At 42.2% G+C, this 63,805-nt stretch overlaps 4 protein-coding genes across 9 annotated transcripts in view; 3 read left to right on the top strand and 1 right to left on the bottom strand.

Moving 5' to 3' along the window:
* The first annotated feature begins 5,308 nt into the window (after positions 1-5,308).
* On the top strand, positions 5,309-11,771 carry slc39a9 (solute carrier family 39 member 9). The gene is made up of 7 exons (XM_022766115.1): positions 5,309-5,816; positions 6,048-6,156; positions 6,961-7,164; positions 7,531-7,599; positions 7,824-7,909; positions 8,107-8,241; positions 8,573-11,771. The coding sequence occupies exons 1-7, from the start codon at positions 5,721-5,723 to the stop codon at positions 8,804-8,806; spliced, it is 933 nt and encodes a 310-aa protein (XP_022621836.1). The 5' UTR covers positions 5,309-5,720; the 3' UTR covers positions 8,807-11,771.
* Positions 11,772-12,800: 1,029 nt separating this feature from the next.
* On the top strand, positions 12,801-22,422 carry plekhd1 (pleckstrin homology and coiled-coil domain containing D1). Its single transcript, XM_022766142.1, has 13 exons — positions 12,801-12,955; positions 14,229-14,322; positions 14,486-14,575; positions 15,225-15,301; positions 16,366-16,457; positions 16,564-16,616; positions 17,054-17,148; positions 17,254-17,347; positions 17,645-17,838; positions 18,938-19,070; positions 20,309-20,453; positions 21,375-21,518; positions 22,254-22,422. The coding sequence occupies exons 1-13, from the start codon at positions 12,801-12,803 to the stop codon at positions 22,409-22,411; spliced, it is 1,524 nt and encodes a 507-aa protein (XP_022621863.1). The 3' UTR covers positions 22,412-22,422.
* A 1,516-nt stretch (positions 22,423-23,938) lies between these two features.
* ccdc177 (coiled-coil domain containing 177) lies at positions 23,939-29,345 on the bottom strand. Its single transcript, XM_022766141.1, has 2 exons — positions 25,959-29,345; positions 23,939-24,024 (listed from the first exon to the last, which is right to left on the bottom strand). Exon 1 carries the CDS (start codon positions 29,343-29,345, stop codon positions 26,802-26,804), a length of 2,544 nt encoding a protein of 847 aa, XP_022621862.1. The 3' UTR covers positions 23,939-24,024; positions 25,959-26,801.
* Positions 29,346-40,003: 10,658 nt separating this feature from the next.
* The window catches only part of smoc1 (SPARC related modular calcium binding 1), a 44,674-nt gene continuing 20,872 nt past the window's right edge, over positions 40,004-63,805 (top strand). For 4 of the 6 annotated variants that reach the window (XM_022766081.1, XM_022766080.1, XM_022766078.1 and 1 more), the window contains exons 1-7: positions 40,004-40,376; positions 56,212-56,377; positions 57,078-57,161; positions 59,477-59,589; positions 59,751-59,850; positions 62,317-62,367; positions 62,917-62,964. In XM_022766081.1, the coding sequence (XP_022621802.1) occupies positions 40,275-40,376; positions 56,212-56,377; positions 57,078-57,161; positions 59,477-59,589; positions 59,751-59,850; positions 62,317-62,367; positions 62,917-62,964 (664 nt within the window). In that variant the 5' untranslated portion in view covers positions 40,004-40,274. The remainder of the gene's footprint in view (positions 40,377-56,211; positions 56,378-57,077; positions 57,162-59,476; positions 59,590-59,750; positions 59,851-62,316; positions 62,368-62,916; positions 62,965-63,805) is intronic. The other 2 variants (XM_022766083.1, XM_022766082.1) reach the window with 1 other exon arrangement.

The raw sequence follows: 63,805 nt of genomic DNA, 5'->3' as shown, positions 1-63,805 counted from the left end.
TCATAGTATAGTATGTCGTAAAATCAGCAGAAAACGTCATAGTATAGTATGGCATAAAACGTCAAAAAACGTCATAGTATAGTATGGCATAAAAACGTCATAGTATATTATGTTGTTAAATCTTCAAAAAAACGCTATAGTATAGTATGTCATAAAAACGTCAAAAAACGTCATTGTATAGTGTGTCATAAAAATGTCATAGTATATTATGTTGTAAAATCAGCAAAAAACGTCATAGTATAGTATGTCGTAAAATCAGCAAAAAACATCATGGTATAGTATGGCATAAAAACGTCAAAAAACGTCATAGCATAGTATGGCATAAGAATGTCATAGTATAATATGTCATTAAAACTTCAAAAAACGCTATAGTATAGTATGTCATAAAAATGTCAAAAAACGTCATAGTATAGTATGTCGTAAAATCAGCAGAAAACGTCATAGTATAGTATGGCATAAAACGTCAAAAAACGTCATAGTATAGTATGGCATAAAAACGTCATAGTATAGTATGTCGTAAAATCAGCAAAAAACGTCATAGTATAGTATGTCATAAAAAACGTCATAGTATAGTATGTCGTTAAAACGTCAGAAAAACGTCATTGTATAGTATGTCATAAAAACGTCATAGTATAGTATGTCGTTAAAACTTCAAAAAAACGCTATAGTATAGTATGTCATAAAAACGTCAAAAAACCTCATAGTATAGTTTGTCATAAAAACGTCATAGTATATTATGTCGTAAAATCAGCAAAAAACGTCATAGTATAGTATGGCATAAAAACGTCAAAAAACGCCATAGTATAATATGTCATAAAAACGTCAAAAAACGTCATAGTATAGTATGTCGTTAAAACTTCAAAAAATGCTAAAGCATAGTATGTCATAGAAATGTCAAAAAACATCATAGTATAGTATGTCATAAAAACGTCAAAAAACGTCATTGTATAGTATGTCATAAAAACATCAAAAAACATCATAGTATAGTATATCATAAAAACATCAAAAAACGTCATAGTATAGTATGTCATAAGAACGTGAAAAGACGTCATAGTATAGTATATCATAAAAACGTCATAGTATAGTATGTTATAAAAACGTCAAAAGACGTCATAGTATAGTATGTCGTAAAAACATCAAAAAACGTCACAGTATAGTATGGCATAAAAACGATTGAGACACAGAAACAATGTGGTAAAAGTTCTTTAATGGCAACTGTTTAATGAGTGAGGGATAGAGTTTTGGGGGAATGTTGGGGGGTGAAGGACCCAGGTTGTTGCAGAAAGATTGTGGAGGTTGAGGAACATGTGAGCAAGGTACCCAGTGCTGGACTACGCCCCTGCTTGGACGAACACACATACACACAAAGACAAGGCGGAGGAGACAGACGGCAAGACCGAGAAGGAAAACAAACACATGAAACAATGGAAAACTGCTGCAGTCAATGAGGGGCTGTGAGAGTGACACATAAAAAGCTATAGTATAACAAGGCATAAAACTGTCATAAAAACATCATAGTATATTAAGGCATGAAAGGCAAGAAAAATGTCAGAATATATTAAGGCATGAACAGTCATACGAATGTCATAGTATAGAAAGACATAAGTCATAATAATGTCATGGTATATTATGTCATAAAAACAGCAAAAAATGAATAGTATAGTATGGCATAAAAATGTCATAGTGTAGTAAGGCGTAAAAACGATTCAGACACAGAAACAACCAGTGTGGTAACAGTTCTTTAATGGCAACTGTTCAATGAGTGAGGGACAGAGTTTTGGGGGAATGTTGGGGGGCGAAGGACCCGGGTTGTTGCAGAAGGAGCGTGGAGGTTGATGAACAGGTGAGCAAGGTACCCAGTGCTGGACTACGCCCCTGCTTCGACGCACAGACAAGGCATAGGAGACAGAGCGTAAGCTTGAGAAGGAAAACAAACACAGGAAACATTCATTGTACAGTAAGGTATAAAACGTCATAAAAACATCATAGTATAATATGGCATAAAAACGTATATGAAAGGTAAGAAAAACGTCAGAGTATATAAAGGCATGAACAGTCAAAAGAATGTCATAGTATAGTAAGGCATAAAAACGTAATAGTATATTAAGGCATAAAAACGTCAAAAATGTCAAAGTATAGTATAAAATCATCATAGTAAAGTAAGGCATGAAAACGTCATAATATAGTATGTCATAAAAACGTAAAAAAAACGTCATAGTATAGTATGGCATGAAAACAGCAAAAAACCTCATAGTAAAGTAAGGCATAAAAACGTCATAGCTTAGTATGTCATAAAAAATTTCAAAAAACGTCATTTTATAGTATGGCATAAAAATAGCAAAAAACATCATAGTATAGTAAGGCGTAAAAATGATTCAGACACAGAAACAACCAGTGTGGTAACACTTCTTTAATGGCAACTGTTCAATGAGTATGCTGGACTACGCCCCTGCTTCGACGCATACACAAGGCGGAACATTGGAAAACTGCTGCAGTCACAGAGGGACTGTGACAGTGATGCATAAAAAAATCATAGTATAACAAGGCATAAAACTGTCATGGTACAGTAAGGCATATAACGTCATAAAAACATCATAGTATATTAAAGCATGAAAGGTAAGAAAAACGTCAGAGTATATTAGGGCATGAATAGTCATAAGAATGTCATAGTATAGTATGGCATAAAAAGTCATAAGAATGTCATAGTATAGTAAGGCATAAAAACGTCATATTATAGTATGTCATACAAATGGCAAAAAACATCATAGTATAATATGTCATAAAAACGTCAAAAAATATCATAGTATAGTAAGGCATAAAAACATTAAAAAATGTCATAATATATTATGTCATAATAACATCAAAAACATAGTAAATAACGCATAAAAACGTCATAGTATAATATGTCATAACACCATCATGGTAAATAAGGCCATAGTACAGTAGGGCATGAAAATGTCATAAAAATGTCAAAAAACATCATAGTATAGTATGGCATAAAAACCTCAGTATAGTATGGCGTAAAACCGTCATAGTATAGTATGGTGTAAAAACAGCAAAAAAAAAAAATCATAGTACAGTATGGCATGAAAACGTCAAAAAATATCATAGTAAATAAGGAATAAAAACCTCATAGTATAGTAAGGCATAAAAACAGCAAAAAACATCATAGTATAGTATGGTGTAAAAACAGCAAAAACATCATAGTATAGTATGGCATAAAAACCTCACAGTATAGTAAGGCATAAAAATGGCAGTATATAGCATGGCATAAAAACAGCAAAAAACATCATAGTATAATATGGCATAAAAACCTCATAGTATAGTAAGGCATAAAAACAGCAAAAAACATCATAGTATAATATGGCATAAAAACCTCATAGTATAGTAAGGCATAAAAACAGCAAAAAACATCATAGTATAATATGGCATAAAAACCTCATAGTATAGTAAGGCATAAAAACAGCAAAAAACATCATAGTATAATATGGCATAAAAACCTCATAGTATAGTAAGGCATAAAAACAGCAAAAAACATCATAGTATAATATGGCATAAAAACCTCATAGTATAGTATATCATAAAAATGTCAAAAAACCTCTTAGTATACTATGGCATAAAAACAGCAAAAAACATCATAGTATAATATGGCATAAAAACCTCATAGTATAGTATATCATAAAAATGTCAAAAAACCTCTTAGTATACTATGGCATAAAAACAGCAAAAAACATCATAGTATAATATGGCATAAAAACCGCAAAAAACGTAGTATGTCATAAAATAGTATGTAACATCATAGTATAGTATGGCAAAAAAACCTCATAGTATAGCAAGGCATAAAACGTCATAAAAACATCATAGTATATTGAAGCATGAAAGGTAAGAAAAACGTCAGAGTATATTAAGGCGTGAACAGTCATTAGAATGTTATAGTAAAGTAAGGCATGAAAACGTCAAAAATCTTCATAGTATAGTATGGCATGAAAACGTCATAATTTAGTATGTCATTAAAAAGGCCAAAAGACGTCATGGTAAGGCATGAAAACATCACAGTATAAATAAGGAATAAAAAGTCATAGTATGGTAAGGCGTCACGTTCTGGTTAAAATGCTGTTTGGACCCCAGTGCAGATTCAGACACAGAAACAACCAGTAATTAAAGTCTGGTCAGTGAGTGGAGAGCGGGGGTTCTAATTACAAACAGGTGAGCCAGGTACCCAGTGCTGCGTCACTCCCCTGCTAAGAAGCACACATGTAGACAAGGGGGAAGAAACACAGGGGAAGACAGACAGGGAAAATAAACACAGGAAACACTGGGAAACTCCTGCAGTCACAGAGAGGCTGTGACAGTGAGGCGTAAAAAGTCATAGTATAGTATTATTATTATTATATATTTTATTATAGCATTATAGTCACCAAATAACCTAATGTGCATGTCTTTGGACTGTGGGAGGAAGCCAGAGTACTCAGAGTGAACTTGGAGCAAGCATAGGGAGAACATGCAGATTCCACACAAAAAGGCCCTAGGTCCAGGGTTCGAACCTTCTCACTGTGAGGCGACTGTTCTAACCACTTCACTACTGTGCCGTCCCATAAATAAAATCATGGTATAGTAAGGCATAAAGTCATAGTATAGTAAGGCATAATAAAATCATAGTATTCATGGCAACATTCTCATGGGATTTTTCGGGAGTAATTAAACTCTTTAAATTACTTTGATATATCCACCACTTTATGTTTGCTCCTGCTAGCAACATGACCGCTAGCCTACAAAAGGCAGACGGCAGGGTTATCTTGCTAGTTAACGCTAGCTAACATGGTTAAAACATCAGTTGACATTAGCTACCACTGTGATATTCTCGCACGACGTAAGCCCCCTTTCAGCCAATCAAGACTTAGCAAGCCTAAATCGGTTGCCTGGGAGACGCAGCCTCTTGGAGGGCACATTGGAATGATCTAATATGACTTCACTCTAAACATAGTGCGAACGAGTTCACTCAAATATTGGCAGGGACAATTCTGTCCTCTCAAAGTATTGGTAGGGACATGTCCCCACCGTCCATATGCAAACCTACAACTTTGAATTTGATGTGGTGAATTTCAAAAATATATTATTTTTTGTTACCCGTTTGTTTTTAAATTGGAAATTTTAACAAACAATCAGACATATCAGTTCTTAAATAAAAGAACAAATACAATTTCAATGAAGGGACACCTCATCACCCTCCTCCTCCTCCTCTTCCAGCGGGTCTCGCGGAGACGTGGCAGCTGGCTGACGGGATGAACTGTGACCCGGAAGTATTTTTCATCGGCACCAAACAAGAAGATGATCAGTTAGCCACTCTGTGAGCTGCTAACCTAGTCGGGAAGTTGCAATATTATGTTTGACAGCTGAATCTTGAAGAAACGATGCGGGTTATCGGCTGTTTGCAGGTGAAGGTTAACGTGTCAGGGTTCTTCATTGTTAAGATTTGAGAGCCGGAAAATTACCGAAGCTAGTTAGCTTAGCTTCGCTAACGGTATCGAGGCCAGAGGCTGTATCGTCTCTGTTTAGTTAACGTGGATGTTCGGCAGGAGGCTGAACTAAACTAACAACGGTCGTTAACTAACGGCCACTGTACGGGGCATGCTGTTTAACTCGACGAGCACGAATAAGAGTCCGTGTTAAAAGTGTAGGTGTATTTTAGCAGGAGATTAGCCGAAGAGAAAAGTGCAGCCATGGACGATTTTAGCTCGATCAGCCTGCTCTCTCTTGCGATGCTGGTGGGATGTTATGTGGCCGGGACAATTCCTTTAGCAGTCAACTTTTCAGAGGTGAGTTTCTAACACGCAAGTGCTTCCTGAAAGCTTGCACTGCTAAGCTAACTTTCTCAACAGTCACATTCCCAAAGTGATGGTTCACCCGTCAGTGCCTTTTAATCAGAGGTATTGATTGCATCATGAACTGTGTAATGTTATCAGGCGACGACTTGTGTTTTATAAGACAAAACAAACAATCAATGAGACCGTCTTATGCTGGAGATTTGTTTCTCCTTGTTTCTCCAGGAGAGGCTGAAGCTGATCACTGTGCTGGGAGCCGGGCTGCTCTGTGGGACCGCACTTGCTGTTATCATTCCTGAAGGGGTCCACGCACTGTATGAGGAAATCCTTGAAGGTAGACTTCAGCCAGGTGGATCTCCGAGTGTATTTCTATCATAACTAAAGCCACAGTGACACTGAAGGGTGATCTTGAACACAGCTCTTAGTGTCAGCTCGTTTGATTATTCTACAAGTTACCTGGAAAAGTTTGTAGTTATTGTCCTGTGTTTAAAATAATTTGACGATGGGTGTCCTATTGGCCTCAGGGTGAAGACAGAGACCATTTAATTGAAATGTTCTGTATGTGACCGGATGCTCTTTGTCAGGAGTGCCACAGGCCAGAAAGACACTGGCAGAAAACTAAGAGTAGAGCCTATGCACACACTGAGCGATTAATTAGGAACACCTGTGCACCTGCTTTTTTACGCAATCAGCCCATCGTGTTGCAGCAGGTGCAATGCATAAGATCATGCGGATACAGGTCATGAAAGTGAGGCTGACAAACCTGAAGAATGTGATGCAATCATGTCAACATGGACATGGTCAAGCCAAGCAAAGGGAGACTAATACCCAGTACTAGTAATAAAAATGCTCTCTTAGTGTAGACATAAATACTTGCCTGTGTACAGTTTGAATCGTGTTCAAACAGAGCAAAGTTCTGTGAGAGGTAAAGTACAACCAGCTGACGTTATGTAACACACTGTGTACAACACATGAGGAATGCTACATGGGTTTGTGACGGTCTCTCTGCTCAGCAGCGTCACTCTGTTCTCGATACATTAAGCTAACTGTGTTGTTGAACAGTCCATCCGCCTCTGTCTGTTCTTCCCTGACCTGTGTGTGTGTGTGTGTGTGTGTGTGTGTGCGTGCGTGCGTGCAGGTGGACACCACAGTCACGGCCAGGTTGGAGTTGTGGAGGTGTCTGAGACGAAGGCTGAAGCAGAAGTGGCCCTCGGTGCCGGTGGGAAACATGAACACAGCCATGAGCAGCTTCACGCCTGCATCGGAGTGTCTCTGGTCCTGGGCTTCGTCTTCATGCTGCTGGTGGACCAGATAGGAAGTTCTCATGTGCACAACACTGAAGGTCCGTGTTACAAGATGAAAGCATCCACAGGACTCACTTCTTTAAAATTCACAGTACGCAGGTCTGGAATGAGCTCTGGGAAAACGTGGCTTGGTGACAGCAGCTCTGTCAATAATATTCTCCAGAAGACAATCATTTTGTTGAATTACACCCAAACCACCCACACACCCTGCACAGTCAGCACAGAACCAGTCCAGAGCTTTTGTTTGAGCAGCTAATGTGTGCCAACATGCGACACCACACGATTCTTATCCAGATTCAGATTCAATCTATAATTATTGCTTTGTTCTGCTTTTATATATTTGTTAAACATATAAAAATGGTCATTGCAAATATTTTCAGACAGTTTTTTTGTGTCTGGTTTAGATCCAGAGTCAGCGAGAGTCACCTCTTCAAAAATCACCACCACCCTGGGTCTGGTGGTCCACGCTGCAGGTAGGTCTCAGGTCTCCTGATGGTACAAGATCTTATCAGTGTAAATGTCAACACTGGTGCTGTGATAGAGGCCACGTCCACACTGCTGCGTTTTCCTTTTAAAACGCATCTATTTTGAAATGAAAACAAAATGCAAATGTGATCAGACAACTCAGATATTCACTGACTTTATTATAATCAATACTTTGTAAATGCTGTTCTCATGAACTTCCTCTTTGTCTCAGCTGATGGAGTGGCGCTCGGAGCTGCTGCCTCTACCTCTCAGACCAGCGTCCAGCTCATTGTCTTTGTAGCCATCATGCTGCACAAGGTAATAATGTGGATGTGTATGTACAAATTAATGCACGTGAGAATTAGCTGAGTTTAAAAAAGCCATTTAGGAATTTGTGATGGGCACTTTTCATTGTTTTACAGACCAAATGATTAAGTGATAAAATAATCTGCCGATCATTCAATAAGCAGCAGTGCATTATGGATGTGAATCTATGTGAACCTTGTCGTCTGCAGGCCCCAGCAGCGTTTGGCCTGGTCTCTTTCCTGATGCATGCTGGTCTTGAGAGGAACCGCATCCGCAAACATCTCCTGGTCTTCGCCCTGGCAGCACCCGTCCTCGCCATGCTCACATTTTTAGGCCTCAGTCAGGTAAATAATTCAATCTATGAAATATCAGTTATCAAATTTATTTCTCTTTATTTCTCTCTCCTCTCCTAGAGGATTATTTCTTGTCGGTCACGTATCTTAAATTTTACTACAGCCTGAGCTCGAGCAGCTGTCATCTTCTTACACTGTATTACACAAATGTGAGTCAGGGCTTTGTCTTGGAACACCAGTGTGGATGGTAAGACTTCAGACAAGACATGTTTGAGATAAGATTAAATTTCATTAGCAATAAGAAATTAAATAACCGTGATACAATAAATGGATTTCATCAGTATGTGATCCAGCTGAGAGGAAATGTTTCTTCTCCCCTCAGAGCAGCAAAGAGGCCCTGTCAGACATCAACGCCACGGGTGTCGCCATGCTCTTCTCCGCCGGCACCTTCCTCTACGTGGCCACCGTCCACGTCCTCCCTGAGGTGGGCGGCGGCGGCCACAGCCACGCTCCGGCGGGAGGGAACGGAGGGAAAGGACTGAGCAAGGTGGAAGTGGGAGCGCTGGTGCTGGGCTGCCTCATTCCTCTGGTGCTGTCAGTCGGTCACCACCATTAGACCCCGCGGCTCAGGACGGAGTGAAGACGGGTGTACAGGGGAAAGAAGCAGAAACAGAGACTTCAAACATTGTGGATTTAAATGTCTTATTGCTTGTCTGCTGATGGACCTCGCGGACCAGACTGGTGCTCGTTGCGGGGACATCTCATGACTCAAAACTGAATATGAAACAGGGAACGAATGATGTTAGGGAAATCAGAGTTGTTGCGGTGACGACCAAGGCACACGACAATGTTTTTTTTTTTTTTCTTTTTTCCTCTTCCTCCTGACACTGATGACGAAACATGGTACAGCTACTGTATGTGTCCATTTCTGCCACCAGATATATTGATCTTCTTCTGCGAGGCCAGAGGACAGTCAGCTCAGCTAATCTAGATCACTGTGGAGCTTTCAGTGTTGCATTATTGTGCTTGTCCAAAAGTCAAAGAACCAACCCTGATTTCATGACAGTGACGTTTTGCTAGACGGCAGTTGCACAGTGAGATTTAGATAGTCTTGATCAAACTTGTGATATCGAGAAAGTAAAACCTTTTTTTAATATAATTGTACAGATCTCTTAGCAACAATCCAGACTGATTTGAACTGATTTTCAAGTGCCATATTAGCGAGTTTGGAGCAGAAGGAACTGCGGCGTGAGGACGTTACAGTTTGTAGAAGACGTTCCTTTCTTATTTTTCTTAGCAACACAGATGTTGTTCTCGCAGCCAGCTGTGGAGCAGGAGGAGGGATCAGCCTGAGTAAACCAGCCAGAAGCTCCTGACAGTTTTTGCTTTGGTTGGCGAGTTCGTCAAACATGCGGAGGTTTATCCTGTTAGAAAAATCAGTGGTGACGAGAATCTTGGCCTGATGGGAAGCCGAGTTATGATGGCCACTGATGGTGTGTTTCCTATAAAACCACGCGCTTAGGTTTCTGGTCTCGTCAGTTCAAAGCGGAGCGCTGCGTGAGGACGAGACGCAGCCAGCTTCAACGCATCGCAACAAAATCTGTCACTTTTCTTTGACCTGTTTAGTTTCTGGATGTTTATTTCTGTTCTGTTTTACCTGGAGAGTAATTATAGAGATTACAGGAAAGATGTATAGAAGTGTCTTCAGTGACTCTGACTATAGAGCGTTACTAAGCTTCTTTAGAGGTGGAGGGTCATTTCAGCAGCTCTGAATGAATGAGTGACTCGTCCTCTGGAGGTCGTGACCTGGATGAACTCGTGTAGGGACCATCGGCTCAGGAGGACAGACATCTTACAGGTTTTGTGAGAATTTTGAACAAACCTATTTTTTTAGTTAGTTTGCTCCTCAATAATTAATTATACCTGAGCAATAATTGTAAGAAAATGAAAAAAAAAAAAAGGGGCGAACTCGGGAGTGCAGCTGAGTGAAATGGCTACAGAGGGTTCGCCTTCATCTTCAAAGCACTCGTTATGTGATTCACATATCAAGGTCTGTCAGATAGATGCTCTTGAACGCAGCCTTGCCCCGACGTCTCCGTCTCTGCTCCATTAGAACGTGAAGCGGTTGATGCATTAAAATCTTAAGTAGGCTGCTCCCTCTTCTATCAGGACACATGGATATTGTGAGTGTTTCTGTATCACTGTGCCTGCTCACAGCAGAGCTCATGTGTATGTATATGTATGTTGTACAGAGAAACTTCTTCCACAGTCGCCACAGGTGGAACTGCTTACTCACAAATACATTTTTATTTTTTAACTTGAGTTTGTTTGGACATGGACGGACTGGTGTTTTCAGCACAGACACGAGGCTGCAGACGGTCTGACGAGTCTCTGTTTTATGTCTAAATTTAATGGTTTTACGCTCAACCTCTCAGTTAATTCCAACTTCTATGATGAGAAGAAACTCCTGTGATGTTTTAACGAGATACAGCGGCGGGTCGCACGCAGACCAGCAGCTGCATGACTGTTTCATTTGTTGCGGGACGCTGTGTATGTAATACAAAAGGGAAAAACGCACCACTGTGTTGCTCTACGCCCGGGTGTGTTGGCGGACGGCCCCATTATGTGCAATTTCATCTTTCTTAACAACGTTACGTCAGAGTCCCTGCTGAGATCTGGTTTTCCATCCTTACGAAAAACCATATGGATGAATTCAGGGTTTATGTGAATATGATTAGTGATTAGCATAATTGTTGCTGATTAATTTCCTGTCCCTTGGTCAGGCTTTGAAGCCCCTGAACTGTTTTTCTCAGATTAAATACTCATGACTAAATAAGCAGCAAAGTTAAAGTTGAAGAAAAAAACACCAGCTCTTATTCATTAATATTGAAACACTCAGCTCATCTGCTTCATCAGGACCGTGTGGGAGCCCATTGATCAGATCTGACTGACGGCGCCGAGACAAAAACACAAAGTTCAGAGCCTTTACAATTCATTCATGTTGGTCACGTTTCTTCTTCTGGTGGAGGGGGGGGGGGTTAAGACTCACTAACTAAATAAAACCCGCTGGATTATCTGGAGAAGGTGAAGCAGGACTGTTTTCCTTCAATTCATGTTTTGGAGATACATGGTTTTCACAGGACAGGGACGGGGTTCGTAGAGTTTATAATGTTTCAGTCTGGTTTACTGACACAGTTAAAGGTGTTTTATCCTCACTTCCTGGACAGTCAGAATACTGGATTTTGATTGGCCAACAGCACCAGCCCCTCATGTTAAAGTGATGTAAACCGGCTCAGAGACTTTACGATGTGGGTAAAATACTTTACTCAGAAGGTGAAGTGTCACCGGGACAAACAGGAAGTGATGACGGCACATACTGGGGCCGTTCGGAGGTTTCACTCTGGATCAGTTACACGATCAGGTTCATATTTGTAATCCTTTCAGTCGGGGTGGGTGTGTCTTTATTTTGTTTTTATTTTCTGTCATTCCAGAATGAGTCTTGCCTTATTTCCATATTTTTGATTGTGAAAATCGGTTGTAAAGCAATGTGTTTTATGACGACTAAATTAAAGTTTTTTTAACTGGTGAAAATCCTGCGTCGTATCTTGATTTCATTCAATTCAATTCATTTTTATTTAAATCGCACCAAATCATAATATACATTATAATAATAATGATAATGAGTGTTGTGGTGGCAGATCTGAATCCTGCTGCTCCAAAAACAGACAGAGAGAGAGAGAGAGAGAGAGAGAGAGAGCTCAGTGTACCTGTGAATGAAGTATTTGTGTTAACGTTACTTTTTGTCACATTATTTAAACAGAGATTTTCTCTTGAATTAAATGTTTAAAATGTTCTTTTTCGACCCTGATGTCTCACTAACGCAAACGCAGGCTGAGCTGTCAATATCTTTATAATCTGCGGTCTGTCCACTCTGACACATGTTCTGTAAATTAATCTGATACTCACGATGCTAAAGCTGCATGTCAACCGCTCTGACTCTCCATCCTCTTTACTAGAGAGTTGTGCAGCCACGCCTCCGCCACAGATGTTCTCCTAAGTCACTGCCGATGGACTGATGGATGGATGGATGGATGGACCGACCGACCAGAGAGTCCATACCTGCCAAGAGCTGGACACTGGTGCTTCCTGTGAGTACAGTAATCTGAATAACAGCTTTTACTGGCTGGAATGTATTGACTTCAGATTTAGAAACTCAGTCCTAAAGCTTCCCTCCCTCCCTCCCTCCCTCCCTCCCCCATCACCTCCCAGTATCCTCCCTCCCTCCCTCCCTCCCTCTTTCTCTCTGTCATCCCTGATTTCATCTGGGTGCACTCTGCAGTCAGTCTGCCTCCATCAGATGAGCGTATTGGCAGCTGCATCATTCCACCCTGCTGAGTTATTGGGATTTGTTTGCTACTTTTCCTGTTTTGTATTGAAGCTGTCCCCACAGCTGTACATGCATCCATACGAGTGTGTGTGCGTTATCGAGTTTTATTGGACTAATTGTTATTGATCGACTGCGTTGTGGGTTATTTTTTTTAACTCTATTGATAGTTTTTTTCTTTTTCTTTTTTTGGCACCACCTCCCTGTGCGAGTGAAGCCAGAGAGGATGTTCTCGTCTTCATCCAGAAACTCTCTGTTCTCGCCCTGGACGTCCATGGAGCAGTCGGACGCTGAAGTGCTGGACATCAGCACCAAGGTGCAGCTGCACGGCGTGCTGTGGAAGAGGCCCTTCGGACGGCCGTCGGCCAAGTGGTCCCGCAGGTGAGGGCGAGGTGTGACTTCTGTCCTGGGTCATTTTTATCTTATAATTTCATATAGAGCTTCACGTGTTCATTTCAGCTGCTGGGGGTCGATTCTGTCTCCACAGAGTTTATAAAAGAGAATCAGGGTGAGTTTAACAGGAAATCATGTTTTTCTTTAGTTCCTAAAAAGCTGCGTTTTAGAAAGTGTGCAGTCTTTCCTGTTCCTGTCCTTTTCCTCCCAAGAAGTGTCAAAGACTAAAACTAAATGATTCTCTTCTGTAATTTATTTGACAAGATGAAAACGTCTGAAGTGATTTTCCTCATCACAAATTAAAGTTAATCATTTTTTATGGCAGCAGCTTCAGTTCCTGATCGATCGGTTGATAAAACTTGTGTCTGACTGTGTTTCTGATGTTGAATGATGAACATCTGAAAGCAAACTTGTCGTGTATCAGAGGATTGTTTTACATAACGCCAGGACTCCGGTGTCAGTACATCCTGACGGCAGCGTACCGTATATTTGGATGGTAAAGTGCCTGGATTGGCACCTTATGTCATGATAATGCTCTTAGTTTACATAACAGTTAAAACGACAATACACAGCGAGTCCGGTCCAGAGAGTCCATTTGCTGCTGCACACTCTTCCTTCCCACTCGCTCCAGTCATAAAGGCCAAAAGAATTTAGTTTTTGGTGCCAAACTGGAGACGGTAGAACTCCGAGAGTTAGTGTCTGTTGTTGTGGTTGTTGTGGTTGTTGTGGTTGTTGTGGTTGTTGTGGTTGTTGTTGTTGTCACCAGCTGAGAAAAGAGGCAGTTGTTTGATTAAAATCAAATCAAGTCTATTTTGACTTGAGTCAAAACATAATTTAATAAGTGAGATTACAGGTGCACTCCTCATGGAGCACATGACTCAGCCCCCCACCCCCAAACCAAAACTGATATTTGAGTAAATAAAAATCAGCTTTAACATTAGCTAATATGTCTTTTCTGAACATAAATACATAACAAACATTTTTAAATAAATGAGTTTACAGTTATTTGGTTATTTAATATTTATGACGAGGATATGCACCGAGTCAAAAATACATTTGTCTCGGGACAAAAAAGGTTAACCATAGAGTGATGAAGATAAAATAATAAATTACTAAAGCAGAGGAGATGTATTAAAGTGATTAAAACCAGAAGTGAAAGGTAGGATATTATTAGGATAGATTGTTAAGATTATACAGATTTGTTCCTTTCAGCCCCACAGGATTGACTCACTGCTGCTTTATTGTCTTCCTCGGTACAAAGATTCTTCATCATCAAAGACAGCTTCTTGCTCTACTACGCCGAGAGCGAGAAGAGAAACTTTGAGACCAACAGGTTCTTCAACATCCACCCCAAGGTGAGCGGCCGCATCCTCTCTGACGCCTCTGCAACAACATGAAGAAGAAAGCGTGACTGTCGGGAACTTTACACCGATAACTGTGTGTTTCTGTAACTTATGATCCACAAACACGGCAACATCATCACAACAGTATAAATAACTGATGCGTTCCTGTTGTCAGGGAGTCATTCCTTTGGGAGGATGTGTGGTGTCGGCTAATGAAGACATGGGGATGCCCTTTGCCGTCGTGATCAACCTGGAAGATTTCACAGTAAGAGCATCATCTCTTCATCATTAATCCGCATCACTCTGGTTTAATCTGTCATTTAGTGTGCAGCTTTATTTATTTATTTTTTTTAAATGAATTTGCTCGTGTTTTTACTCTTCTAACTGGTTTCTGTTTTTATTTTCATTTACATGTTTCATCATCTTCTGTCTTTCTGTCGTCTCATTTCATTGTCCTTCAATCTGCCCTGATTTCATTGTACTATCTTTTATTGTAAAGCACTTTGAGCTACATCTCTTGTATGAAAAGTGCTCCACAGTAAAGTTTATTATTATTATTATTATTATTACTAATTTTTAAGACAGATGTGGACACAAAGTTGCAGATGAACAACATTAAAAAACAAATCTATGCAAAAAAGGCTTCATATAAACAGAAAGTCACAGCTGAGTGTTGGACAGCTCAGAGCCAAGCTGAAATGTCTCTTTCTAAATTGTACGATTAAAGCTGTAATAATGTGAGGAATCAGTCTAATCCTGCCACAAACAGGACACATAATGGAGAGAATTTAACTGCAGGCTGGGGCACGACCGAATCACAAGCCCTTCTACTTTCCCAGCAGCACAAAGATAGAAATGTACTGTGTGTTCTACAGCCGGAGCCCATTACTGACAATATACTGTGTGTGTCCCAGGGGACTGTGGTCCTGGCTGCTGAGTCTGAGGAGGAGCAGGTGCAGTGGATGGAGATGCTCCAGGAGTCAGGGAAAGTGTGAGTGAAGAATACACAGACGGAACATAGAAAGTTCAGAAATCACACAGAGACTTAAAATGGAAGAGGAGACCAGTTAGGAATCACCTGATTCACTGTACACCTGCTCAGTCTAGTCCTTATTCCACCTGGGAAAAGTTAGACTGTAAGAACTAGTATTAAGATAAGACAGTAACAGCATCGTCTGCTCTGTGGTTCAACTCTTCAAACTTAAGTCTGTTTATTTGTGAGTCTACGTTGACATTGTTCATGCTAGCTGTCAGTGCTAATGTTCTAGCTGTTAGCTGTGAGTTAAGCTAGTTTGTGGCTACAAGAGCCTGTGTTAGTTGTAACAATAGTATNTCCTTATTCCACCTGGGAAAAGTTAGACTGTAAGAACTAGCATTAAGATAAGACAGTAACAGCATCGTCTGCTCTGTGGTCATGATGTTCCACTGACCTGGACAATGAGGTGAATTGTAACATTTCACTCCTTGTGNGTTGACATTGTTCATGCTAGCTGTCAGTGCTAATGTTCTAGCTGTTAGCTGTGAGTTAAGCTAGTTTGTGGCTACAAGAGCCTGTGTTAGTTGTAACAATAGTATAACAGCGCACACACACACACACACACACACACACACACACACACACACACACACACAAACACACAAACACACACACAAATTATGTCAAAAAGCCAATATCAGGTTTTGGTCATGATGTTCCACTGACCTGGACAATGAGGTGAATTGTAACATTTCACTCCTTGTGTCTGAGACATTTTCTGTTTGTGTTGCACAGATACATCAACACTATTTAATAACGGACACATGGAACTAGTTTGAGTTAAAGTTCGAACACACTGGATTAAAAGCTGCAGACAGAAATGTCAAAGATGTGACGACATGTGGCAGCTGATGCAAACTGAACTGTCACGATAACTTTCTGTATAATGCATCACAGTTTCAGTTCACTGGGGAAATTACAGCCTCCACTCATCAGCTACAGCTTTTTAAAATAATGGCAAACAGCTATTGACTCGCTCACTGTTTTAATGTAACTTGACGTCCGTGTTGGACCGACAGCACGTGGAAGAACGCCCAGCTGGGGGAGGCCATGATCGAGAGTCTGGAGGCCCAGGGGCTGCAGCTGGCCAAGGAGAAGCAGGAGTACCTGGGTAAACACGGAGACAGTCACCTGACTAAATGAATGAATGAGCTTTTTAACGAGCTGGAGCAGGTCATGTGAAACGGTTCGGTCATGTGAAATGTTTTTGTCTCCAGATAAACTGATGGAGGAGACGGAGGAGCTCAGTCATCAAAGAGCAGAGAGAGAGGTGAGACGTCTTTACTCTGTCACCTGTTGCTGTTGTTTTGGGATCAGGGAATAAAAAGATTATAACTTGTTCAGATGTTCATGAACTTTAGATGTACTTTATATTTATATGTGGAGCTGCAATGATTATTTTTCTTGAGTTTCTTCACGTCTTCTTTTGTCCGACCAGAAACCCTGATGTTCAGTTTACAGATTTTAAACAGAGAAAAGCAGCAAATAAAAACAGAGGATGTTTGAAAATGATTTAAAATTTCACTTGTTATTATTCGAGTCATTGTTTCAGCTCCATTCGTACGTTTTCACTGGATCTTTTACTTTTTAATATTTAGGTATTAAAATTTAGGCTTGTTTTACACAGGTCATTATTCAGTTATGTTGCTTTTTGTGTGTGTGTGTGTGTGTGTGCGTGTGTGTGTGTGTGTGTGTGTGTGTGTGTAGGAGCTGGAGCGTTTGAACCAGATCCTGGAGGAGGAGAAGATGAAGTTTGAGGAGGTGGTGCTGGAGCTGAAGGCAGAACAGGAGCAAATTAAACTGTAAAAACTCAGAGCTGTCGTCTGTTTGTGTTTCTTTACCCACTGATGACTGTGTACAGGCCTGTGAGGTCATGTGACTTGTCTCCTGTCCTGTGTTGATGGCAGAGACCTGGACGGCACGGCTCAGTCCCTGAAAGGTGTCGAGAGTGAAAAAGAAGAACTGAGCAACTTAACAGTGATGCTGCAGAAATCCATCGAGGTATGAAAAACACTGATTCACCTCCACGTGTCGAGTAACGAGGTTAACTCTGACTCGGATCATGTAACGTTGCAGTAACGTCCTGATTCTCCTCTGAACTTTTCTTCTTGTTAATAAGAAACTTGTATTTCCTTATGAAATTTGGTTTTTACAAATGATGTCATATGTGTAAACGCTGTGCAGTAAAACTATCATTTTAACCCATGAATGTGGATTTTCGGTTGAGGTGTCGTATCTGAGGAACATATGAAAATGTATTGGAGCAAACCCTGATCTGCATCTTGTTCTGACCCTCAGGAGCTGTCGCAGGAGAAGCAGCGAACCCTGGAGCTGCTGGGGGTGAAGGAGCAGGAGGAGGCGGCGGTGGAGGAGAGCGACAGGAAGTCTGCGGACGGAGAGGAGCTGGTAGACGGGGAGCTGCTGCAGGACCTGCGACACATCGAGGACCAAATGAAGATCCTGCTGAACGAGAAGGAGCAGGCTGACGACAAGTGAGAGACTGTTGTACTTAATATTATTCTTCACGTCACGTCATCGGTTACATGGCTGTTTGAAATCCTCTGAAAAACAGCTGGATACTTTCAAAATAAGTCGTCATCAACATTAAAGCAGCTGTTTCCTTTAGTTCCTGAAGAGTTTCTGAATGTTTGAATATACAAACTGCACATTAGCCTTTGTCCTGTTGAAACTCTGAGTAAACAAAACTGCATGTGATCCAGGTCACATGTTTACTGTATGAGACTGAAGTACAACTGCAGCAGAGCTTCAGACAGGCAGAGTCAAACGCTCTGGCCTTTCCAGGGAACTTCTGTGCTAATGGCTCAGAGGTTGTAACTACTGGTGGAAATGTGTATTGATCCCTTAACAGCCAGCCCATTAATCAGCACCAGTAAGTGGAATATTACAGGCAGCTGTTATTGACTGTGTAGCACTAATGTTCCTGCTGCCATCACTGAAATATACGACTAACGTTTCCAGGATCTCCGTCCCTCAGTTTCCTTTAACGTGTTCACAAGAGCAACAACAACAAAATAATCCTGAGGACAGTAACTGAACTGACTCACATGAATCTAATTGAACTGAAAGCAAGAGTTCAACATTTTGGGAAACACACTTATTGGAGAGTAGAAACAACAACGTCACTCTGGTGTCACTCATTAAATGTGAAACCAATCAGCAGCTTGTTAGCTTAGCTTAGCATAAAGACAGGAAACAGGGGGAAACAGCTAGCGAACAACAGCTCTGACCACAGATAACAGAATCCTCCTACCAGCACCTCTAAAGCTCGTTAACATGTTATATTCCATTTTGTTAAATTAATATAAAAGTGTAAAAATGACAAATCACTGTACTGAGAATGTATTTCACACAAATACAAAATGTCAGACGTTATCTACAGAAACATCTTCTGTCACTGTTTTAACCTTGAAATGACATCACATGTGTCAGTGAACACGTCACTGTAATCTTTTGAAAAGGTTTAAAATGGGCCAAAGGAACTGAAACATTAAAATCATCCAAAATTGTAGATGTGTCCTTCCAGAGAATGTGCACGATGTTCTGTGTGTGTGTCGTGTTCCTGTCGTTCAGGCTCAGGGAGAAGGAGCAGCGAGCTAAAGTCCTGCAGCAGGAGAGGGAGTACTACTCGTCTCAGGCCCGGACGCTGCAGCAGTCGCTCTCTCAGCTCACGGTGGACAAGCAGCAGACTGAAGCCGAGCTCAAGGTAACACAGCGTGACTCAGCCGCTCTCAGCTGCGCGTCACACACACACACACACACACACACACACACACCACACACAACACACACACACACACCACACACACACACACACACACCACAACACACACACACACACCACACACACACACACAGACACATACACCACACACACACATACACACACACACACAACAGACAGACAGACAGACAGACACACACACACATAACACACACAGACACACACACACACACACACAGAGACACACACACACCACAGACAGACACACACAGCACAACAGACAGACACCACAGGACACACACACAGACACACACACACAGACACAGACACAGACACACAGACACACACACACACACACACAACACACACACACACACAACACCAACACACACACACACACACACACACACACACACACACCTCGTCAGTTCAGACATCTCCTCGACTCTCATATTAGCTTGTTGCACCTGATCGTGTGGAACTAATTACACCTTTATTACACTATAATATCTGTGACCTCATGTAATCCCCAGCAGAGGTCTAATGAGCCTGACAGCTGAATAAGCCTGTGAGCGCGGAGCTTCTACAGTGACTGAAGGGACTTGGTCACTGTTGTTAAAATGAGTGTGTTTTTAATAACAGGTTTTTACTATGACATATAGGCAAAGCAGATCATAGGTAAATAATAATAGCAGTATTCCTCCTGGATGGAGTCTATGTCCTAAACACAATCCTACCGCTCTTTCTCTTTCTTCCCTCAGGCCTCAGTCAGACTGAATTATTAAGAACAGACAAATAGCTTCAGATATAAACTCCTGTGATGATGAAGAGCCCTCGAGCAAAATACCAAAACCTCCACGGACCGGTTGTATCAGCCCTCTCAAGTTTTTCTCTGAACTGTGTCTCCAGGCGAAAGCAGTAAAAAATGTTCCGTTAGCAGGTTTTTACACGATAATATTAATAATGTTGTTTTTGGACTAAAGCTAACGGCTAGCAATATTTATTCTGTAAAATTAAATTCAACTTTGTCATATTTAAATCCATGTTTTCAGTGTGTTTCCCTGAACATATTGTTCTTTCCAGCCTGGACAAACCTGTAGAGCTGCTTTCAGTTGATCATGTGACAGTAACAAACAGATCTATTATATCGACCCTGTAAGTCATCTTGCAAGCTTTTTTCTTTTTAATCAAACATGAGGTGTGTTTCCTGTGTGTCTCAGGCGGAGATCGAGTCTCGGGTGGAGCTGGAGAAGAGGCTGAAGCAGGCTGAGGAGGCTCTGCAGGACCTGGAGAAAGGCCTGAACTCAATGGAACGAACCAAAGAGAGAGACGAGAAGATGAAGGGGGATGTGACTCACCTGAGGAGTGAGTGCATTCACTGTTGGTTCACTAGGAGAAAGAGTCACATTTTCATCTGCCAGATTATTGTGTGGAGTCTGGTGTAATGTTTGTATCTCCCAGTCAAACACAAACAAACACACACACACACACACACACCCACACACACACACACACACACCCACACACACACACACACACACCCACACACACACACACACACACCCACACACACACACACACACACACACACACAGTACTGTAACAGATGTACAGACAGATGTAAACACACTTAAACACACATATGCAGTGGAGCTTTGTGGCGTATAATCTGATGTGATCTGATGTGTCACCTTTAACTCCTGTGTGACTCGCTGCCTCCCTCTGGATGGAACATGTATTACATGTTTATCTTCACACTCGACTTACTGTACTGTACATCAGTCAGGATCAAGTATATGTGTGTATATGTATATATATATATATATATGTGTGAGGTGTGCGATCATTCATCGTTCCAGGAGAGAAAACACAAAAAGTGATTTCTGAGTTTTATCTTCTGTGATTTAATTCACAAGAAAAAAAACAGTGTAAGAAACGTAACGTCATTAATCATCTCTCATGGTGGTTCACTGGGTCACGTACCGGTGGTTTTGTTACTGACACTTTGGCTCAATGGGACTCGTCACTGAAGAGGAGGCGCAGATGTTACTAATAACAGTAACAACGGTTCAGTTCAGTTCAACTGTCCCAGTAAACCATGACAGTGACACCGGCACCCTGAAGCAGCTAAATGGAATCCAGCCATTGTTCATGTTATTGTTTACACCTGTTTCTCCTACAGTGACGTGTCAACATGTGGTTACGTTTGTGGCTGTTTGGGTTACGTGCAAACAACGAGTACTTTGTATATCTGAAGTGTGTGTGTGTGTGTGTGTGTTTACCCAGAGTTCTTTGAGGAGTGTATCTGTGCAGCAGAGATCGAGGCGAAGCTTCCGGCGATAATGAAGAACGCTGTGTATCTCCACAAAGCTGCTGCTCGCAGAATCAAAAGCTGCCGAATCCAGAGGAGAGCCTCCAGACGCCACTGGTGTAAGTCTGAACATCACACACGTCACGTCATTACTGAGTCCGTCTGTGTTCTGACTGCAGCAGAACGCTCCCAGCAGCATCCACAGCTTCTCCTGCACTCGTCTTCACATTTTATCCACGGAGTGTTGCACATTTTTAAAAATATTATAAGAAATATAATGAACATCAGATAGTAGTGTTTACTAGTAGCCCCGAGTGGATCAGCGGTCGTCATGTTTTAGTAGATTTCATTTTGAATTTGTCCAGTTTTATTGTTGACACTTGTTTTATTGTGAAAGATCTCTTTGTTATTGAGAGAATGTTGTGTTGCATTTTATATGTGAACTGCAGATAGAAGCATTAGTGGCAGATGATGATGTAGTAAAAGCTGTTATAGTAGCAGTAGTAGTTGTAGTTGCATTGGGAACTTAATTTGTAATATATAGGGCTGCAAATTATGATTATTGATTAATCATGAAATTTGTAAAATGTCAGAAAATAGTAAAAAATGTCATTGAGTTACTTATTTCCTCCGACCAACCGTCTGACAGCTCAAGATGTTCGAGTGACACTGACAGAGAAACAGAGGAAAGTCTCAGATTTCAGCCTTTTTGTTCAGTAAATGACCAAAACTCTTAATTTTCTGTTGATTTACTAAAGGATTAATGTAATCTGATCAGGATCTTAACAGGAGTTACATCATCATAGTATGTTAATCACTTGTTATGTTTTTCACACGTCACCGTCTCTCTGCAGTGAAACACTCGAAGTCCTTCGCTGTAGCGAACACCGACGGCGGCAGCATGGAGGATCTGAGGGAGACGGCCCGACGACTGACCTCCGACAGCAGCTTCAGAGAGAGTGTGTACAAGATCATCACTCGCAAGGACGGCACAAACAAAATGGAGGACTGAGAGAGAGAGAGAGAGAGAGCGAGGTGGCGGAGGAGGAAAGGTCCTCAGCTTTACCTCAGTTCACAGTGGATGATGTAGAGATCCTGATCCCAAACCCACCATTAAAGTATTGTAGATGAATGTACACAGACGTCAGTTTGATGGAATCTGCCGCTGCGAAGTTCAACAGACACGGACTGAACCCATCACAACACTAACACACACTCCCTCATGGACTGACCGGTCTGTTCCAGGAACTACAGAACCACAGGAACCCAAGTCTGAAGAACCGATCAGAAACAAGTCACCCTGATGTTCAGCTCCACAGAGACATCAGCTGAGTTTTGAGTTAATTTACTGAAAATACATTTACAGTATTTACTCTGAACAATTTACTAGTTTGAATATTTTGAATTTTAATGGGCTCCAATAATCTGCAGAATGCGCCGGTTTGTTTTTCCTCACATTTACCTCAGTCTTCATGATGAAGGGTGGGGAGCAGCTGATAACAACGCCCAGGTTTAATGAGTTTATACACAAACTAAAGCCGTGACCATCAGGTCCTCTGGTTGAAACAGTCAAAGGTAAATGCCTGAACAGGTTCTGAGTTTGAGTTGCTGTGGTTCTGCAGCTGCTGAACCTGTTCAAGCTACTGAACATTTGAAAAACATCTGCAGTGGTGGAAAGTAACTAAGTACATTTAGTAAGTACTGAACTTCAATATAATATAAGCTGTAGTCACGTGTTACTTCTCAGCTGAAGAACATATGATACCTAATATTATGTCTCTCTGACCACGAGGTTGGGAACCACTGAACTAACTGTAACTTACTAACTGTAAAATGTGTATTAAGTGGCTGAAAATGGCAACAACAGAAAAATGTTTCTTCCAAAAATAAAACTGTACTTTCACTGAAGTAAACTTCTCCCACCACTGAACATTTAGGCCTCACAGGAGCGTAGTAATTAAGAAACACCGTCACACGTAATGAGATCACAGTATACTGTCAACCACGCAGTGATAATTTCACAATCAGTCGACTGTCAAAGATTTCCAGTTTGTTTAGCTGATAGCAAATACAATTCAAACCCATGTTGAAAAATGTTTGTTTTTATTTTTCTGGTTTTGATTGTGTCCTTTTCTTTAACAGAGGGTCGATGAAAACAATGAGCTCACAGATGTGTCTGATATTAACCTTGACCATTTCATTATTGCTACATCTGAAAATCTGTTCTTGACGAAGCAACTCAATGTAATTCACAGAAGCGAGCAAATTATGATCCTGTACAAACGTAACGTAACACCGGAGATGATAGAGAAAAGACGCGTCACAGTCGGGTGAGAAGGAACATATTCTGGACTGAACAACATGCCTTGATGCTAATAAAGCTGTGTTTGAACCTGGTAAATGTCGTTTCATTTATACAGGTAAAAGGCTGAAGGTTCACATCTGGGTTAGCTTTTCTCAGTTCCCGCTCTCAGCAGCACAATAGATGGCACCGTGAATACAAAAACTGTGATATGGATGCATGTCCATCAGAGGAGAGACTTGTTTGTTGTACACTTACAAAGCTCAGTGTGGGCAGGAAGAAGGGGTTCAGCTGGGGAGGATTGTAGGTTTCATCACCAGGACCTGCAGCACAGAACACAAGAAGGTGATGGATGAAGGGTTCAACAGCACAAATACAGATTATTTACTTCAATAAAACAGATATTTCTGCTCCTCACTTCAAGGATTCGGTTTGTTTTTTTGTCACATGCACAAGAGACACAGGAAACACTTTATTCAACCTCCTGATTTAGCATTTATAAGTATTTTAAAAGCCCTTAATAAATGGATTATAAAACAATATAAAGAGATGGTTTGTGTTCATTCATGTCATTGGTTCATGTTTTTAATTATAAATCATATTTGATCCCAGCTGTGTAAAGGCTTCCACATGTGAAATGGTTTTTCTACATATTACATGATTAACATGTTTCATTAGAGGAATTATAGATGTCGATCTGTTCACAGCTCCATCGCAGTGTGTGATAAACCATCTATTAAGGGTCTATTAACTACTGAGAAATGCTAAATGGGAGATTAAAGTCTGATCTGAAAAAGTCTGATGAGCATTTCTACATGTATTTAAATACATGACAACTTATGAACACACTCTCATTGTTTCACTTTTAGTATATCATCAAATATCATCTACTGTACAAGGATTTGGGGGAATCTGTATTTTGGATTATTATTATTGTCATTATTTGAATTATTACATAATATGTTTGAAATTGATAAATTAAAGTTTATATATGTTACTTTTAAATGCCAATATTACTAGTGTCAAAAGCTCTTGAGCTTTACTGCAAAATCTATTTAATATAAACTTAAATTACATTTCACATTAAGTAATAAAGCTTGAGCCACAGTGTTTTTACTGACCTGAGAGAAGAATATATTTCTGACACTAGACTATCTAACGATCTGGTTTGATAGATAGTTCTCAGATAATCAACAGACAGTTCAGAGCTTTCAGGGGAGCCGTGAAGCTCATACCTGAGTTTCCCATATTAGAAGTGCTGAGTCACTCCCCTCCACCTGTCTGCGATGACCCCAGCTCTGACACACGGAAGAACTCATTTCATATAATTTAGGATTTAGATTTCAGTAGCTGACGAGTCTCTGCAACATCAGGGAGTTAAAATCGTATTTTCTGTCATAAATTGATTGAATTAAAACAAATAGATCCTCTCTGATCTACTACTAGTTAACTCTGAGCCTTTCATTGTTACTTCATGTTAATGTTAATGACCTTTTTCTAGATTGGCGACTTCATCTTTGCAGTTAGCATCATAAGCACCCACAAATCTGCCGTCTCATCCGCTAACCTCACATCACCTCCCCCGCGATTATCTGCCCGGAACAGCGCGGCTCAGTCAGTGACATAAGCCCGTCAGTCCTCTGCTGCTTTAATGCTGCATTTCAAACTCATTCTGGCTTTTTCTCTCAGTGGTTACGCAGGTATCGGACACGTGACTGTCTGAAACGCTCGTTCCAGTCCACTTCCTGGCCACAGATGTGCGACGGGGACTGTGGTTGAAGGGCTGGAGTCATGTCTCTGCCCAACACAGATGCAAATGTGACAAACCTCCACAGAAACAGCCAGAACGAGCCACCACAGAGCCAGCTCCCCACAGGAGGCCCCCTCATATTCCCACGCAGTCTCTCTCTGCTCAGTCATTCACCTCCTGCCGCTCTATCCTGATTTCTATCGCTATGGCAACAGCTACATCAGACAGCAAAAACTGTGTATCACCCCTTTCTTTCTTTCTTTTTTTTTTTTTAATCTGAGAGATTGTAGGATTAGTGCGGCCAGAGGCCTTTAGAGCCTGTTGTTGGCTTGCATGTCGGCTCATGAGTAGATGCTTTTTTTTTTTTCCTGTCAAGTTGAGGCCAGAGTTTCCGAGGATTGTTGTGTTTTTTGTTTAATTGCAAGTGTTGAAAGGCAACAGCACGAACCCAAAACTGAACCGTTGCATAACGTGTAAAAGCAACAAAAAAAAACCAACTACTCGTACCTGTTGACCTTGGCAGGGTCCCCAGGCTGCTGTGCTGGTAGCAGATTTGACTGCGGGGGGGGGGGAGTCAAGAGGCGTCTGTCTCTCAGAGCACTTCACTGTTTATTGTAATGTGACATGAGGAGGACAGACAGATGGAGGGAGTCTTTGAAGAAGATGAGCGGGAGGAAGGATGGCTCTGCTGCAGAGGCCGCCGTCCTCTGATGCTTCGTCAGCACGGGGCCCGTGCACACGGCGCTCCTGTGCTGCACTGACAGCAGTTAGGTTCAGACGAGTGTCCGGCCCGGGGCTTTATTTCCATGCTTTATTTAGCCGTGTTGCAGTGTGTCTACAAAAGGATCCCTCGGTTGCTCTGGGGTTGGAGAACCATTTGCATTCTGCTTTTGATTCCTTCTTACGCTTAATTTTCCCTTAAAAGCCTCTGCAGTTGTCATGGAGTTGTGCTTCCTGGTAAACAATGACTCTTTTCATTCCAGCACAGCTTTCAGTCCAGTAGCTGAGACAGACGGAGCAGAGGGCGAAGAGGAAGAGAGCGGAGGGGTTGTGTTACTCTCTCTACACTCATCTAATATAAAGTCTACTGGAGTCCCACACAGGCTTTACTGTTAATGTGTAACAGCTGATGATATAGTTTGTAGTCTCATTACATCCGTGATACAAAATGATTTGGTTTGCTTTGATGGAACAAAAATGTGATCAAACAAGCAGATGGGTAAAGATACATAAGGACAAAACAACACTGTGTATGAGAAGAAGGGTAAAGCTTTGAGTGACGAGGGTCATAACGAAGGCAGGAGCCGAGCACATGACCAGAAGGAGGGAGCTGACAGCAAAGCTGAGGGTTTACTTCTCATCCAGACTGGCTTTCAGCTGTGCTTCCAGGGCCATTTTATCAAAAGTGCGCATGTTGGTCTCCTCCCGCACTTTGTCTCGCACATGAAAAGAAGCTCGAGCCACGGAGCGAGCGCTCTCCAGCACCGCCCTCTTCTCTCTGAAGATCTGCTCGCTCTTCTCCAGCTTCCTCTCGATGGACTGGAGCAGCTCCAGGCGCCGCTGCTTCTCCTCCTCCTCCACACGCTGCCGGTTGAGTTTCTGGAGCCGTTCCTTCTCCTGCCGGCTCTGGACGGCCCGCTGAGCTTTCTCTTTGGCCTTCTCCTCGGCCACTAGCGCTGCCTGTTGGGCTCGTTTCTCGGCCTCCTTCACACGAGCCTCCAGCAGCTGCTGCTGCTGCTTCTCACGCTTCTCTGCCGCCTTGCGTGCTTTCTGGATCTGCTTCTCCTCACGTTTGGCCTTTTCTTTCAGCTCCTGCCCTCGACGCTCAACTATCTGTTCGTAATTCTCCAGGGAGCGACTGAGCTTCTCCTCCGCCGCCCTCCTGGCCTCCTCCCTCTCCTCCTTCTCTCTGCGAGCTATTTCCTGTATCAGGGCAGCGTGACGTCTCTTCTCAGCTTTGTTCAGACCCAGTCTCTCCTCTTGGGCCTGGTGCTCCTTCTCTTGTCTCTTCAGCTCAGCCATGGTGAGCTTCTCTCTGAGCAGCAGCCTCTCCTGCTCCAGCATGGCCGCCCTCTCCTCCTCCAGAGCCTTCAGGTTCTGTTCCTGAAGCGCTTTCTTATGCTTCTCCTCTCGTGCCGCCTGCTGTAACCTCAGCAGGCGGCTGCGCTCCTGCTGCTCCGCGAGCTCTCTCCATCGCTCCTCGTTCTCCTCAGCTTGTCGCATTTTGGCAGCTGCTGATTCTCGCTCCTGCTGGCTCAGTCGTCGCTGACGTATTGACACTTGTGTCTGCCACACTCGCTGACACTGAAGCACTGCTCGCTGCTTCTCTCTGTCCTCCTGCTCTCGCCGTAGCTCCTCCATTCTGCGCTCGCTGTCCCACTGAAGATGAGCCACATAGCGAGTCTGACTCATGATGTCTTCCTCCTGATATCGAGCGAGCATCAACGCCGCGATCTTGCGGTCTCGCTCGGACACGGCCTTCAGGCCTCTGCGTTTCACCTCCTTCACAATGCGCTCCACCTTCTGTGTCGTCTGAGGAGAGTGGCTCAGGTCACCGAGGCTGAGGCTGCGGCCCATCAGGGAGTTGAAAGTCGCCATGGTGCGAGCTCGGGGGCTGGAGAATTTCGCCCAGTGATCTCGTGCACCGTCCCAACTGTAAGAGGAGGAAGCACCTGACTCTGATGAGGTGCATGTGGTGGTAGTGGTGGTGGTGGAGGTGGAGGAGCAGACGGGATCCATCCTTCGCTGTAGGGACTCCAGCGAATGGCTTCTTCCTTTCACCTTGGACTGAAGTCCAAGATGTCCGTTGTGCTGAGTGAACGGTCCTCCTGTCACACCGTTCAGAGGCGTCCCGGCGCTCTGCGCTGCGGGCTTGGACACCGATGATGTCAACGTGGTATTGGCTCTGGGGAAGGCGGGCGGTTTTGGCGTTGACCTGGGGAAAGTGTTTGAAGATTTACCTCCAGAGGACTTCCTGACCACTGGCGGAGGGCCGGACGAGAGCGGCCGTGTGGCTTTCACATGTTCAGTTGATGAGGTCAAAGGATGCTTGGCAGGTCCCTGGAAACCAGCCTTGGAAGGTGGTGTAGAGGTTGTAGAACCAGTTTTTGATGACTGAGGAGATCCTGCAGATTTAGGGGAGGTACTGAGACCGGAGGCAGGGGCTTTAGATACGAGAGCTGTACCAGTTTTAGAGGTTGGAGCTGATGCTGTGGCTCTAGAGGACGCTCCAACATCCGGGGCTGAGCTGGAGGTCACTGGCACAGCTGCAGGAGGCTGACTGGAGCCAGAAGGGGCTTTGTCCACAGAGGAGGATGACACACTGCTACTGCTATTGACTGTCGCCTGCATAATCCGTCTTTTCTCCTCCCTAACAATCCTCTCCCTCTCCTCCCTGCACTGCCTCAGCTTGGCGTGTCTGTCCCTCTCGTACACTTCATACAGTCCTGTAGCGACACGCATGGAGCGTCCAGGAGCCTCGCGGGCGAAGTCAGTGAGCGGGCGGGGCAGCAGCTCCACAGGTTTGACCCCACATCGAGCGCACGCCTCCAAAGAGCGGGGGCTTGTTAGCACATAGCGACTGCCCTCTGCGGCTGGTGAGTCAAAGTTGAACAGGTCCAGGTGCAGCCTGGGAGGTGGATCCGTCTGAGTCTGTGGTTGCTGAGGCGCTGCCCCCTGAGAGGCAGCGTCTGGCCCCACCGGGGACGCGGAGTGGCAGGGACTCGGCTCAGAACTGCCGGTGGGTGGTGTTTCGAAACCGGCATCTCCATCCTCCTCTGTCGTCGTGCCATCGGCTTCTTGTGGCAGTCGAGGGTCTTCAGTGGCCACAGCCGGAGCTTCGAGCTGCGGACCTTTACACTTATTCTGCTCCTCAGGCTCCGAGGGGTCAACCATCGTTGGCTAATACTGCAGGTAGAGAGAGGGTGGAGGGGTGGGGGCGGGGGTGCGGTTGGGTGGGGGGGTTGTATGATACATGAAGGGAAGTGGATAAAATAGTGGAAAAGGTTTCAATTAGAGGATTATAACATTCAGTCCAGAGCTTAAGAGGGATGCAGTCTGTGGGGGAGGGTCATAATGCAGGTTTAGAGCTGCATGCATGCATGAACACATATTCATCACTCACTGATTTTTACAACAGATGATACATTTTCCCTTCAGGGAAGTGACATAACAGACGAATAAACACCACAGTCCGTTAATAGAGAATCTATTTTTGGCAGAGTTACTGGGCTGAGAGAATCTGATCACTCTATTTTTCACTCTACATCACACAATCAACCTACAACTCCTCCCAGGCCTGCTACATGTGTTATTCACCTGCTGATAGTAGAAGCTTCATCTGCAAAACTTGACTGAGACGCTGCTCTGTGGTAAACAGGCCCTGGGCAGATCCATTATGCTCTGCTCACCAACATGGACTCACACCTCACAAACAGAGAAGGCCTAGACTTTTCTACAGTGTATCAGCAGAAAAAAAAAAACAGATGCACTCTCATTAAAAATGACTCAGTCCGACAGATTCCATCAGGTTCTGGTAAATGTGCGGCTGCTGCTGCTGCTACAAAGACGTGATTTACTGCCGTTTGATCCCGGGGTTGGGTTGTATTTGACGCGGCGTCGCACCACACAAACATCCACTCACCTGCCAGTGTGCAAAACGTTTTCTGAACCGGTGCTTTGTTCCCCTGTGATCCGTCCACCCCCCCTTGTTCCCTGCATAATATCAGGTTTCAGGGAAAAAGGCTTCGGCCGTCGACCCTGCGATGGAGCATCACATCGTCGCAACCTCCGGCGACACGACAGACACAGACGGAGCCTCTCGCAGCCTCTCGGTCAGATGTGTGCCTCCCCCCCCCCTCCACCTTCCTCCTCTCACCGATTAAAAACACATACAGAACCGTCCTCTGTGTGAAATCTACTCTTTCAAAAGTCTCTTATCCGGCCTCCTCCGTTACTCCTTCGGCAAAGCGCATCCCGTAAACATCCGCGGTCTCCACCTGCTATTCAGCTGCATCCCTCCGTCTCAGCCTCCTTAGCTCCGCCTGCTTGTGGCAAATACGGTACAAAAAATTATACGGTGTGTACGCTGCAATTAACCGAGCGCCTATCCACTCCACTCACATGCTCTCCACATACACCACCACCCCGGCCTGATGGAGGGGAAGCTGTTTGCCTGGAGCAAGTTCCTCTTACAGGCCTATTTTCCTTTCAGAGACATTTAACTGCCTTTAAAAGTAACAGCGTGTTCGCGATCATTTTAATCCGTTTAATAAATTATTTAACACTTTATTATTATTATTTGTTTTGTATGTGAGGTGATCCACACATCTGTCAAACGTCACACACATTGAATAGAAAGAGGAGAGCTTTAAACATGTTTCAGTGTTTGCAGTCAGGCCCATGAAGAGTCACATCACAGTGTGTAACAGCTGCCATCTGCTGTGACAGCCGACAGACTGTAGCGGCTGCAAACAGCCACTAGAGGTCACTATTACACCATACATCTACAAACCATCAGCTACAGAGAGGGAGATACAGTTTTATACATTTCTACATTTATTCAATATTTCTATTGAATGTTTCCTGTTTTCTTAAACGACTAAGTCGAGCTTCAGTGGTTTCTAAAACATCATACAAGAGTTTCCACAGGGATGATACAGACCCAGAATAGGAATAAACTGGAAGAGAAGAGGAGTAATTTAACAAACATGAACAGGGACATGTGCTGTCTCACAACTATATACTTCATTGATCCCTGTGCAGATTTGATCTGAGGTGAAAGGTCGGGTCAGACAGAACAGCAGCAATAATCCAACACACTTCTCCCATCAGTCTAATCCTGCAATCTTATATGCAAACTTTAAAGTTTACTACTGTTACTATTACTACCTATATTACTATTGTATCTTTACTACAACAACTATTACTAGCACTGCCACTAATATGGCCTCTACAACAACAACTACTGCTGCTGCTGCATCTATTACATGTTAGTAGCAGCAAGTACAGTTATTGTTAGAATCAGTTTCTACTGTTACTGCCAGAGGTTTCAACAGCAGACGTTTCCTCTTCTTTGACTACACACCACCACATGGATAAATGTAGTGTAATTATTGAAAGCCACTTTAAGAAGACAGACAGGGGCCGGTTTCACAAAGACAGACCTTGACTCTTAGACAGACCAAACAGTCGGACCTCAGATAGACTCAGATAGAGTCTAAATTCATCTGTTGCAAGAAGCAGTTTAGTTCTTGACTATCTTAAGTTGGACTGTGATACAGTGAACCGCTCAGCTGTTTACCCCCCCCGCACATTTTACCTGGGAGATTCAGCGAAAAGTGAAACAATACAAAGAAAAATTTACTGTAATTTTGAAAAAAAAATGGCTGCCGTCTCTACAAACTCTTTCCCTTCTCTTTGCTCTCTCACTGTCAGCAAACCCCAAATTATGAGCCATGTTTTCCTGTCTCTTCTTGTTGGGTGCTACTGCTCAGCACAGGTGTCATTGGTTGTTACCATGGTAACATTGGTTTTAGGCCTGACTTAGCCTCGGGGTAAAGTGTCTAATGTTTTACTCTTAAAATGAGTCAGTCTTTATGTCTGTGAAACGGTGCGACTGACATCAGACTGATCTCTGAGCAACATGAGGACTGGACCGACACCACACACCAGGCCGACACGTCTGTGTGAAACCGGCTCCTGGTCTGGTTTGGTCCAGTCAGAGCGGTTGAATCAGGATTAGATAACTCTGGGTGAAAATCGCAGCGATGATGACCCACTAAACTCCTGACCCGGTGTGGGGAACAGTGCGAGTTTAATTGGCCCCGCCCGTGAGCCGTATCAGGAGGACAGTGGGTAACAAGTGACAACAGGGAACGTGCTGGCTGGCTTGTTAACCAGGGGCATGGGGTCTGGGGAGGGGGGGTGGGGGGGGCATGGTGTGGTTGCTGCACAGTTCACTGGTGCGGGGGTATGCTCGACAGAATTTTGGTGTTTTTGTTTTTGTTTTTGGTAGGGCATGCTCCCCACCACTAAAACTGGACTCGGGGTTCATCGAGAGGTGAGCGGCTCGGCGCAGTCATGGAGACCACTGCAACACCCGGCTGGTGGCGAGGGCCCGGAGCATTCCCCTCTTCTGCTGGTTTTGTACTGGGAACCAGTCTAGAGGTGCCAAATCCTGATTCTGAAGATGAACAATCGAAATGAGATGAATTTAAAAGTATCTGTGAAAACATGAAGACGCTGAGGACAAAGACTAGACCCTGAAATCCACCGGTCTGATTCCTCCCAGATCTCCTCAACCTCAGTTTATTCTTTGTCTTTTCTATGTAGAAAGAGTGAGGCATTAGTTTATTATATTATATTACTTATAGTTTTTATAGATGTTATGAAATACACTATATATGGTCATGACATTGACAACACTTGAGTAAATAAAGTAAAAACATGATTTCTCCTCTGTTGTTTTCTCTTTTTTCCTTTGTGTTTGACTGAATGTACAGAACCTGCAGATGGCTGGTAGGGACAGATATTTTCTGCTCTTATGTTTTTGTTAAGTTTTGTTTGTCACTGAAAAACTGAAGGTAAATATATTGATAAAACATGTATCAGTCACCGGTGTTTTCCTCTTTAGCTCTTCGCACTGTCTCACGTCTGTGTCTTCGACAGCTTCACTTGGTGGTTTGCCATTTTGGAAACTATGCATATAAATATATTTTAACATAGTACTTACTGTAAAACACGGTCAGGAAACGTTAAAATAAACTGTCTCTGTCTCTCTCTATGATAATACAGACGTGTCCATCATCATTAAAAGTCATAACTCTTTCATGCATGATAACGGACTGGCACGATATTTAAAAAATAATCATTCATCATGTCCTCGGAGAACAAACTGATCTCCTACTTTGGAAAATCTGTTAGAGGACTGAGAGATCCACAAGCAAGTGATTGATTAAGAAATCTGTGGTTAGAATAACAAAGTTGGGGCAGTATCAGAGCGGTCTGGAAGATCTATGTGCCGTTCACTCCACTTTAGAAAGCCAGTTTTTACACAGAGGCAACGGATGAATCCAGAAGAGATTATAGAGAGAGAGAGAGAGAAAAACCACTTTTGGCTGAGTGACCCTGACAGTCAGCAGCCTCAGCTGAGATGAATTCACCCATTTCATTTCTCTTTAAGAGGCAGATCTGATTTTCAGCTCTGCATGTGTGCTGAGCTTTGACAAGCACGGATAACGGCATGGCAAACAGAGCTGGAAATAAAGAGGATACAGTCGGTCTCAGTGCATTTCCACCTCTTCAGAGGGCTTCTGATTTTCCACATTATTATATTTTACTACTATTGTAAGTGGATCGTGCCAAGAGGACACTGTAGGGGTGTTTGCTGAGAGTGGAACATTTTTACTGAGTGTATAATGTGGTTCAGACAAGCTCAGTGAACCAAACATGATGATATCCCTGGTATTTTTCTATGACTTCTACAGTCTTATTATCATTTTTTACTATTTCTAATATCCAAAGACAGAAAAATACAAATGATTAAACATATTAATAAAATTATAAATATATAAATATTAGATATTGGTCCTTCACTTCTAATATGATGTAAATTTTCACCAGACCATGGAGACAGAACAGCAGGATCTATAACTTCTTTATAAAATATGATTGAGCTTTTACTGTTTTCTCTTTAAATTACTAAATTGATTAAGGACATATTTGTGAGTAATTCTTGGATTGTATTGATGATGACAGTTAACAGCGTAGTAAAAAAACAAATGATATTTATTTTGTCAGTGTTTTCTCTGAGGTTTTCTTGTGTATTTCTGGATGATGTCACCTTTGAAAATGATTCATGTAACACAAAGAAAGTTGCTCTTTGGTTAAATGGGTCAGAACCAGTTACTCAAACACAGTGAATTAGCTTCATTTTAAGGGGTTACAAGCCAAAAAGGCAGCTACTGTACTTCATTCATTAGACTTCTAATTATTCTTCCTTCTCCATTATATTTACAGCAGTTAGAAGTAACTTTACAAATGTATTTATAAAGTAAAGCCAATGTTATATTAAATAGTTAAAGTTAGCTCCAACCCAATCAGCTGCAACACTATACATGCTACTTACACATTAATGCAACAGCAGCAATAAGAATAAAACAATAATAATATATAAAGGATATTTTTCTGAGTACTTTCATGAGCTGAGTACTTTTATTTTGGCTACTTTAATGGTAATACTATGAACCTTTACTGCAGTAACTTGTGATACTGTATCTTTAATTGAAGGATATGGACGCCTCTTCTACCACTGCAAAAAGGATGGAGAGCACTTAAAACATTATATATGTATATTTACATATACACATATATATTCTCACTATTTCAGACTTTCCTTTAAAATTTCATTCCTATCCAGCAATTAATATCAGCACAGCAAACAGACAGAGAAACCCACTGCAGTATTACTGTCTGGATGTGGATGGTGAGAAAGGTTGAACCACACAAACACTGGAACGTGAGCGTACAGTTCTGTATCCTGATGTTCTCAACAATCCCGTCTTTTTCCTCGGCCCTGTCCTGCACGCTCGCTGCCCCTGCTGGAACTCACTGGTCCTGTGAAGACTGAGACCTTTCGTTGCCCCCCGTTCACATTTCCAGCCTCGGTTTGCCAACAGAAAGGGACACGTTTTCTGGACAGTTTCGACAACTCCCCCTTCTGACCCTTTGCTTTCTCCAGCCACCAACCCCCTCCCTCTGCTCTGTCTTCTGTGGGATGGTACAGGGGTCCCATGCGGGTGTGGAATAGTCCCCCTCCTCAGTGGAAGGGGAAAAGGTCCCAGAGACAGAGCTGTTAATTCAATCAGCAGAGCGGTATGCTCAATTAGGCATCCATAAGGGCCCTGGATGGGTCCAGGGGCCCTGTAGAGGGCAGGCAGCCCAGTCCCCAGGAGGTATTAATTGTGGATGACAGTGTGTAAACAGTGGGGTGAATAGACAGCGCAGGTGCGGGACACCCCAGTCCAGACTCAATAGCCCTTTTAACACCCGTGGCTCTCTGTTGCCACTTTCTCTTTCATTCTCTCACTATGTAAAAATCCCTCACATCTCTGATTAATGTCATGGATAATTCGGCTTTGTGGGATTATTTATTTGTTGCTGTGCGTTTCCGTCACTAGGCATGTTTCTACACCAGCCTCAGTGTGTGTGTGTGTGTGTGTGTGTGTGTGTTTATGTACGAGTGTGTGTTTGAAGAGGGTAATAAGAGGCCAGGTTTCTGATGTCCAGAAGTATTGGCCAGCCAAGGGCTATACACAGCTCCTCGTTTTCAGGAGCTAGTGAAAATTGCGGCCAGTACATGTAAAATATGTGGAATTTATGAAATGAAATCCAGATGACACTTAAAAAGGAGAGGGCTTTCTATCTGACCTCCGATTTTTCCATTCAGCACACGGCCCAGCACAGCTTCGCCCAGCCCCCGTCTGTCTGTCTTTCATTCAGGGCTGTAATTGTGTTTGGTTGTGTTTGACAATACTAACTTTTTAAGAGCTATCACACACACATTAGAGCGCTGCAGTGGAGGAAAGACTTAGACACTGTACTGAGGTAGTAGGAGTAACAGTACCTCAGGGTAAAAGTACTTCATTAGAGTTTAGGGTACGACATTCAAAAATGTACTCAAGCAGTAGTACAGAGGAGTTATCAGTAAAATGTACTGATTATTATTACTGATGCATTAAACTGTAAGCAGGATTTTAATGATGACCGTTGGGCACTTTAATCGATACCAATACAGACAATGCAACAGGTAGCTGTCAGGTAAGTGTTGCGCTTATGCAGTTTAATGTCAATAAATTACCTTCAAGTGCTTTTGATTGAGAATGGCCCCTTTCTGTTATTATTTATCATTGATGAATCAACATGTAAACTGCATTTTAATACAGTAGCTGCTCAAAGTGGAGCTAATTCTAACCACTTTTTTTTATTTCACTGGTTTTGCATTAAAAATCTTATTTTGAAAAGTCAGTAGTAACTACAGCTGTAAAAATAATGTAGTGGAGTAAATAGTCCAATATTTTCCCACTGAAATATAAAGTGACAAAATTGAAATACTCAGGTGAAGCATAATATAATTGTACATACAGTACAGTAAGTACAATTACCACAAAAGTTTAATGTACATTTACCATGTATCATATCATTTGAGTTCATTATACTGTATATATAACATGTTTACAGAGAGTTGCAGTCTATAGTAAATGTAGTGGAGTAAAAAGTACATTACCCTCTAAAATATAGTTGAATTGAAAAATAGGGTTGCACTAAATGGAAAGTAAAGTACAAATACTTTGTAGAATACCTGTTTTTTCCCTCTTTACAGACATTACATTAAAACAGTTGCAGGGTTTCTGATGCTTCGTTATTAAAATGCATGAACAACAATGTATAAGTGCAGCTTTTATTTTGAAAGGAAAGTAATGAATCAAGTATTATACTGTGAATTAGTTATACAACTAGTTTGCAACTCTGTTATCACCCACAACATGCAGCGTACCACATCTGAACTCTGTGTGTGTGTACTCTTCATACATGTGACATCATGGTTGAACATCTGTGCTAAAAGCCCCCCCCCCCCGGCCGTCAGATCTCTGGGTGGCCTCCGTCCTGCTCTGTCTGTTTCTGTGTCTACAGACACCTGCTAATTTTCGGCCGTATGTAGTTGGTGTAAGCCGGCGGGGGGACAGCGGCTGGGGCGGCTTTGGAAGGGCCGCTGCAGTAATTGGGAAGTACATTTCCTTTCAGCAGGCCCATTCATTCCTTCTTTGTTTTTGTTGTCAGAGGTTTTCTTTCATGCTTGGCCAAATGACAACAGAATTAAAGTGTCGAGCCATGCTTTCCCTACAACAGCTTTACACCCCAGAAAACTCTGTCTTCTTTGTTAGAGGTGGAGGGTTGAGGCGAGAGGGAAGAGCAGATATTAACTGATCTCGTTAACATTCCAAGAGACACTCCTGTTCCCCCTCTCCGCTCCTCATCCTCACCTCCCACAGCATTTCTCCACTCACACCGGGACATGAGTGGACTGGCTGGCACAGAGAGGGGGGGGGGGGGGCGAAGCCCCTGGGGTGAGAGACAGCAGCAATGGGAGGCGCAACCCACCTCTCACAGCGCTGATAATGATACTACACTGAGGCTCTACAGTGGTCTAATAAATAAGAATCCAGATAATTCACTGTCTGCAGTTTGTTTAGGCCTCATTTTCTCTCCCTTTATGTGCGACCGCCCCTTCCTTTTACTTCTCTCCAACTCAGCTTGACCCTCTTCATGAATTCTCTCCATCCTTTCTGAGAAAATAGCTCTGCTGAAGCCGCCTGGTGCACACAGAAATCATTAATGCTGACCCTAATTGTGCCAATTCCAGCAGCTCAATAGCTCTAATTACAAGGCTCTTCACTGAGGCACTCAAAAAGCCGCTGAACTGTCATAGCTAACAATTAAAAAATATCTATAGGGACAAAGACTGAGGAAAAAAAGGATTTGGGGAGGGGGGCTGTTACCCATTCCAGCAAAGGGTGACCGGATGGCCCTTTTCAGCTCTTAAAAGCCCACTTTCTGTGGATTGAGGGGTTGCTGAACTGAAGCTGGACACCTGCACTAAACTGCTTCCCTCGCTCACCCTCTCCGGTCTCTCCTCCTTCTTTTTAACTCGCTCTCAATGGGCCACACAATTTATCTGAAAGGGAAAAGATGGAGAAAGAGAGAGCGAGAGAGAGAGAGAGAGAGAGAGAGAGAGCACAGAGGGAAAGAGGACGTGGGAGCCAGAAGTTGAGAGTTCGCAGGACGACTACAGTGTGGGACCAGTTGTATGAGTTCACAGTACTGTGCTTTTATGTAAGACTGGGCCTCACATAAGTTACATTAATGCAACATGAAGTACTCAGATCCTTCACTGAAGAAACAGTGTCAACACTGTAATGCAGAAATAAAAAGATCAAATATAAGAAGAAAAATATTTATAGCAAAATGTTCATAAAGTAACTAAAGTAAAGCAGGAAATAGTTCCCATGTCATTAATATAGTATTATATAGTTTAGCCTATTATTGGATTATTACTGATGTCTTAATGTATAATTAGCATTTTACTTTTGTAGTTGGCTGAGGTGTAGTTAAGTTAAAGTATTTCACATACTGTTGGTTAATTAATGAATAGAATAAATGTGGTGAAAGAGTAAAAAGAGAAAACATATGAGTAGCATGAAATACTCATCTACAAGTACATCACATTTGTACTTAAGTACTTAACATTTACGTGATATAATCATATTCTGTTATTTTACATAAATCTGTTGTTGCCACTGTCTTAAATTAAATCAGATAATTACTCATTTCTTATATTGCACTGTAACTTCTACTCTTGTATCTCTTTTTTTAATTTTCAATAATTCAACTCTTTTTATTTTCTACCTAAAGTTTTTTTTTTGTATTTGCTTTTACATTTTGTGTCCATGCCTTTAATGTTGTATATCAAACTCTGAGTTGCCTTGTTGTTGAAATGTGCTTAAACATTTCATCATCATCAATTTGATTATTTTATCTGTAAGTTCTTATACACTTATATTGTGACATATATATATATATATATATATATATATATATATATATATGCTAATATTTATTTCAGCCTCATCACCCAGTCATAATTTAATCAACTGTGGATCATAAGCAAATGTATTATATAGTATATAGTTTATGTATTGTATAGGTATTTTAAAAGAGGTATAGTACTGAGTTTATGTGTTAGAATAACTTTAAAAGTGTTTCCTGTTCATTTTCAAATACTGTAACCAACTTACTGTCAAGGACTTTTTACATGTTAGACAATTTATTTTGAAAAACGTCTCCATAGTGATCAGTGGTCTTCCTCTTCCAGATAATGAGATCTAGTGTTAAATATGAATTCAACATATTAACAGTAATTGCAAATAAAGTGTCACAGCCAGCTGTTTTCACCCAGTCAACCACTGAATCCTCATCCTACACACACACACACACACAAACACACACACACACACACACACACACACACACACACACACACACACACACACACTAACTACAAACACAGGCTGACCCCCTGCAGTGTTCCTGACAGCTATTGACTTTACTCAATAGATGTTTTCCATTGTACCCCAAGTACACAGGCTAAATGTCAAGGCAGCAGGACACTGGGCTATTATAGAGCATTATATGTCTGTGAATGGGGATGAGAACCTAAAATTTGACCTCACAATTGCTCAGCCATTGTCCCTGCTCTCAAAGACTGATGATAATACACTGAGTGTCCCTGCAGCTGCCGGGTCTCCTGCTCCTCTCTCTCTCTCTTCTCCGACCACAGCAGCCTTTTTTCTCCTCTGCGGAGGGTTCATCTTGGACCAGTTTGCGGTGGGCGTGGCCTCAACGCCGAGCCTCGCTGTTATTGGACGGCTGAGGTGTCAGTCAGCGCTGCTGCTCACGCCTTTGCTTTTAAATGAAGTTGCAATGGATACAGGCGCGACTCAACCTGTGGAAGCCGCGATGAACAGCTGATTCTCCCGCAGTGGATAAAACCGATCACGATGGTCACCGCCGAGTCATGATTTGTCATCCCACGCGCGGCGCTGTGAAAAGTTACTGGAGAAGTAGACAAAGGAGAACAGAGTGGAGAGAGTGAAGGAGCGTTTGATTCTCTCACGGCTTGGACCTGTTGATCATCAGTGTGACAGAGCGACACTGAGCGCTCAGCCTACCTGCCGCTCCCTGCTCCGCGCTCACCGACGCGCAATTATGTTATTGTCAAGTTTTCTGATCTTCACCCTTCTTCACTTTTTGGCGCCTCTGTTGCTCTGTTACCTGCCTCAAGTCTCCGCACAGAAGCCTGGTTCCCGGGTGAGTACATACCTGTGTGTCTGCTGGATCACAGTCATCCCCCGGGGATCGATTACACAAGTGATAGCCTACTGTCCCCAGTTTTACACTGCGTTATTGATCAAACTGCAGATTAGCGATGAATTTAACCTTTTTAAAACTATTGGCTACCGGCCGATACTTATGCATGACTTACTGCTTTGTTAAATAGAAGAGATAAAAAGTAGAAATAATGCTGGCATGTCTTCTTATGATAGAAAGTGCAGATAATTAAACACATAATATTGGAAATACAGCGCGGAAATGTAGAAGCCTATATGCAACCCCACCAGACCATTCATAACTCCATTTTGACCCAGACCAGTTGTGAACTGAGGGGTAACCTGTAAGTGGACCCTGGTATGACGAGTCCTACAAAGAAATCAATAAAGTCAACAACTGGTATCAAATTCAAGGACTTTCCAAACTGAAACTGAGCGACTCCAGCATGACACGTTGTGGGGGTGGGACATGAATAAATTCGTCCGATACACAAATTAAATCACCAATTAATGGCCGATCAAGTAAAGAAATGCTGCTGCTGCAATAAAGCAATGAATGATGCTGTTTATGAGGCAGAAACCACAAACTATCACCGACAAACATTCAAGGTCTGTGTTGTTTTCATTTGCCTGATCTCACTCTTCCAGAAAATGACATCTTGCCTGTTTTGTTATTTTTGACAATTTTCTTATTGAGTCATTGGAGAGAGAGAGAGAGAGAGAGAGAGAGAGAGAGAGAGAGAGAGAGACTGTAGACAGACGTGTCCTCCAGGTGGGTTAGATGTGCTGTAACACACCTCAATCCACTGTCTCCACTTCTGGTTTGAGTTTAATTTACGTTGGTGAAATCACAGTGTAAGACGTGATTAAAAAAAGCTCTTTTATAAGGAATATAAATGAGTGTTATTCTCTTCACACTGACCAGAGTCCACTCAGCATTTCCTCCTCCACAGCATCCCTCCTCCAGCCCCCTCTTCTTTTCTAGGACAGATCTTTGTCACTGTCACGTCTCTCCATCTCTCTTTCTTTAAACTCCCTCTCTCTCTCTCTCTCACACACACACACACACACACACACACACACACACACACACACTACTTTATTTGTTCTCTCTCGTGTTTGAGCTTTTTTTTTTTTTTTTTTACAACTATAGCAGTGTCCAGGCTGAGAGGGAAATAAGTGATGTGAAGTGGAGGAGAACAGCACTGTTTCACTTCACAGTAATATTATTTGTGGTCAGGGGGGAAGATATTTCGGGGGGTGTGGGGGGGTGGTGGTGAATATGTAACACCGTCTCACAGACTGGAACTATTTCACAATGTCCTTTAAGCCCCCCCACCCCCACACACAACACACTGTGGTCAAGGCTGTTCTATGGAGAAAGTCACAGGGAATTTATAGTTTGCGTAATCACTTCTTTGTTTTTTGGGATTTATTATTGTTTTTCCTATTGGCCAAATTATGAAGAGATCCAAGTGGCGTGTGTGGTTTTCACTGTCATGCACAGTGCGCCTGGTGTGGCTGATTCAGGTGGCAGATCTGCGGTCAGCCACACTGGATAACACAACAAGTGCCAGGATGTTTAGGAAACCAGAAGAAATGTGATTTATTGGACTAATCAATAAGAGATGTCTCGCTTTCCTTCTTTCTTTCTTCTTGTTTAAGGATTTCATGCTCCTCTGCAGCCTGAAAAAACTATCACCCCCTGCCGAAGGAAACCCTTTCAAAACCACACTGGATAAACTCCAACATACAGAGCGGTCGCTGCGAAATAAGTTTTTTCAGTCCTCAGTAACAGAACACAAGGCAGACGAAAGCTTTTCACGAGAGCAATAAAATGCTGAACATTTGTGCGAGGCTCAGGGAACAATCGTAGCATCTCTGTCGGTTTTAACCCCCAGTCAAATTAAACCCTCTGCATCCACTTCATCCTCCTCCTGGCCTGGATTAGGCAGCGAGGAGGAACAGTCACACTCACTCGGCCCGCTGCACACCCCCACTCGCACCGCAGTAGATACTTTTAACATTGCTCACAGCTGCTGTAACACCAGAATTCACACCCCCACTTTCCACGTTGATATCAGGGGTGAAAGCCGGAGCTAACTTCACCGCATAGCACTTCTCCTTTCTCACCCCCCCCCGAGGCTCCATGATGCAATAAGTGCACGAGTCCAACTTTTCTCAGAGCTGGGGAATACGAGTAATTGGGCTCCTAACAAAGCTTCAGACGATTCAAACTGTTTTTCCTTGTGATTGTTGCTGTTTGTGCCGCTCAGATACGTCTGTCTTTCCCTCTCTGAGTTTAACTGTGATGAGGTGTCCTTTACTGTTTCAGTCATTCGGTCATCAGCTGGTGGGAGGACAGCACCACTCAAAATGAAAAGGAGGTGTGATGACAGTTAATGATGGAAGCTCCAACACCGTCTCTGCATAACCTTCCACGTGCAAAGTGACAAGGCTGTAAATGATGTTTTCTTTAGAGTCTAAGAGGATTAAGGTTCACGTCTAATTGCGCTTCGTAATGACTGCAGCAAGATATTTTGCAGCTTTTCTGGTCCTTAGTACCGGGCATGATCTGTCTAATGAGGCAGGTGGTGGACAGACAGAGTCTCATTTCCACAAGGTTTTTTGCCCGGGGGGCGACGACGACACACGTGTGTTCACAAACTGAGGCGAACAAATGAGAATGCCATCCACGTTTACCCCTTCTACCCTTAATCCCCTTCATCAAATCAACCTGTTAGCGCTGCGGTTGGGACGTGATGATCAGTCAACCTGCATACTTTAGAGACAGCATCAGTGAAGACTCATAAACAAACAGACAAACAAACAAACAGGCCTGAGTGGTGAAGCAGCCAAGAACACATGCCTTCAGAGCCCTGGTTCAAAAGCAGGAAAGCCTTTTTATTGGCCTGAGGTAGATCAGAGTCACGGTGCAGGTGTGAGGGCTCTGCATGTAACGTATGGGTGCAGGTGCCTGTGGGTGACTGTTGTATGGTCGGCCAGTGACTCCTAGTTATGCTTACAGTGCACAAAGGAATGGAGGTCAGGGACTTCTCCAGGTTTTGGTGAATCATTGGATTCTTCCAGAAGCAGCAGAGACATCAGCTTTCCTCCTGCATTAGTGGCTGAATACAATTTATTTTTCTAGACTGATAAACCCATATCACTTTCTGTTTCCCCTTAGACTTGAAGTTCACATTTGTTATCTGGTGATTGTCGAGAAGAATGCAGGCAAATCTGATCAGGGATCAGAAACTGATCAGAGAGGGTGAAGCAGATTTAATCCACTCAAGTTAAACATCAAAATATTTCACAGTGTTTATGAATTTTTAAAAACATGTTTGTCGACTAGACGCCGGATACAAACATTATATAACATTAATCATATGGGAAACGCAGTGTAGGTTAGTTAACTTTAGATCTTTATTTTCCTCAAGAGGAAGTTATTTTTGCAGAAAAACAGAAAAGACAATAAAAAGCCACAAGAAGACGAGTTGGGGGACTCACAAGAGAAAGATTCAGTTTCAGTCCATTGGATCCTACATTTCCCATAATGCAACCAGTAACATAATTACTTTTAAACCTCCCTTCCTGGTAAAAGACTCTGTTTCAAACTCTTTGCATCCGTTTGTAAAGCAATAACCCAAGTGACATTTATCCAGACGAACTCTTTACAGGCGGAGTAGTCTCCCTCATGGCGAGTACGTTTTGTTCTGTAATCTCAAACACTCCAGACAATATCAATCATTTAGTTATATCAAATTCACTGGGTTGATCCCTCCATCTGAAGCGCTTTTCAAACCTGTCAACTCAGCAGTTTTGCTGCCAGTCTGCATTCATCAGACTGAACAGCAGCAGAATAATGAAGAATGATGAAGAAATGCAACAAATGGACTGGACTTTTAAGGAATCCTAACCATTCCTGCAATGTGCTGGGAATGTGCTCGTCAGTATCTGGGACAGCTGCTCAAATGACAGCTCTCCAGAACAATTTTCATGTACAAAAAGGGTAAAAGGGAAGATATTCAGAGTAATAGCTGCATGTAGTCGATGTGAAAAGGCCCACGACCAACAAAGCATCTTGCCTTCTTACAGATGAGAGAAAAGAGGTTAAAAGCTGATTTTATCAATATATTACAGAGGCTTCTTCGTGATCAGTACCTTTTCAAAATAAGATGAGTACTGTACTTTGGAGACAATCTCCTTCACATGAAACGGGGAGAAAGAAAAGAGGACAGAGGGAAAGGTTTGTCCGTTAACCATCAAACCGCTGAGATGCATGGAAGAAGAGCTGTTGACCATAATCACGCAGATGTGCAGTGCACATTTCTCCATTTAGTCTTTATGGGGAAAAACATTCTTGGCAAAGTGATAAGGTCATAGTTTGGCATCACCGTCTTCTGTGAAGAGTCATGAAATACAAACCTTTTAGATTAACTTTGTCCTGACTTTTTGTTCAGCAGCAGTTTCTGATTAGGCACTTAGGGGGAAAAACCCTAAAGAGAGTTACTGGTGATGAAGCTTGAGGTTCTGGGATCTTTTGTTGTACGGTGGTGGGATTTTGTAAACTGATACAACAACATACATATGCATGAATGTGCATCCTTCTCGCTAAGAACAGTTCTATTGAACTGAAGACGGAAACAGAAAATTCAGAAGGATTCTTCCTCTGGGGCTCATGAATGTGCTCCATAACCAGCATATGGTTTTATACAGTTTCGTATGTGCATGTGGAAATTACATGTGATGGCGGTGTGAGGAAAAAAAAAAAAAAAAGGCTAGGATTGGCAAACTAAGGATATATCCTCTGGGGGCCATGACTATTGAAAGAAAACTTCATGGCAATCAAGTCGTAACATGAGAAGTTTGTTGTGTGTAAAGTTGGCATGAAACCAGCCTGAAGGTGGTGCTAGAGGAAACGTCATATTAAGATGAATCCTCTTGGGATCATGATCTGAAAGACAGTGGGATTATTGGGGTTATTTTGCTCTACTGGAGTGAAAATGTTGGCGACTGATGGATGGATTATTATTTCTATGCTTTTTTCATGCCGTTTGTCCATTTCCTCGGTTCATCTATCAAGCACTTCTTTACGATGGGCCTCACAGAGCTAGTCTCGTTAGCCTCACAACCATATGACAACTAAAGGCAGAAAGAGTCACATCTATTCTGTTGTGGTTGTTAGTGGCCGTTCTGAGAAATTTTGGAAATTTCTAAGCGAAGTGAATAAAAGAGACAATTTGACGGGAATACTAAGAAATTAAATGACAACTTGGTTTTCTTTAACAGAAACAGTCTGAAACACACAGGTTCACAAGCCAAGGTCTCACATAGACACCTGGACTCCAGTTATATTTCACAGGACACTGACAGATGGCTTTAAGGGTGACTCCACAAGCAGCCAATCAAATTGCTTACATATGTCAATTCCCTCTGATGAATGCGAGATTTCATGCTCAACTGTGGTGCTTTCTAATCAGTGTAATGAAATGCAGTCAAAGTCCAGCTCTGGGATTTCAGGCCAGTGAGCTCCGCACATGGATCATCGCGACTTCACTCAACCTTTGTTTCTGCCTGGAGATCCTCCTGACGGTCGGGGTTTATGTGATTGTCTTCTCCACTTTGGGAAAACTTGCTTTATGTAAATTCAGTGCGTTTGTGACACACACAGGCTCTTGTTTGAGAGGAATACTGCCTGCTGAAAGAGTTATGCCTCTCTGTAATCCATCAGATTATCATGACGGCAGAAACACTTCCTCTTTCCTGTCAAACTAGCTCAGCAGATTAGCCTCTGCTCTGCCACATGTTTAATCATTTCCTTTGATATGGGAGAGTGTGGTCCCAGCTTAAGTGTGCAGTGGTGGTGTGGAATCTATTGTAATGTGTGATGGACACGGACACACACACACACACACACACACACACACACACACACTTCCTGGGAACAGCAGAGACAGTCGACTGTTCTGTAGCCAGGATGTAGCATTAGTGACAAACAAGGAATGTTGTTAATCAGATTTAGAGCCATTTCCGAAAAGGAAGAACACCCCCCCCTCCCCTCCCTCCCCTTACTCACACTTTCATTTTTATTTCTTTACACCACTTCAAAAAGGAAAATAGGGAAGTAATCCTTCTCATTAATCTCATATTTAATCTCCTGACCATCACCAAAGAGGAAATCTGATTTCAGCAGGGTGTGAGAATGTTTTTCATCAGCTCCTTATCAGATGTTTTAGATCTGCTGGAGTTTATAACCATAACACTAACAATACATACATGAGTTTACACAGTCTCTTAGTGTCATTGTTTTACACATATTTCAGTACAAACATAAGAGAGTGAATATTAGACAATTATATCCATCACTGTTTATGTCACTATTGTGTTTACAGTTTGTCTCTGCTGCCCCCGAGTGGCCAAAAAAAAATCTCTTAAGGAAGAATCATTTAAGAAAAGCATTTACGCCTCCATGATGCCATTACATGTTTCAATTGTACTGTCTTGAAGCGTGTAGATTACGGTTCAGAGTTTGTGTTTCAATCTGCAGAGTCAACACCAAACTGCCAGACGCTTCAGTGAAGTTATAAACTCACAGAAATCTTATTTTGAAAGGGAAGCTCAGGTTTTTGCAGCTGTTCATTTCTTCGTAGGTTCAGCCCAGCGGGAGAGATAAATGAAAACAAAAGGTTATTGCTTTGCGCTTTCTCCACAAGTCACCTTTAAGAACTACTTTGCCAAAACTTTATCTACTGAAACATGACAGTAATTACATTAAGAGGTCAAATTAAAAAGAAATGGTGGAGTAGGGGACTACGCTTTAGTGCTTTAAGGCTAATCCTCGCACTCCTGCTGCGAGCGGCACACACACTTTGCGCCTCCTGTGTGAAAGTTGTCCAACTCCCTTTTGCACTTTCCAGCTCACAACAACGGTTTTAAAGGGTTACTTTGAAAACCTTAGATTACAGGTTTCTGTTTTAAGACAAAACCCAATTAGAATTTTAAAAGGAATAAGTGGGAGGAGAAGAAGGGCACAACTTTTAATACATTCCTTTTTATTTTCTCCACTTTTTTTTATAACACGGTTAAGTAAAGTGTGTTAATTGAAACAGCGTGAGGGATGGCATTCGCTTTATAGATTTCCTGAAAACTAAATGCTAATTATCGGACAAAAGTGATTACCTCGGCCCGTTAAAAGCATACAACAGCACACAATTAGCCCCGACTTTGGTGGACAACTTTCATTGGCTTGTTACCTCTGTGGTTGGCTCACTTTTATCCTCCTTTTCCTCTATTTGACTAATCCACTTGTTGGCTGGTGGGAATGCCAAAAATGCCAGGTGATTAATGACACAGGGCTGCGTTAGACGGCCATATATGTATGTATTTATGTATGTGTTGGTGTTGTTGCATTGTTTGTTGCTGTTGAGCCCAAAGGGGATAATGAGCCCATCACACGTTAGCAAGGAGCTGGCACACAGAGCTCTGTCTCTCTGTCTCACACACACACACACACACACACACACACACACACTCATGTAGTCCAGCCTGTAATGAATCTCCTGCATGCAAGAGCCTTTTTCCTTAGAAGCAGTGATGTCATTCATGTCAAGGTGCATGTTCCTGTTACTTAAGTACAGCAGACATTTTTTTTCTCCACTACACAGGATCTGATTTAAGCACGCCTTGTGATAATCAAGTCAGGGTAAAAGCTTCAGTCGAGGCTTGTTAGAGCAGAGTGCAGAGGCTCGTCACTGCAGTGGGTTTCAATGCGTCAATCAGGAGAATCAACGGCAGATTTTGGATCATTCGGCTTCACAATAACGAGCGTATTGCGACCTGCACTTGTATTGTTCTGCCTCCAGTTTTACATTAGACCACACAGCAAAAAACCTACAGTATTTTTCTTTCAGCATAAAGATTGTCCTTCACTCTGCGAACATCAGAGTTAACTCTTCATGACCTCTGTGACAGGACAGACGGCGCTCCAGAAACATCATTTCTAAGTAACAAAGGGAACTTTGCTGTGAAGCACAGATTAAACCCAAACGATGCACCACCAATACTTTTGTGTTATTAAGTCATTAAGATGCTTCAGTTACAGTTATTTGGAGATGAAAACTCAGAGATCTGGCAGTAAGACTTTAAAACTAAACAGAAGTATTAAATTAACTGTAATGCCTGCGGACCAGTATACTATAATTTTGAGTTTTAACAGCGACAGCAGTACATTTCCAAATGCTACACCGGCCTCAAGTATGACATGTAGATTATTGGAAGGCCTGACTGCAGGTTTGAAACCTTATCTCTCTTTGCAGCTCATAAACGGTATTGTTCTACCATTCCAACGGCACAGCTGACTCTTTATACAACCTTCCACATTACCGAAAGAAACACAGAGAGCACATTACGACTCATTGTTAGCTTATGTCAAGCTGCCAATGCTACCACAGCTGCGCTTTCTAACATCATCAAACGCTAAATCAAAAGAACCTCGGCAGAGGGTTTGCAAGTTTTAGCTCCTCGGCTATAAATCATGTAGACTTTACATATTTACAACATTTTCAAAAGCAGGTTATAGAGTTATACCTACTATACCAGAAAATCCATGAGTTTCAGTGCAATGTGAATCTATCTATTCTCTCTAATCTATTATCTTAAATGTGCTGGTAATACATTTCTCGGTGGATTGATCTAAGTCTGCACTACATTACCTCATGGACAGTGTTACATGACAAAAAATAATGTTGACTTGGGGGTTCACTGTGGTGAATTACACAACTTGAGCAAGTTTCAAAAGTCTGCTAATAGATTTTCATACCACATGGAAAAATATGAAAACCAATGGCTGGCTGGAAGGTCCACAAGTAGATTCACTTCTGTAAAACACGGCGGCACAGTTTCACAACTGGGTTATAGCAGTATTTGAGTCAGAAAAAGAATGTGATGCTAGTCTTGTATTTGTCCAGTCTTATTATTCATGTCACTACATCTGTGGTGTATGAATCAGCTAACATGTTGTTAAACAATACTTTAGCCTGTTCCCTACTAGAGAGCTGATAACTCTTTATATTGTGTACGTTTGTTTGTTTACTTGAAATCGGTCCAAAGAAACGAGCTCTACCTTATATAAAACACATAAAACCAGTTGGAGAGTTTATCTTAATTGCATTTACTCTAGTAGACGTAATGCACAGATTTGTTTATTCACTACCTTTGTTGTGTTTCACAGAGCCTGCCCCCCCCCCCACCCCCCCTCTGTCAGCCCGTTAAGCATGCATATATAAAGATGATTATTTTCTAATCTTATTCTTTCTTCTTGCTCCACTGCTGTGGCTTAGGCTGGAACAGATTCCCTGCCAGTGACGGTAAAAAAAAGGCCATTTTGCTAATGCTGTAATGGTTGCACAATGGGGGTTGCATTTCACTTATTTTATGAGTGGTGGAGAGAGAGCTCAGGGCTCTGTGTGCTTCTGGCTGAGATGTGTGTGTGTGTGTGTGTGTGAGAGATTGTGTGTGTTTGTGTGTGTTGGGGGAATTTGGCTTGTTAAATGTGAGAATCTCGGTGCTCATTGTTTCCCGGTCAAGATATCAGTACCAAACCGTCGTGTAACTCCCCTGGTGTTTTACCGTCGCCTCATCTTTGATTTCATCCCTCTTGGTGGGCCATCGGGCAGACGAGGAAACCATGTCCTCACAGTGTTACAGGGGATTTATATCTGAGCTGCTTCTCTGTCAATTAAAGACAGAGAAAATACATTTCTCCTCGTCCTCTTTGAAAATGAAGGAAAGGGCCTATGAGCGGTTGTTAAAGTGAGATGATTCCCTCGGGGGTCCATTCACGACTCCATTATGTTGTTTGGCGCTCAGGCCTCTCTGTAAATCTTTGATGCGCTGCCTGTTGTACTACGATGTAAAACTTTGCATAATGACCTTCAACAGGGGAGTAAGAGCGAGTTTAGGTAATGAATGTTATTTTGAGCAGCGCGTGTTCCTCTGCAGATCCAGTAATAGCTCTTGTTACATGTTAGCCTGTTTAATTTGGATGTGTTTGTTTGACTTTGATTATGGGATGCCGGGTGGGTCTCAACCTCAGCCATTATTGTCCTAACAGGAGGGGCGGCTGTTTTTCCTCAGGAGATAATGCCAGGTCCCGTCATCCTGGCTAATACTGTAGCAGCTGATTGCTGTCAAACAGACCTGGTTCAGACAGTAACTGGAAATATCTCTTAGTGTTTGTTTTAAACTTCTTCAGTTGCCAGATGGGTGGGGTTTACCACATCAGGACAACTCAGATAGTATTTAGCAAAGCTGGAAACCACAGAAAAGTGTAAGTATGTTGTCAAATGTTTTGCTGATTGCCCACAAACTACTCTGGTGCTAAAGGACAAACCTCACGCATCTGGTGGCCCCTGCTGCTTCAGAGAGCTGTCCTTCAGAAACCACGTGATCCAGACTCAGTGTCATTCGCTGCTGGTGTGAGTGAGCTTTATTTTGGCAGGATTTAAATGTGAACCATATGCATGAGGAATTAATGTAAAGCAATGGTCCCTTAGAGACTGTTGTGACACTGGATCAGCCCTGAGGGGTGTCAGCGGATTAGATTAGACGCAGTTTAGTATATTGTCTGCTATTTGATATCCTCTTCAGGGGACTCGGCTTTTTAAAGCATTTTCTTTCTCCATGAATTAAGTTACACTCGTTTCTAGTTTTTGCCACTGCTGTCATATTCTGAAACTGTTCTTTGGCAATTATCCAAGTGTTTCAGGGTTTTAAAAATGATGTCGTGATATTTCTTACACAGAACAATACACAGCTCCTTGTAAAATTTTCATCAGTCACTGGCCAACTGCCATTAGCAGCGACTCTTAAGGGAATAGTTAGATAATTTGGGAAAGATGCTTGTTTGCTTTGTTACAGAGACTTGAATGAGAAAGTCAATACCATTCTGTGTCAAATATGAAGCTACAGCCAGCAGCCTGTTAGCTTAGCATTAAGACTGGAAACAGTCTTTACTGCTGACTTGGCTCCGTCAAAAAGGTGAAATCATCCCGCTACCAGCATCTCTAACGCTAATCAACACTTAATATCTTAATGCTTGTTCAAAAACCAAAGTGTAAAACAAGTTGCATTTCTTTCTCAAGATACAGTCCAGATTATAACTCCCAGTTCAACCACAAGTTCTTGTTTTCTGTGCAGATTAAGTAACTGCAATATAACATGACAATGTGCAAGTTTTAGAAGTGCCAGTAGATTTTGTTACATTAGGCAGGCCAAGCAGTTTCACCCCATTCCCAGTCTTTACACTAAGCTAAGCTAAGCTAAGCTAACTATCTGCTGGCTGTAGCTTCATGTTTACTGTAGTAGTATTTACTGAAATGTGGAACTATTCCTTTAAGTCACCTAAGAAGTGAAGATGTTATTTACAACACTTAATTACTTTGTGTGCTTTTTCATGAGTGTCTGGTCTAAATTCTGTCCATCCTTGATAAATACGTATCTTAGTGTCACCATCGACACCTTCAAAGCTAAACAACATGTCAAAATGTTCCAGTCACTGTTTTTAAGTCACATTTTCCTGCCTTTATTAAAATTTAAATCTTCAGTTTGAGTAAAAGAAGCTCTTATGTGCCGGAGTCTCTGGTTTCACCTTTATGGGAGACGAGTCTGTGTGTGGGACAGTATGACTAAGAAATGACTACATGTGGGAGACTTGGTAAGAGTGTTTATTTCCACTTTACCGGACAATGTCGTCTCAAAATCTGTGATTTAATGCTTTATTATGACAGCGGAGGTAGAAAGGCTGCATCCATTAAGGTTGTGAGTCAGGGATGGGGAGCACAGGTCAGTCTGTGGGCAGAGGCCAGACTCTGTGGCTCTTAACCTGGAGGAGTAGCTGAATAAAGCTAAATCACTTTTATAGAATAGCTTTCTTTGGATACTTTTTTTTTCTTTTTTTTTACCGATTTAACAGTTCATCACATAGACAAACTGCTTTCCATCCACAGCACTTTGGCTCAGTCTAGTCCACTCCTTTTTAACCACTTCTGCTGGAAGAAACATGTAACTTCTATTTTCTTTTCTTACACTTGAGCTCCACTGTCTGTACTATGAAATAAATAACAAAATAGCCATAAACTTATTGATTCTGAAAAGAAAAATGGCTACAATGCAGATGCATAATTTCTTCCAACTACTGAACTGTTCGTGTCCAAGAGGACGACACACGTTGAAATTGAAATGATGTGCTATGTATTCCTCGCTGTCTGCACGTCTTCATAAAGAGGCACATCATGACTTAGTTTTACCCCGAGCTGTTTGACAAGAGCTTTTCAACTGCGCTTCAATGCCAAGGCTGAAATCACATTAAACTGTCTGGCTTGATCTGGACATATTGTTACAGCTAGGCGAGTTGGATGCGTCCCATTGTATCCTGAAAGTATTATTCCCCTTTTGTCTAAACTTCCTTTCACCTTGTTGTACGAGGTTTTTTTTTTTGAGTCTACTGAAGTATCAACATTTTCATTGGAGAAGTTAAAGCGGCCAAAACCGTGTCTCTGTGTTCGGAACTTGGATATTTTAACAGAGACATTGTTTTACATGGGGATTTAACCTGTGACCCTGCAGATCCATGACACTTTCTTAAACTCCGGACCACCATGTTACCTCACCTCCTGATTTTATCTGGCAGATACTGAAGCTCCATTATCTTTTTTCTATTTCAGGAAGAGCCTAATCTCTATATTTGCTCTTTACAGATAACGGAGCGTCTGCTTATTCTGACAGCTGTGACAGCCACGATAATTACCAAGATAATTTCTCCACTGCAAAACACTTCCCAAACTGTTGACTTAATGTTATAATTAGTTGTAAAAAAAAATCTCAGTTTTCAGACACAGTTTAAATATCCTGTCTATGGAGTGAAATTATTCCACATTTTTTCCAAATGAGGTTTCATCTGTTTGAGTAAAAGTGTTAAAATAAGCCAGAAATAGGCAGCTCTCTTCATTAATATGAAGAAAATGATCCAGAGAAAGTCTTGAAACCAGTTCATTTGCATTGGACACGTTTAATATTAGCTCAGCAATTGGCAGATTTTCACTTTTTGAATTTTGGACTCAGTTTTTGATTAAATTGCTGGGATTTAGAAATTAATGTTCATGACTGTCATAACTGTCAGAGCTGGCAGAAACGGTTTGGTATCTGTAAAATACAAAAACCACAGAGGACTGTAAATAGATTACTTTCTGACCCGCGTCTCATTTTCCTCACCACATCTTGGATTGGTAACTCGGGCTATAACAAGTTTGAATTTGTGTGTAGTTTCCAGCTCGTCTGAGAGAGATATTAGCCAGAAAATGACAACGAACATAAAATTCAAGTAGTAAAAGTGTGCTGCCGCTGCGGCTGAACGAGTCTTCATCATTCTTTCGCCACACTGGCAGCGTGGCTCAAGGAATGTTTGTTGAACCGAACTGAAATATCTGAACAACTATTCGATGGATTGCTATGAAATTTTGTACAGTGCAGCTTTCAACACCACGGCAACATGAACACAGCATTTTCACTGCTGGGTTCCTTATGAAGGAGAGAGTAAGACTCCTGGAGCTCTTTAGAAAAGACCAGTTGTCTCTTTGGCGTGACAGCTAACAGCATCATTGCCTGTGACGCGTGCCTGAGTCGTCTATGACTCATAAGCTAGCAACAGACACATGGTGCATGTTTATGTTTTTATACTGAGTGGGTCAGAACATGATAAACTTCAATCTAAGCTTTGCAAGAAGAGTAAAATATAATAACTGTGTGAAAACTGAGACGATTTGATGATGAATGTTGAACACTGGGACATTTTAGTGTTGGACACCCAGCGTGAAACTGTGACAGTCCTGTACAAACCAGGACGTCTGGTCACTGTGAATTCGATAGATTAAGATGAGATTTTGAAGACGTTCATGTTCCCCTCAGGATCGTTGTAATGACTTTGGTGATCTCATGACTTTTCCTCTAACGCCATCATCAGGTCACTAATGACATTCCCATCAACCTCAGCTGTTACTCTGTGTTTAGTGCTAAGTAGCGTTTGTTAGCATGCTAACACATTACACTAATACGGTGAACATGGTAAACATTAAACGTGCTAAACATCAGCATATTAACAATGTCACTGGGAGCATGTGAGCATTTAGCTCAGAGTCATGCTGTGCCTAAGTGCAGCCTTACAGAGCCACAAAGTCACATTTTCCAGCAGCAGATATTTAGAGTATGATTTTATTGGCAGTTTTAAAAGGTGGAAAGACAAAAGGATTCAGGACTCTCTCTGTTTCTGGAGATGCCTGGCACCTTCATGATGATACCAACGCAGAAGCAAAGCCAGATGTACAGCAGTGCCATTCGAGTGATCTGTGTGGAGCATGTGAGATGAAAACTCCTGGTGATTCATTTGTATATGAGATCCAGTTGTGCACCAGCTCATTCATGACATCAGTGACTTGGCTTTGTTACCATCTACACTTTGTCTGATTGCTCTTTATATGTTCGGAGAGAATCTGTCTCCAAGCAACATTTTTGATGTTTTTCAAAATAGTTTTTTTTTTTTTTTTTTCCGGGTCAGTGGGAGAATGACAAAGAGAGAAACTGTGCTTGTGTACATGCAACCTTAATGCACACATGCATTTCTACTGTGGATAATTTTGAAAAAGGCCTCAGATCATCTGATAGGAGCTGGCAAATGAAGGGATGGAAACTGTGCCCTTCGTTTCTGGCTGCGTCTCATTTTCCATCACCTTCTTCCCTCCGTACCTGCCCTTAATGAGATCTCCTGTGTCGGGCTCAGAGCTCCAACCAGCGCTCTGGTAATTGCTTGAGAGCCCTTGGGTGAAAAATGCATTTGAGAAAGTTTTCCCATGCAGTATTTTCCTACTTCAGAACTGCTTGATTTTCCTTTTCTTTTATTAAACAGGTGTTTTAGCAGCCACAAAACTTTAATCATCGCTTACGAGATAAGGCACATCAAGTGTTCTTTGTGTGTGTGTGTGTTTTTTATAGTTGAAACCTTTTCAACAAGAGTTGGCGCAGGTCTGCCGCGGAGCCGCTTCACAGCAGAGGATTCTGGTGCTGCTCAGTGCACACCTACTCTCTCTCCTCACCAACCCACAACTCCATCTATTTGGCAGAGTCTGTGCTCCCCTGAAATCCTTTAGACCTTAAATATATTTGAGGCAGCTGTGAAGCCAAGAGCCATTACTGTTGTCAGGGAGAAGGCCGTCGTCCAACAGTAGAGTAGAATCGACTCACTAATAGATCACGAGTAAAGATCTGGGGAGAGAGCGAGAAGGATTCCCATTGCTCCGAGTGTGGTTTGGCTCCTTTGAAACTTAATCAAGGTTCAACCTGTCTTCAGCCAAACACCAATTAGACAAATTAGCTTCTAGGCTGAGCTTCAGTTCAGTGCAGCTCACACTCTTGTTACAGTAGCCTAAACAAAGGAAGGCAGCAGCCGGCAAGTGTTTGAGGAATGCAGAAATGTTTTGAGTAAAATGGGCAAATGACCCATGAGTCCAATTTGTACATTAGTTTGGCATAATCTCAGATTCAGCTGAATGCAGCCTTTGTTTAAACACAGGGAAACTAGAAAGAAAGAAAGAAAAGGAGCCAAAAAGAAAGAACAAACCAATATTTCATAGAGTGAAAAAAAGAGCTCTAAATTCAGTAATCTTAAAATGTATCTGTCCCGTTATGTGAAACCTGAGGTGAGTTAAATTTCTCCTGTATTGCATCATTGTTATGCTAACATGTTATTGTGTTTCTCATTGCAGTGGCTGATTGGAGACAGAGACAGTCACTGTGGGGTCATCTGCTCACGGACGCAGGGGAAGCCGGTGTGCGGCTCAGACGGGCGGAGCTATGAGACCGGCTGTGAACTGCAGAGGGCGCGCTGTAAAGATAAGACACTCACACTGGCACACCGTGGCCGATGTCGAGGTGAGAGCTGAACCGGATTTAAATCTATACCTGCAGCCCCTGTCTTTACGATGAGTAATCAGTCAGGGTGCGTTCAAGGAAACTCACATCTATGATTCATCTGACAGTTTTCAATGATATTCTTTTTCATGAAGTGCATGTTTGCAAATTGTTTGTTTTATTTGCAGCAAGGATTTTGTAAACAGCCTGTGCTAAAACTCCATCACCCTGTGACAGTAATGTGACTCCTAGTCTTTTTCACAACATGCTGTTTATCGTGGTCATTTTACATCACAACATCAAAATATATTGTGATATAATATATTTCCTGGAGAATCAATATGATTAAAAATTAAGCACCTCATCATATTTGTGCATAAATCATCAAAATCCAGTATTGGAACTAAGGCAGTCACAATAGTTTAGTACATCTAAAGACATTAAATGGACAGTCCATGGTATAAATGATATGTCAAAGGTCTCTCTCTCTCTTTCTCACACACACACACACACACACACACACACACACACACACACACACACACACACACACACACACACACACACACACACACACACATTATATATGGTATGATATGAAACAGTATAACATATGATTGTCAAGCTAACGAAGGATGTCTGAAAGGACGTGTGACGTGGATGAAAGTAAAGCTGGTACTGTGACGTTTACACACATCAGACCTTCATGTGACTTTTACAGGTAAAAACTGGGTGAAAATCGATCAGCTGCCAGTGGCTCCAGCACCGACCTCCACATCCGAGGGGAGAGACCTGGAGCTCAAAGGTGAGGAACCTCAGACGTGTTAAAATAATTCTGAACCCAATCATAACCTGATCTTCTCTACGAGACTGTGTCCTCTAAACTTAAAAAGCAGTAAGTGTGTTTAAGGGGTTGCAGTTTGGAAACACAGACAACAACAGAAAGTTTGAGGAAAGTGGAACTGAATGAGAAGATGGCTTTCATTTTCCGCCTCTCTGTAGGCGTGTAAGTTTTTACAGACCAGGATCACACACTTCCTCAGTCTCTGGATGCCAGCCACTCGACAACAGCAGAGATTGATAGGCCTGGAGTCAAGGTTGGAACTTGGCATTTCCCCCCTTTTTTTTTTTCAGCCCCCTCCCCCCCTGTTCATCAGGGAAAGCAACAGTCCCAACCAAATCCATTTTTGGAGTGAATTTTGTTCCCTCTGTATGGTGATACGTGGTTTCGTTTCATAATGTCAGTGGTGTGCCAAGGAAAGGAAAGCCGGGCAGAGCTTGCTCAGTCTTTGCAGATGCGGCAGGCCTGTTTTGTTGTAATGAAATGGCAGCTTTATTTGAGCAGGCAGTTCACGAACCAATCCTTGTTTACAATGGCAAAGACTGGCAAGGGCTTACTGAGGTGTGCGTGAGATTCAGATTAAACACAACAGATCAATTTGACTGCAGGGCATATGAATTGTTAACAGGTACAACAAACAACCACAAACAACAACAAACACAAAACTATGGCCGTTACAACAGACAGAGCTGTTTATCCATTATTTAGCCAGGGATACAAAAACATGGGGAAAATCAACACGTCATGAAACAGCTCATTAATCCAAATCTCTAAAATAAAGTGATGCCTTTTTGTTCACTCAGGTTATGTCCTGTGTCAAACTGAAAGTGTAGATTTTTCAAACTGTTTGCAACATAAAGAAAGAAAGAAACAAACCTCTGAATGTGGGGTTTTGCTGCTTTGTCACAACTAACAAGCACCGACAAACAAAAGGCCAAGACACTGCAAAGAGCCTCTGATCATTACGTTGTTTTTACATTTCCATAAATCCGACTTATTTAAATAAGAAGCTTCAGTAGGACATTGGACTGACATGAGCGCTACAATATTTAATGAGCCTTGTTTCTAAAGTGAGACTGAATATATTCACGTCATGTAACCATGTCGCAGGTCTGGCTCTGCCAGTATTTCCCTCTGAAGGAGACAACATGTCTGTCTCCTCTCAGGTCCAGAGATGACTTAAAGCTTGTATTTATCTAGGGGGAAGGTGAGGAAGGTTTGCCAAAAGTGGAGGACTGCGGTTCCACTGGTCAGCTTCCTGGTGTGACTGTGTATACACGTACAATCAGACGTGAAGCTCGACTCCACAGGAGCTGTGAGTGCAATAAAAACAGTAGTTCGCTGATGGGATTGTGAACCGGTGACCATCTGCTGCCGAGCCACTTTATTCTATGACCTTTCAGCCACTTCCATCTGTGTCCCCTGAGAACAGGTCTGGCTCATCAGAGCTGCAGAAACACGAGCTCAGTTTCCACTGACATTTCAAAAACATCAATGTAGAGTTCATGACGCACTCCTCAGCACTAACAATGTGCGGCTCACAGCCTCGCTCTGGCACTAGTAGTGGTCAATGGCAGTGTAATTTGTCGGGGAATGTGTTGTTTTAGCATTTTGGAACGGGGTAATAAATGGTCTCTGACTTGTCTGTGCTTGATATATCTGCAGTGAAGGGTTTTTAAAACCAGTGTAGATGGAGAGGTTTGATTTTCAGACTCATGAGCAACCATCACCACAGGTGCTAAAAACCTGTTCATGTTTGTAATCCTTAATCCAACAACGGTGGTTATTATGATTAGAGCGGTTCAATACTACGAGCATCGCTATTTCACCAGAAATACAACAGAGGAGTGAATGTTCTACCTGTTCACAATGGAGCCAAACACCTGACAGTGCAGGTATACATACTGTAGGCAGACTGGTGAATCCTATTCTCACATTCATAGAAAACTAAGATCACTTCACAGCTGATTGTGAACAGGAAAGAAAAATAGAAGTGGAAACTTATAGGTTAGAAAAATGGTCCAAAAGCCTGGATTGAAAAAATAAATAATAATGATAATAATAATAAATATTGCATTTCCTCCCTTTATAGCTGACATTAAGATGTCAGACGGAGCTCAGTGGTCAAACAGTAGTAAATTGTGGTGGTGCTTGTCAGCTCGCAGGTGTGAACAGGGTGGTGTTGAACATGAACATGTGTCTTCGGTAAAAAAACAACAGTAGTGCTGGAGGTTTGTGAGCAGTGTCTGAGAACAGACTGTCCTGTCAATACGTTACAGATGCAGGTCAGTCCAAGTGTCGTGTTGAGAGGAACCAGGCTTTAGAACAAGCCCGGAGACCGCAGGAGTCCATGTTTATCCCAGAATGCAACGAGGACGGAACATTTGCCCAGGTATCTCCCCTGCACCTCCACAGATGAGTGTTTTTCACTCTTACTTTCCCTCAGTGTCCGAACTGACAAACATTCGACCGAAACTCTTCACCCTCTGCTGAATCATGTACGTTACAAAGCTATTGTCATTTCTGGTGTGATTTACCTTTTTGCCTCTGCAGGTCCAGTGCCATACTCTGACAGGTTACTGCTGGTGTGTCACCAGCGACGGGAAGCCAGTGAGTGGCTCCTCTGTGCAGAACCGGACCCCGGTGTGCTCAGGTACTGGGAGGCTAACAGCCTGGAAACCTGTGGATGAAATGTCCAGAGTTTTACAAAGAATCTTGAAAGTTTGTTCTGTACAAGGTTGCATATGAAATTATAAGACTCATTTATTTGTGCATCCAGAGTAATGTTAAACAGGTTGTATGACGGAAACCATGGTAGGAGGGTAGGATGTGTCCTGACAGTTCTTTATTAGAGTTGAGAAGCAGCATAACAAGCATGTAAAAACTTCAATGGTGGCTGCATTTGTAGGATGTTGAGGCCGGGAGTGTTTGGAAGCCAAGGCGCTGGGGTTTGGGCCAATTGACTCTCAGTCACTTCAGAATTCAAAAACAACTGGAAATAATTTATGGCTTCGGTTCCGTATCAAAGACGAGATTGAGGATGGATGGGTTGTATTAGTACAGTACGCAGCACATTCAAGGCAGAACTTAAACTAGGTGAATTATCAGTGAACTGACCCCTACATCTGAAATAAATGACTTTCAGGAACTCTGACTGCGCTGATGAAAGATAAAGAGTGAACGCAGCCTGTGGGTTACAGTTAAAGAGGGTCTGTCTCTCCATACTACGGGCACATGTGTATTACATGTCATGTGGCATGTAGCAGGTGCAGGGTCAACGAGACAGCTAATGGCCATAGATCTAGGGGCCTCTCAGGTTCCCCCCCCCCCCCCCTTTAAGTGCTCTCAGCAGGCTGGAGGAGAGAGCGCGGGCCTCTGCACACTCATCTTGGATGGGAACACTTTATGATAATCACCATCATTTTCCCTCAGAAGATAATACATGGGGGTGTTTGCCAGAATTGGATTGCACAGTCACTAGAGCATATGGTGCAAATTTTGTACGGAGAGTGTGGTGAGAATGGTCGCATGCCCTTCTGAAGCTGTTCAGCAGACAGCCAGAGGCTTCCTGCTCTCTCTCTCTTCTCCTCCCTCAATTTCTTTATCTTTCTCTCTGCCTCAGTCTCCTGCTCCCTCTTTTCTCTGCGTTTCCCACTTGTGCCACTAATCAACTGTCGAGCCCCTCGAACAGAATGAGTCAAGTTCACAAATGGAGCGTGTCCATTCGTACCAGGAAACCACATAACTTTTCCTATTTAGAAAAACGTACTGAGATGTCGTACAAATGCAGGTCTCAAGTTATTCTTTATTTCTGCAAGATATAATAAAACCAATGTTTTGGATCTAGGGAGTGTCTTTTATGTGCATGTGTCTGCACCTGGCAGCTTCATAAGGTGATTTTCAAAATCTTAAAAAGAAAAACCTTTAAACTTTCATCCCAAACAAAGACTGATGCAGTTTACGAATGTGTTGTCAGCTGAGAAAGTGAAACAGCAAATAAGTGCTGTTGAAATCTTGTTTACGACTTGCCCTCTTTGCCCTCAGTTTCTAACTAGACAGTAACTTCATGCCAGCCTGCAGAGTTCCCACCACTTTCAGTTGTGCTTGTTATGCATTTAAAAATGGATCCTGATTTGTTTATATTATGCGCACAAGGACACATGCACGTGGCAACATAATTCACAGCCCTCTGAAGGTTTCACATTATTCCAGTGATTGAGAGCGGACAACAGTGATGAGCCAACAGAGGCAGGGCAGAAGACAATGCAGAATTTAATGTATTAAATAATAAACTTTGCAGAAGAAAAAGCACTGAACACGTAGAACATGTTAGGATACAGGAAGAAAAACTAAATGTAAACATAAATGTCGTTTACAAGAAAAGACCCCAGGGCACCTTTAATTATCAGATTTGTATATGTACTTCTGTAAAGCATCTAAATTGTGCGGTTTACACTCTGGGCAGCAGGACCATATGAAACTGGATTGTTTGAATCACCCAGAATAACACCTTCATCACCTTAACCGTGAAGCACTCTGAAGACAGTTTACAATTAGTCAAAAGCATAAATTTGTGTCTTAAAGTTTCCAATAGTTGGACTCAACCCAAAACACATGGATTTACTGACTGACTGCAGCAGCTCCACTGAAGGGAAATTCATTTTAATGCTAGTGTGATTTTAATTTTTTTTAAATTCAGAATGAAGAAGTTTGAAGTTTGATAAATTCTCATGCAGAAATTATTCTTGATCTCATGTGTGGGGAGTTTTGAACTTTTCCTGCACTCAAAGGAGTCAATACTTTCAGTTGTACAGGGTTAAAAAATCTCTTTATGAAATACTGAAATATATTTGGTGGCACAACACAATCTCTAGCGGTCTCCTTTCTGTCCTGCATAAGATCCGATATCTTCATTGTTTCTTGCAAAGGTATGTACGACACTGGAACCAGAATCTGGGCAAAATAAACCTGATATACAGCTGCTACGGTCGAACATGCCCAACTCTTCTTTCTTTTACAATCCCTTCCCCCCTCAGCTGACAGCAATTAACCTTTCCTGACATGCTCAGACGCCCCTGTACACTATGACCCGAATCAATCATCTCACATACATTTGCAGGAAACTTCCATGAATTTATGGGAACTCATGCTGCGACAAGTGGATTGTCAGGTAGTAAATTTCCTTCTAGTTGCCTTCACACAAAATTTCTCCCCTTTGTCCTTCTATTGTAATTGGCTGCACTTTCTAATTTAGCTCTTTTTCTCCATGCATCCATGCACGACACCAACTATCTGCATGCACCCAACGACAATTTTATTTTGATCATTTATAAGATGTATTAGATCACTCAGGTTTGCGTTAGTCAGCACTAAGATAATGTTTCAATGTGTGCCTCTGAAGTACTAACTGAATGTGCTCATCAAACTGTGATGAACCTGAGCATCTAATTCTAAGACAAGACGTCAGTGGGAAATCTGTGGTGTTCTTCTGTCGGCGTGTGTTCTGCGTTCAGTTGGAAGAATCAAGTTGAAATCTAAATCATAAGAAAGCTATTAAGTGACTCAAGCTCTTGCAAAATAATTTATTTTCAGTAAGGTGGTAATTCGTAAGTCATTTTTTTTTTGTTTTTAAACTGGATAAACAACATTTCTTCAAAGCTCCAGAGCAGCTTTCTTTGCTTTGTACATGTTGTGTTGTGTTTTTGTTTTTTCCACACAGGGTCAGTAACCGATAAACCGCCCGGGCCACCGAACTCTGGTAGAAAAGGTGAGCTGAGATCTGCTGTATGTTGTGTGTGTGTGTGTGTGTGTGTGTGTGTGTGTGTGTGTTTGCATGAGAGACAGAAAGAGAGCATAAGTTCAAAATGTCTTCTGACTTGTAATGTTAACGGGATGGAGGACTCAGGGAAAGAGAGAGTGACAGTCGACGTTTACATTAACTGTTTTTCTCCCCTCACAGTCCAGACCTGGATCAAACAGTAATCCAGAAACACTGTAAACTACAGGTTGTTTAACGAGCTCAGGAAGAAGCAGGAAGTTGCAGGAACGCTGGTATTTCTGACTAGTGTTTGAGCCGGGGTTGCACTTGTCTGAGACGAGCCGAGTAACTATTGTATTTCATTTACAGTTTGACCAGCTCAGGTCAGTTTGACCCCGAGTGTTCCAACATACTGACATGTCGTCTGATTTAAGGACTTACTTTAGTGCTTGTAGAATGAAGTGTTTGTAGAATGACTCCAATCAAAGTTTTTTTTTCTGTGGTTTGCTTTTGACTGAATTATTTCCAAAGGGATTTTCCAGATGCGACTAAACTGCACACGGGTGAGTATTCCAGGTAGCTCAAACCCACAGCATTACATACGATCCATTACAGTTCATCCACCGTTTAGTAAAGAGCAATTCACCGCTGCTATGAATAGCTGTGTTTATTTTACACTGGGATAAACAGTAGTGAGTCTAAGAGTGTAATCAGTTCTATTCTCCTATCACATAATATCGTAGCAGGCGAGACACGGACAACACAGTGGGACTTTACTATTTACTGTGGTCTGTGATAACATCATTATAACTTTTATCTTTGTGCCAGTTCACACTAAATTTCACTTCAC

This window comes from Seriola dumerili, unplaced genomic scaffold (genome assembly GCF_002260705.1).
Source record: "Seriola dumerili isolate Sdu_G_001 unplaced genomic scaffold, Sdu_1.0 BDQW01000811.1, whole genome shotgun sequence".
NCBI lineage: Eukaryota > Metazoa > Chordata > Actinopteri > Carangiformes > Carangidae > Seriola > Seriola dumerili.
This window is presented reverse-complemented; position numbering and strand designations above follow the sequence as displayed.

Excerpts from the sequence above, each read along its gene's own strand:
- plekhd1 (XM_022766142.1), top strand. The coding sequence starts at position 12,801 with ATGTTCTCGTCTTCATCCAGAAACTCTCTGTTCTCGCCCTGGACGTCC. Across the intron at positions 12,956-14,228 it reads TCGGCCAAGTGGTCCCGCAG|ATTCTTCATCATCAAAGACA; the intron begins GTGAGGGCGAGG and ends CTCGGTACAAAG. Across the intron at positions 16,617-17,053 it reads ATCAAAGAGCAGAGAGAGAG|GAGCTGGAGCGTTTGAACCA; the intron begins GTGAGACGTCTT and ends GTGTGTGTGTAG.
- slc39a9 (XM_022766115.1), top strand. The coding sequence starts at position 5,721 with ATGGACGATTTTAGCTCGATCAGCCTGCTCTCTCTTGCGATGCTGGTG. Across the intron at positions 7,165-7,530 it reads TCATGTGCACAACACTGAAG|ATCCAGAGTCAGCGAGAGTC; the intron begins GTCCGTGTTACA and ends TGTCTGGTTTAG. Across the intron at positions 7,600-7,823 it reads TCTGGTGGTCCACGCTGCAG|CTGATGGAGTGGCGCTCGGA; the intron begins GTAGGTCTCAGG and ends TCTTTGTCTCAG.
- ccdc177 (XM_022766141.1), bottom strand. The coding sequence starts at position 29,345 with ATGGTTGACCCCTCGGAGCCTGAGGAGCAGAATAAGTGTAAAGGTCCG.